This window comes from Entelurus aequoreus, linkage group LG19 (assembly GCF_033978785.1).
Source record: "Entelurus aequoreus isolate RoL-2023_Sb linkage group LG19, RoL_Eaeq_v1.1, whole genome shotgun sequence".
Classification (NCBI taxonomy): Eukaryota; Metazoa; Chordata; class Actinopteri; order Syngnathiformes; family Syngnathidae; genus Entelurus; species Entelurus aequoreus.
This window is the reverse complement of record NC_084749.1, coordinates 34,887,505-34,959,593: the sequence shown is the minus strand read 5'-3', so window position 1 is coordinate 34,959,593 and position 72,089 is coordinate 34,887,505. Positions and strand designations below refer to the sequence as shown.

At 39.4% G+C, this 72,089-nt stretch overlaps 3 protein-coding genes across 6 annotated transcripts; 1 reads left to right on the top strand and 2 right to left on the bottom strand.

Annotated features, from left to right (window-relative positions):
* Positions 1-6,005: 6,005 nt before the first annotated feature.
* plvapb (plasmalemma vesicle associated protein b) lies at positions 6,006-15,513 on the bottom strand. Its single transcript, XM_062027569.1, has 9 exons — positions 15,042-15,513; positions 14,793-14,969; positions 14,627-14,723; positions 13,154-13,355; positions 12,860-13,079; positions 9,268-9,417; positions 9,080-9,196; positions 8,765-8,872; positions 6,006-8,690 (listed from the first exon to the last, which is right to left on the bottom strand). Exons 1-9 carry the CDS (start codon positions 15,243-15,245, stop codon positions 8,682-8,684), a joined length of 1,284 nt encoding a protein of 427 aa, XP_061883553.1. The 5' UTR covers positions 15,246-15,513; the 3' UTR covers positions 6,006-8,681.
* Positions 15,514-22,560: 7,047 nt separating this feature from the next.
* babam1 (BRISC and BRCA1 A complex member 1) lies at positions 22,561-55,715 on the bottom strand. Of its 3 annotated transcripts, none has more exons than XM_062028394.1 (9): positions 55,676-55,715; positions 37,539-37,963; positions 35,842-35,900; positions 35,649-35,769; positions 35,492-35,570; positions 35,400-35,424; positions 35,194-35,323; positions 32,250-32,336; positions 22,561-24,610 (listed from the first exon to the last, which is right to left on the bottom strand). In XM_062028394.1, exons 1-9 carry the CDS (start codon positions 55,701-55,703, stop codon positions 24,410-24,412), a joined length of 1,155 nt encoding a protein of 384 aa, XP_061884378.1. In that variant the 5' UTR covers positions 55,704-55,715; the 3' UTR covers positions 22,561-24,409. The 3 variants fall into 3 exon arrangements, with proteins under 3 accessions (XP_061884378.1, XP_061884379.1, XP_061884381.1); XM_062028395.1 differs by lacking the exon at positions 55,676-55,715 and adding an exon at positions 38,998-39,116 and having other exon boundaries at positions 22,562-24,610; XM_062028397.1 differs by lacking the exon at positions 55,676-55,715 and adding an exon at positions 39,075-39,098 and having other exon boundaries at positions 22,562-24,610.
* On the top strand, positions 42,217-62,814 carry ushbp1 (Usher syndrome 1C binding protein 1). 2 transcript variants are annotated; one of them, XM_062028392.1, is made up of 14 exons: positions 42,217-42,285; positions 46,375-46,559; positions 46,684-46,820; positions 46,902-47,065; positions 47,188-47,349; positions 47,418-47,644; positions 50,008-50,148; positions 50,213-50,301; positions 50,391-50,517; positions 50,615-50,834; positions 53,127-53,285; positions 56,621-56,718; positions 57,399-57,512; positions 60,527-62,814. In XM_062028392.1, the coding sequence occupies exons 1-14, from the start codon at positions 42,280-42,282 to the stop codon at positions 60,678-60,680; spliced, it is 1,983 nt and encodes a 660-aa protein (XP_061884376.1). In that variant the 5' UTR covers positions 42,217-42,279; the 3' UTR covers positions 60,681-62,814. The 2 variants fall into 2 exon arrangements, with proteins under 2 accessions (XP_061884376.1, XP_061884377.1); XM_062028393.1 differs by lacking the exon at positions 42,217-42,285 and having other exon boundaries at positions 46,439-46,559; positions 46,734-46,820.
* Positions 62,815-72,089: the final 9,275 nt, after the last annotated feature.

The following is a 72,089-nucleotide window of genomic DNA, read 5'->3' as shown; positions in this document are numbered from 1 at the left end:
AGCTTCAAGAACTGCCGGCGTACATCCTCTTCTTTAATGGAGAGGGTCTTTACAGTCTTATTGTGTTTTTGGAGTCCTGTGATGTCATTGGAGTCCTTTAACTCCTTTAATGATGTGCTGGCATTGGTGGGGAGGGTGATGGTGGGGGGAGCATGGCTTTGATGAGCTGAAGGCCGTTCATGACGACAGTAATGTGTGTTGAGGCCCTGAGCGAGAGTCCGGTCATTCAGGGCCTGGGGGGTTTTGGGCTTATAGTTCGTAAGGGCCCTTAGACCTCTCCAAACTGCCGCAGAATCACTGTTCCTGTAGACGGTTAGAGTACACAGATTTAGCTTTCTCCACTTACCTGGTGAAGTGGTACTTCGCTTCTCTGTATGTACTTCGGTCCCCGCTTCTCCACGCAGCCTCCTTCTTCTTGCGCAGCTGTCGGAGCTTGGGTGTGAACCAGGGCTTGTCGTTGTTATAACAAACCCTGGTGCGCGTTGGAATGATGCGCGCCTCATTGAACTGTATGTATGAGGTCACAGTGTCCGTATACTCGTCCAGATTGTTCGTGGCCGCTCCAATTGCCTCCCAGTCTGTCGTTTCCCAACAAGCACGCAACTCGTCCACAGACTCGGCGGTGAAACACTTAATGTTCCTCATAACAGGTTTAGCCAGTTTCAGTCTCTGTCTGTATGAAGGGATTAAGTGCACCATCACGTGATCTGATAGTCCAAGAACAGCGCGCGGGACTGCATGAAAAGCCTTGCTCAGTGTAGTGTAGCAGTGATCCAGCGTGTTCTCCTCTCTGGTCGGGCATTTAATAAACTGTTTATACTTTGGTAATTCCTGGCTCAAATTTCCCTTGATAAAGTCACCAAGCACGATAACAAGAGAGTCAGGAAAAGACCGTTCCACATGTAAGATCTGTCCTGCGAGCGCGCGCTGAGCGTCACGCACGTCCGCGCCGGGCGGGATGTAAACAGCCACGAGAATGAATGAAACAATCTCACGCGGTGAGTAAAAGGGCTTACAGTGGATGAATAAATATTCCAGAGAAGAAGAACAGTGTTTAAAAATCGCTGTCACGTCTGTGCCCCAATGAATGTACAGTAATACTTGTTAGACATAAATGAATGTACAGTAATACTTGTTAAGCATAAATTAGTGTACAGTAATGCTTGTTAGTGTAACGCAGGTGTCAAATCCATACCTTTTGCAGTGACTGGTATGCTCTTGCTTTCTATTACTCTGTGAGCGCTTCCTCGTCACGTGACCGCCACGGTCCAATCAGCTGTGCTTATAAGCCGGTAGCAGGAAGTGGCAAGTAGACGGGACGTGAGGGGAGACAGATAGTAGGTTTTTATTCTCGTTTCCACCTGAAATATTGTGCTGACGGATTCTAAACTAAATGCCTATTTGTTAACTTTATAGAGCCGACTACCAGCGCCGGATTTTTTTGTCATTAAGCTGTGTGTGACTGTAGAAGCGGAGTTGGTGAGTCCATATTTATGAAAATAGCACCTGTAGCATTATTTTTCTTCCATTGTTTCATTGCAACAGTCTTTGTGGCATATTGTCAATGGTCCGTGTACAAGCTTTATGACTTAAACCAATGATAACTATTGTGTATTGAATGTACTTTTGAATGTGTTTTGATAATAAGCACGTTTAGTGCACTGACTGCTTTGTTTAGGTCATATTTATGCTGCTAATGGGTATTTTAGCATTTTATTGCATATTGTGATTCTGACATGTTTATTGATTTATATTGTACAAAATTGAGGAAATAACTAGAACCTATTCTGAATACTTTATACTGCAATTAGTGTTATTTAATGAAGATATTTTGTGTACACATGGATTTATAAGGATGGTCCTGGTTCTTACACAGGCCAGGCATCTCTTTTTGATGGCGAGCTAAGGAAAAGAAGCATCTAGTCCAAGGATCGTTCTTGGAAGATTCCAGCCAGGAACCCCACCACCTGTTTTGTCTGGGCTGGTAGGAGGCTCTCGAGCCAACCCTTTACAAATGTTCATCCTTAACCTGCAGCACATGGGCTGCACTGCCATCCTTTTTTCCAAGAACTCTATTATGTCTGAGCTGAGATTTATACAAGATCCAGAGACACTGATTAGTTGAATTGGAATTGTATATATCTATATAGTACTTGTGTTTTTTTCTTCAAATTGCTTTCATGTTGAATGGCCATTCAACTCATTGTTGTGTGTATATCTGCTGTCCATCACTAATTCTCTAATACACGGTGCCAACCAAACTGCAATTCAAGCTCTGCCTTCTCTCTCCGAGTCGAAACTCTAGTCTTCTGTTCCTAGCCCATAACACCCCATATATATTGCATTGATTTGTAGCACGTATAGGTTACATTAGACATAAACTAGTGTGCAGTAATACTTGTTAGACAAATATTACTGTACACTAAGTTATGTCTAACAAGTATTTCTGTACACTACATTATGTCTAAGAAATACTTAATAATAATAATAATGGATTAGATTTTATATCGCGCTTTTCTATTGTTAGATACTCAAAGCGCTCACAGAGAAGTGGGAACCCATCATTCATTCACACCTGGTGGTGGTAAGCTACATTTGTAGCCACAGCTGCCCTGGGGTAGACTGACGGAAGCGAGGCTGCCAGTTTGCGCCTACGGCCCCTCCGACCACCACCTACCATTCATTCATCATTCATTTCACCGGTGTGAGCAGCACCGGGGGCAAAGGGTGAAGTGTCCGGCCCAAGGACACAACGGCAGCGATTTTTTTTTGGAACACTAAGTTATGTTCAATAAGTCTTAATGTACACTGATTTATTTCTAACAAGTATTACTGTACACTAAGTTATGTCTAAGTATTTCTGTACACTACTTTGCAGAGGTGTGGACTCGAGTCACATGACTTGGACTCGAGTCAGACTCGAGTCATGAATTTGATGACTTTAGACTGGACTTGACAAAATGTAAAGAGACTTGCAACTCGACTTAGACTTTAACATCAATGACTTGTGACTTCACTTGGACTTGAGCCTTTTGACTTGACATGACTTGCTACTTTCCCCAAAACCTAAAGCTTAAAAAGTTATTTGGGAGCGCTCCGTATCTTTCATTTTGTACATGTGTGTCTATCAGCGTGTGTGCTGCGTGTCAGCGTGTGTGCTCTCAGTACAACAGCCAATCAAATTACATCTACATTGTTTTCATCACACAGCATTCAGCCAATCAAATTGCAGGACAAGCAATGAACAAGAGTTGTCAAACAACGCGCCAGTGAGAAAGATTTATACCAAAGTTGGTTTCGTTCGGGTATAAAAACTACGACTTGGTCAACAAAAAACGAATTGCCGTATGCAAATCACGCAGTTTGAATATTACAGACGGAGACGCAACAACTTCCAACTTCGTTCGACATTTGAAGTTGCACAAAGAAGGGTAAGTTTTGAATGTAAGATAACGTTTATTGGCTAAGTAACATGACTTTTATTTGCTGTGTAGTTAAATCAGTGAGGCTGTAAACTCACTGCTAACGTTATAACCATAGACATCTTATAAGTAGACGCAGCATCGAGGGCTACTGCCTACTGGCGCAGACGAGACGCGGGGCCGCCATCTTGGAGTGGTGATCCGCTCCACTCAGTGCAATTCATTTGGCAGGAGCAATGAACTGTCAGCGCATTTAATTCATTTTACCTCACTGAATACCACTCATTTTCACGCGCTTTTTTGTCATACGTGTAGCTATGATAACGAACACATGTTTTGGCAAGTTTTATTGTTCATAGTTTGCTTAACAGTAATATAATATTCTTATATGCTATAAGTGACCAGACGTCCGAGATCAAAACTGGGAATATAAGCCCAGAGAAGGGGGAAAAAAACGGTCAGCTATTTTTAAGTTGAAGAAACAATATGATTATGTTATATATACATGCGTATATCCTACATAAACAATGTATGAATACATTAGATATCTATATATTTTATAGACCGTATCTCTGTTGCTGCAGCAGCAGAGAGTTTATTCTGTCTTGACACTTTGTATTGATATTTTGTATTACATTCTTCCCTTAAATGATCATGTTTACAGTGATTGTTATATATGTATTTTTTATGTATGTCGCTTTGGATAAAAGCGTCTGCCAAATACTTAAACATATATAAACACCTGAAAGTCTTTATATCAGCTAAAACCACCAATCTGTTTCACTGGATTCAGAATAAAACCAAATGCTGTCTTACCCAACAATGTTAGTATTTGAATATTGTTACTTGAAGACTTATTCCTGGTTACAATTATACTGTTAAGAAAGTATTGTCTTATATTTTGCCTAAAATGAGAATGCACCATAATCAATGGCGGCTGGTGAATTTTGTTTTAGGTGGGGCAGAAAGTTTGTAAAGCAAACCCCTGTAGGGGCGTCATCCTCCCCCAGAAGATTTATTTGTGATTTTCACATACAAATATTGAAGATCTTTGCTCCTTCTCAACTTTGTGGTAATGTTATTTTCATAAAATACAACCAATAGTATGTTAATGTTTGTTTTTGCAAATGTGTTTATTCTGTAAAGGAATGAGTTAAATGTTTAAAATTGTTTAAACTATTAAAATGACTGTTAATAGTGCTATTATGAATTGCAATGTCAGCACTATTTTTTTTTCCTGCTATTTCAAATGCACTTGTTTTAATAAATAAATACAGCGTTTTAAAAGCATACACAATCTGTGTAAAAATATTAGTCTGTGGTTAAAAGGACTTGAAAGGACTCGAAACTCAAAATGCAGGACTTGGGACTCGACTTGAGACTTTCCAGTCTTGACTTTGGACTTGACTCGGGACTTGCCTGTCTTGACTCGGGACTTGACTCGAGACTTGAGGGCAAAGACTTGAGACTTACTTGTGACTTGCAAAGCAATGACTTGGTCCCACCTCTGCTACTTTGTCTAAAAAGTATTACTGTACACTAAGCTATGTTAGACATAACTTAGTGTACAGAAATACTTGTTAGACATAAATTAATGTACAGTAATACTTAAGCATAAATTAGTGTACAGAAATACTTGTTAAACATAACTTAGTGTACAGTAATACTTGTTAGAAATAAATCAGTGTACATTAAGACTTATTGAACATAACTTAGTGTCCAGTAGTACTTGTTAGACAAAGTAGTGTACAGAAATACATGTTTAACATAACTTAGTTTACATTAAGACTTATTGAACATAACTTAGTGTCCAGTAATACTTGTTAGACAAAGTAGTGTACAGAAATACTTAGACATAACTTAGTGTCCAGTAATACTTGTTAAACATAACTTAGAGTACAGAAATACTTGTTAAACAAGTATTACTGTACACTACTTTGTCTAACAAGTATTACTGGACACTAAGTTATGTTCAATAAGTCTTAATGTAAAGTAAGTTATGTTAAACATGTATTTCTGTACACTACTTTGTCTAACAAGTACTACTGGACACTAAGTTATGTTCAATAAGTCTTAATGTAAAGTAAGTTATGTTAAACATGTATTTCTGTACACTACTTTGTCTAACAAGTACTACTGGACACTAAGTTATGTTCAATAAGTCTTGATGTACACTGATTTATTTCTAACAAGTATTACTGTACCCTAAGTTATGTTTAACAAGTATTTCTGTACACTAAGTTATGTCTAACAAGTATTACTGGACACTAAGTTATGTTCAATAAGTCTTGATGTACACTGATTTATTTCTAACAAGTATTACTGTACCCTAAGTTATGTTTAACAAGTATTTCTGTACACTAAGTTATGTCTAACAAGTATTACTGGACACTAAGTTATGTTCAATAAGTCTTAATGTACACTAATTTATGTCTAAAAAGTATTACTGTACACTAAGCTATGTTAGACATAACTTAGTGTACAGTAACACGTATTTAACACTTGTGCTGCTATTGTGGTTGGTAGACTTAAGATGGGAGTTTAGAGGCAAACAAACAAGCAAAAAAAGACACTCAATGGGTTATTTTAATTTATTAAATTGAAAATCTAAGTATAAACAAAATGAGTAACACTCAAGAGAAATATTTACACCTTGTCGTGTTTTACATCAAGATGAGAGCAAAGATACAGAAACATTACAAAATAATTTTTTTCCAAGTAAGAAGTAATTATGAATGTGAAAGTGTATTATTACATTTGATGCATGTTGGTGTATACCAGGGGTGTCAAACATACGGCCCGCGGGCCGGAACCGGCCCCCAAGGAGGTTCGATCAGGCCCGCAGGATAATTTGAAAGTGGAAAAAATGCATAAAAGACATGGAATTAATATTTTAAATTCGCTGCAATTCATGGATTATCCGCTAAGGGGCGCACTCTTTCCATCAGAGTAGAAGACAAGCCGCATCACTGAGACAGACTGAAAACAGCAGACGGTATCAATGCGCCATCTGCTGCTTGTTACGACGTTGTTAATACCTTGGTCTCTACCTCTCCGCTACACCCTCATTAGCCAAAATGTCGTTATCCAAACGGAGAAAAGTAGATAAGGAGTGTAGAATTTTCAAAGAAAAATGGACCACATCCTATTTATTTACAGAGATGCACGGAAAACCTTCGTGCTTGGTGTGTTTGCAACAAGTTTCGGTATTGAAGGAATATAATATTCGACGCCACTACGAGACTCATCACAGCGAAAAATATGACGGCTTGCAAGGACAACTGAGAAGAGATAAGATTAACGAATTGCTGGCGGGTCTGAGGAAACAGCAGTCAACTTTCATCCAGAGCCGAGAAGTCAGTGAAGCAGCGGTAAAAGCCAGCTACCTAATTGCTACTGTGGTGATTTTAAAAATGTGCACTTTAATGTTAGTCAGCAGCTTCAAAACAAAAGTTGTGTGATGGAATTCTACTGTTCATACAACTCCATAAATTTTCAGTGTGTATTGTATGTGTATGTATGTTTCATGTATGAAGTTGACAGATTTACAGGACAGGCGAACACTTTCTTCATTACACATTTAAAATCACTCTCCTTAGTTTGTAAGGTGTACGCAGGGATTACATTTAGATTTTATATGTGTATGTGTAAGTGGTTTAAAAATTCCTTTCTTTAAAAGTCTCATTTAATCTTAAAGTGCATTACTATATTTTTCAGTACCAATTAAAGTTTTGTGCCTTTGTACAATCAGTGGGATCAGTTGCAATGCATGTTTGTGAATGATAAAAGTAAATTGCACATTTGTCTAAGGAAATATGAGGTGTTTCATGAAATGTTTTGTAAAAGGATAGTTCATTAAATTTCAATATTTTCCTAATGTTCTTGTGCTTCTTTACATCAAAACAAAGGAAAGACATGATATTTTGGTTATTTATAGCAGAGTATGGTATAATTTTAATGGTCCGGCCCACTTGACATCTCCCTAGGCCGTATGTGGCCCACGATGCGAAATGAGTTTGACACCCCTGGTGTATACACACACACAAAAAGTTATGAATATTCGGCTTTTGGGTGAAATTTTAGGATAAACCTAAAATGCACATGAATGATTTCAGGCATAGCGTCCACTACAGTGTATATTATATATCTTACTGTCAAAGTGAAGAGTTGACAAGTGGGGTCACTATTGGCCGACACGTGCAGCGCAGGCGAGGCACATAGTGTATGTTCATTCCTCCCTGGCATTTATAGAAATATGCTGACATCCAGCAACAACTAAGGATCTATATGATTGTTCACATTTTTGATTGCTGACTAAATGTGTTGAGGAAATTGTGAAAAATAATATCTGTAATGAATGGGACTTCCTGCATTGAAGGCTATATTATATTCGACTGGCAGAAATATTGTTACAACCTTGTTTTCTTTAAACATTTCATATAAATTACTTGATGTCTTTAGAATGCAAAATTTACTTGTATGATTGTTTAGAATATTTTTACATATTATGTTATCTGATACTCTTATGATATCAGTGTTTATTTTTGCACACTTAAAGGGGAACTGCACTTTTTTTTGGGAATTTTGCCAATCATTCACAATCCTTATGGAAGACAAAAACAGATGTCTTTCTTTTTTAATGCATTCTAATTCCTAAAATATGGCAAGTACGAGGTGGCTAACAATGCAGCTAATCAGTGTACTCTAAAATGAGCAAAATACATAAATATTACATGTTATTATGAATGTGCCTGTTACTATATTATATCATATATATAAAAAATTGTTGAATGTTTTTAGAGTCCTTTATAGGCAGAATAGAGCGACTCCCTTTAGCTCCAATGTTGGCTGGTTTTTGCTAGCCTTTATTTATGTGTTAGAATGCATACAAAAAATAAAATATGTGTGCTTATCACACAAGGATTGTGAATGATAGGCACATTTCCAAAGAAAGTGCAGTTCCCCTTTAAGTATTAGATGTTAAAATATGTAAACACACTTGTAAATGTCATTGAAAACATTTGTTATAATGTTCACAAAATTCCAAACTTCAAACATATTTGTGTCCACTCTAAAGGACAGTTGACCAACTCCTTGAAAAATGCGTTTTTAAAAATTAAAGTAGATTTTTTTGGAAAGTAATAAAACAGTGAAGTAAGCTATCATTTTAAGTTTGCCCAAAAGCCGAATATCACTAACTTTTTGGTCTTTACAGTTTTTACACCACTGTGGCCTCCGCTGATGATTTCCTGTTGCATTTCATCTCACCTGGAAGAGAAAAGGTTAATGATTAAGATGGAATATCACACAGACTGCAGTAGCCAGAGGAGGTCAAAAGTTACCGTCAGAGTTTTGCTGATGCTTGGCGCTTGAAAAGCAGGCCAGTTAGCGACAGTTTGCCTGCTGTGCTGCGGCACAGACTGCACTCCCGCTGGTTTCCACGGAGCGACCTGGACAACATGACTTCATTTACCAAGTCACACTGACAACATTTGATGAGAGTTGTTATCTGGGCCGCCCATCCTTCCTGCTTCTGCTGCCCTCAGATTCCTGCTGAATGCTGAGTACACACACCTCTGCCATGTAATCACAGGCCATCTGTGGTCCGGCACTTCCCTCAATGTTGTGTAGAAAGAAGCAAAGGTCACGACATTCACCTTACAATTAGGCGATGCCCTCAGGGTCTGCAGCTCCTTTTCTCTCCGGGCCAAAGTGTCTTCTTGCAATTGTTTCTGTTCTCTCAGCCGGTTCTGCTCGATCAGCAGTTTCTCCATCTGAGTTAGAGCAGCGTGTTAGTTTGGAAGTCTGTGATGGAGACAGACTTTGGTGTGTCGGAGGATACAACCTTCTCGTCATGAGTCCTCTGCTTGGCTTGAAGCTGCCTGCTGCTCTCGGCCAGCGTCTCGCTGCGGTTGTGTTCACACTGCTGCAGGTCAGAGGTCAGGTGTGTGTGCTGCACCTCCAGACGACTGGACATTGCTTGAATCTGAGCCACCTGTGAGAAGAGGACAAATGTGATGTTTATTTCTAACTGGATGTTGACAGCTGATGCAGCGCTTTCTACCAGCAGCGTCCAAAAATACAACAAATTCAGTATGAATGAGATATATTAGTAGATATTACACTAGTTGTCTTTGTCAGCTACAACACACAACTAAGACAGTGTTGCATATTTTGACCTACACAGGTTGATTGTATCAAAAAGTATCAAAGTAGCTTGCGCATTCTTTCATTTCTCTGTAAGCGACCTCGTTTGGAAACTTCTGTCTTTCACCGTTTCATAGGCTTTCATAATAATGAAGATTATGCAAAATATAACTTTTTACTCAAGTTCTTTCCTAAATTCAATATTTATTGCCTTCTTTTTTAAAAGGTGTCCCGTTCCAATAACAAAAAAAAGTATTGGATTATATCAGTTGCATGTAAACTCTCCAATACAAGCAGTCCTGCATCTCTGTCTGGACTGGAGCCTGCAGTGCCTCAGACTGGAAGTCTCTCCAGAGAGTGGTGAGGACGGTGGAAAAGATCATCAGGACTCCTCTTCCTCCTATACAGGAGATCGCAAAAAGCCGCTGCCTGACCAGGGCTCAGAAAATCTGCAAAGACTCCTCCCACCCCCACCAAGGACTGTTTTCACTGCTGGACTTTAGAAAGAGGTTCCGCAGCCTCCGAAGCAGAACTTCCAGGTTCTGTAACAGCTTCTTCCCTCAAGCCGTAAGACTCTTGAACGCATCATAATTAAATTATCCCCTCAACTCCCCCCAAAATGGATTAACTCGCTTGAATAAAAAAGACAATATAAGATACATCCACAAACGTGGATGCATATGAAAAAGTGCAATATATTTATCTGTACAGTAACCTATTTATTTATTTATATATGCACCTTATTGCTTTTTTATCCTGCACTACCATCAATCAATGTTTATTTATATAGCCCTAAATCACAAGTGTCTCAAAGGGCTGTACAAGCCACAACGACATCCTCGGTACAGAGCCCACATACAGGCAAGGAAAAACTCACCCCAGTGGGACGTCGGTGAATGACAATGAGAAACCTTGGAGAGGACCGCATATGTGGGTAACCCCCCCCTCTAGGGGAGACCGAAAGCAATGGATGTCGAGTGGGTCTGACATAACATTGTGAAAGTCCAGTCCACAGTGGACCCATGAGCTAATGCAACGAAATGTCGTTCTTATCTGTACTGTAAAGTTCAAATTTGAATGACAATAAAAAGGAAGTCTAAGTCCTGCAGCGTGTTGACTTGTGCAAAGCTGGACAGCCAGTTAACATCTAAATGTCCTCCAATAAGCACACAAGTTTGGATCTTTCCTTGTATTTGAGTCAAGTCATTTCCAAAAGGTAAACATGGTAGGCTATGCTGCTGGGAGCTACGCACACAAGCATGACATACTGTACATAATAAGTGTCCTCAATGTCAATTTAAACAAGGATCAAATAATTAGAGTAACAATCCAGTAACAAATGTGTCCCTTACTGCATTATTGTGGCAACGAGGTGTTGCCAAAGAAACAATTACCACTCTGCTCCAATCTAAAGACAGCCCAATACGTCCATTCTAGGCGGTTAATAATAGTGTTTTCATACCTACTATTGTTCTTTGAGTAATTTCACCTAAACTTTTCTAACATTCTTTTTTTCTTTACGCGCCTTGAGCAAGAGTACGAGAGCCAACCGTGGCAACCAGGACTCTCCACTTGGGTGGATGGTGGGCTTGCTGTTGAGCTTGTGTCAGAGTCACACTACAGGCTTTAAAGGGGAACTGCACTCTTTTTGGAATTTTGCCTATCGTTCACAATCACTATAAGAGACAAATGCATGTCTTTTTTTTTTTAGGCTTGTAAAGATGTTGCTAATGGAAGTCATCGTTGTAGCCTTAAAAAGCCCTCCATTAACTTTTTATATACTGTACACACTCTGCAAGTACAAACATATATTGTAATAACAGCTACTTTCATAACAATATGTAATATGTACAATATTTATTACCGTGTTAAATGAAATATGCAAAGTTTTGTCTGCCGTCTCAGTAGATCCTCTGCTTTGACAATAAATCCACCTCAGAGTAACTTTGTCTCCTCATATACCAAATTATATGTATTTCTATTGAGAAATATCCTCTCTGGATAATCTCTATTGCTTTTAAAAATGTTCTAACAGCAAGTTGTTAACAGCATAGCAAGTTTTTGCCACGCCTGCTGGATTATTCTGTATTTTCTCAAACTGGAGAACTTTAGGCTGACATTGAATGGTTGTTCTGTAAGTTTCAAGAACTGTGAGGTGCCTTTCAGAGATATGCAGGAGAAACTGATCTACGAATTAATCCTGATTTAAAACACAACTGGGATGTTGGTGGTTGATGAGCCTTTTGTGTACTTGTTGGTTGTTATATCTCTCTAAGGCTATTCAGGAATGTTTTATGTTGACACTTGTCTGTGGTTCCTTTTTTGTCTTTATTTTCTTATCTAATTGTATACAATACATACACATACATACATACATACATACATATATATATATATATACGTATATATATATACTGTATATCATACTTGCCAACCCTCCCGTTTTTAGCGGGAGAATCCCGGTATTCAGCGCCTCTCTCGACAACCTCCCGGCAGAGATTTTCTCCCGACAAACTCCCGGTATTCAGCCGGAGCTGGAGGCCACGCCCCCTCCAGCTCAATGCGGACCTGAGACTGAGTGGGGACAGCCTGTTCTCACGTCCGCTTTCCCACAATATAAACAGCTTGCCTGCCCAATGAACGGAGAAATTAAACAGGACAATACTGCCATCTATTGGATAGCCACCGAAACACTGAAATTCAAGTATTTTTTTTTTCTTTCTATGTCAAGTATTTCATACATATATATATATGAAATACTCGAGTTGGTGAATTCTAGCTGTAAATAACCACGCCCCCAACCACCCCCCCACCCCCGACCAAGCCCCCACCCCCTACCCCCCACCTCCCGATATTGGAGGTCTCAAGGTTGGCAAGTATGCTGTATATGTATATATATATATATGTATATATATATGTATATATATATATATATATATATATATATATATATATATATATATATATATATATATATATATATATATATATATACACACACACTGTATATATATATATATACAGTGTGTATATATATATATATACACACTGTATATATATATATATATATATATAAATAAGAGAAATTGCGGTGCGACGGTGCCTAATTGGTCAAATATGCATGAATTGGCACAATTTGAACATTACAAGATCCTGGAGTGATTGAATAACAAAGCGACACTCTGAGGGCTTCCGTGATGATGATGAAAAAGAGTTTAACGCCCTGACTGTATATCATAGAAGCCCGTTGACAGTGTTCAGCACGTTATTAAACAACATATCACACACACCTTGTTGCCCACGTTGTCCAAATACAGCTGAAACTTGTTCTCCACATCTCTGGACAGGTTTGTGCAGCTGTTCCTTATCTTCTCCATCTGCTCCTGCTGACTCTCACAGGTGAGGTGAAAGGTCATCTGGTGCGGGAACAGGTTGTTGATTTTGTTGAGAAAATCCCTGGTCACCGTCTGGATCCCGTCCAAAGAATGAGCAAAGTCCTCTTTGCATTTCCTGTTCAAACACCATGTTTAATGTATTTATGAGTGTAATAGATGCACACACCCACACCCACACACACAGAGTACCTGGTGTATGCTGTGAGCTGCTGTTCCAGCATGGTGTTTTGTCTCCGTAGAGCGATGGCGTCGTGGTGATGGATGTCTCTGTCTTTCAGGGCATTGTCTCTCTCCTGAATCAGGTAGTGCACTGTCTGAGTGAAGTTGGCCTCGATCAGATCGATCATGGCTCTCTGTTGAGCGTTGAGGCTCTGCAGTGTTTTCAGCTCACCTGAGAGATCACACAAATAATACAAGCACAGTCTTAAATGGCTCACATTTGCTCCCACATTCCACAAATCCGCATTTCAGGTTAATCGGCAGCTCTATGTTGTGAAAAGTTGCTTGTAAGTAGGGGTGTACTGATCTGATATTGATAACAGATATAAATGAATACATGGGAACAACTGACTGGTATGTTGGGGAGCAGAGTGGAGTGGAAAGCAAGGAGGAGGAACCCAACTGGAGGTGCAAGACATGATAGACAGGAACATTGATTTAACTTTTTTTTCCAGTGTCATTTTAAAAAAAAATGGAAAATTACATTTAAAATGTACATAAATTATTTTTTGTCCAAAAGCAGGATGAGAAAGTTAAACTGAATGTAGAAAAACTGTTTAGATGAAATTGAGCAGATCATTTGTTGTGCATGTATTAAATATTAATGAGGAGACTCATTTCCAAAGGATACATGAGAATAAAATGTACAAATTTAAAGGGTTCTATTATTCAAAACCAACGTTTCTTACCTATTGGTACCTGTTTTTGTGTATTTGAGATCTGCATATGTCCTGAAAATGTGAAATCAAACCATGAAGGCATGGCAGAGATATTTACAAAACAATCTTGCCTTCCTTCATACTTCCACCAAACAAGCTTTTTGAAATGTTTCCTAATGTGATATAAGCGGATATCTCCATATATGGTAGAGATTTACCCCTAAGAGCTTTGCGCGTGTCCGCCACTGTGGTCAATAAGTTCCTTCTTTTACGCAGACTAGCTCGTACAAGCACATGCATCCTCCACTGTTGCCATTTCTAATACAAAGTAGCGTATAGTTCCAACTTAAATCTGTCAGTAGATTCCGTATGGAAGCGCTAAAAACTAGAACAGGTTGACGGGGAGAAGCACATTCAAAGTGGATGCACGTAAATAAGACCACCCACAAAAAGGTGTATCCAAAGCGGTTTGAAGATGGTCTGTAAAACAATCTATGCAACATTTTGACCAACGAACCACCATTAAACGTTATGTAGACCAGAAGTGTTTTAAATGTAGAAAATAATCATATGACCCCTTTAAGTGGAACTCCATTTTTTTGCAGAAATTTGATCAAAAAAATCTAAATATTGCAATTTTTCAGTCATTTTAGCCACTCCCATTTCATATTACTGAATTCGTAAAACTAAGCATTTTTGTTGTATTTTCTTAAATCCTTTGGAATTATAGAATACTTAAGTGAAAAGAAAGAATACTTATGCAGTAGCGTATTGTAATACATACTGCCAGAATTGACCACAATAGGATGCTGTATGGGTGGAGTAGGACATCGCATCCCCATATTGCTACGTGTTGTTGCAATCTGCCTCTCACACTGGACCTAGAAAAGCAAAACGACAAAATGAGTGAATTTTACACAATATCTATAATATTTATCTTAGTCACTCACTAGTCTACTCCTTAATTCAGTAGTAGTAGTGTTCGCAACACTTCTGAGCGTCTCCAGCGCCTTCTCCATAGCAGCTTTCTCAGCAGTGCGAGCCCCGAGCAGAGCACCCAGCTGGCTTTTCTCTTTAGTCAGCTGGAAGTTGTTCTCGCTCAGGCTGTTCAAGGCCTGCTGCAGCTCCTGCACAACATCCTGGTGGTTACTGCTCCAAAGCAACTCCTTTCTAGTAGATCAAAAATAAACGTGGCTCACCTTGACTCGCTTCTCCTCGGCGGACTTCTCGGGCTGCCCGTAGATGAGGAAGAGCACCAGGCTGACGATGATGAGGGACTGGATGAGGGAGGAGAAGAAGAAAACGATCCTCATGTAGTAGCCGCAGCTCTTCCCTTTCGGTTTGTGCAGAGGCTCCCTGGCCTCCAAGCCAAATTTGGCCCGAGAGTAGCTGGAGCTGTACATGACGTTTGGGGGCCAAATGCCGGCTTTTCTTCAAATCTAAAACAGGAAGATTGGTGGAGGAGCCTTCCAGTGTGAGGTTGTGCCAAGAAGCACGTATGTAAACAAAGAGTGTGGGGAGACGTGTGGGGGTCATGTTTATAAATGCTGCTGGGGGCACACTTCCAGTCCATTCTGGCCCAGCCCTCACCTCCCTCCTCCCTCCTTATCGACCTCTGTCACATTTACAGCCTCAACCTACGCATACTTAAAGTCATTACTACAAAAATAGACACTTGGGAATGGAAAGGTCAGCAAGCGTGCTGTCAGTCAACCTTGGTTGTCGATGTCTATTGTCATTTTTAGGCAGGAAAAACGTTGGGAATAAGGAAACATTCTTGGGATTATAGAGCTGCGCCTCCCAAGACAGACAGTAGCCATATTTAACGTGTTATACCAGCAAACACTAACTTTGTTATGCAATATATCAGTGGTTCTCAAACTTTTTTCCACCAAGTATCACCTTAGAAAACACTTGGCTCTCCAAGTACCACCATAATGACCAACATTAAAAAACAGTAGCGTAGTAGGCCTAATTATTCATCAAAAACCAGGCAGAGTATATTTAATATTTTGGCCACTGTATTTTTTACATAGTTTGAACAGTAACACTGAATATAAGAAAATAAAACACTGTACTTTACGCAAGTGATTCTTTGGCGTACCACAGTTTGAGAATCATTGCAATATATCAATCATGACCTATAGGCCTGTATGTATGATCAAAGTATTGCTGGTATAAAATACATATTTATGGCATAATTAAGTTCAGTTTTTTATCACCAAAATACAAGGTTGTGAGCACACATCTTGAAGTTTTTCAATATCAAAATATAACTTGTTTAGATTTGTTTTAAGAGGATAAGAGGAGTTTTTTGCTAATTGTTATGCTTTAAGTTACAAGCATCCCACCATTAACCTGACTCTCGCCAGATCCTTGTAGTTCGCTGAGCTTCACACAAGGATCTGGGACTTCTCAATAGGAGATCTATTTCAGAAGGCGGGGCCTTGTAAAAAAAAAAAATCATTGTATGTGAGCACTAGTCCGTTATCTTGAATGATGTGCTACTTCAAGCACTCACATGAACAACTTGTGACGCTGATGAGAGCGACGCTGGGAAATCCAAAACAGAACAGCCGACATATTGGATAACGACAGAGCGAAAAGTTAGAGAACTTTTACTGAAACAACGCAGCAATGTCAGTAGACCATTGATGTCGCAAAACAGTTGCAATAGCAGAATCAATGTCAGCACACGACTCCCCACTGCGTGCCGCCATTGTTGTTTGAATCAAACAGTCGCTTTGGCGCTACGTCACATCTATGAAATCCCGCCCGGCGATCCTGATTGGTTCATTATTTTTTGCTATCTTGAAAGGAGTTTGCAATGCCCTCCAGCCCAGCTCCTTGTGTGGAGCGCAGCGAACTACAAGGATCTGGCGAGAGTCAGGTTACCCCGCCATTATTTGGCATAGCAAATGTCAACCACCTAAGATCCGCCTAAAACGGGGGTAGGGAACCTGTGGCTCTTTTGATGACTGCATGTGGCTCTCAGATAAATCTTGGCTGACATTGCTTAACACGATAAGTAATGACTAATTCCGCTGGTAATCACAGTGTTAAAAATAACGTTCAAAATATAAACCATTCTCATGCATTTTAATCCATCCATCCGTTTTCTACCCCACCTGTTCAAGAAGTCGCATAAATGGTAAGAAGTACTTTATTTATTATTGGTTAGCTTCAGAATAACAATCTTATTAAAAAGAATAAGAGACTTATTATACTCTTAAAATATTGGTCTTACTTAAAATGCACACAGTTAGTTGTACTCAGTGTTCAAAAATATTATATGGCTCTCACGGAAGTACATTTTAAAATATTTGGCTTTCATGGCTCTCTCAGCCAAAACGGTTCCTGACCCCTGGCCTAAAACATCGGGTCTTACTCATCAGCATTAGCTTTTAGCTAGAGATCCACATAACTTTGTTTTTCAAATTTTGGCAGAAAGACAGTATGAAGGACAGTGCTGAGAAGAAGTGGAAAGATATTAATTGAGTTAAAGAAATGATCAACTTGGCTAAGTAATTTGAGCGTATCACTGCTAGTCTGCACCATACCGGAGCAGAATGAGTTGAACGCCAGCCAAGGATGTAAACGTGAACATTTATTCACGAAAATATGTAAAAAGCTTCTGATGGTGTGTCTGACTGAGTTGTTTGTAGTACATTCTATTGCGTTGTTTTTCATACAATATTTATTCTCTAAAAGTTAGTTTTTCTTATTGAAAGGTAAATTTTCCGTTACACCTATTACAATTGGGCTGTTTTGGTTGGGAGGGCAAGCACCAATTAAATTGCTTTCAATTCATCCCAGTTGGAGATGCTGATTTGAGATACAAGTGTTTTGAGCTCAAAAACATCGCAAATGATTTGCCACTTGCCAAGATTTAAATTTTTCCCCCAGACATTTCCCTGGTTTTAAAAGCTCTTTCCTCATTTTTAGTCATTGACTGTACATCGTAATCTTAATTTTAGCATGAATAATTATATTCGGTCTATTCTAGTTTAAAAATGTTGTAACTGAGACAGTAACTATTTAAACAGGATATTTTGCCCCCCCCCCCCCCCCCCACATAAAAAGATACTGCAACATCCCGAGGATGCTTAATTGAAGAATTGAAAGTTCAATAATTCTTGTTTTCAGAATAAAAAATGTATTTCAAGTTTAAAAGTCTGGATTGAGAAATCTTAATTTAGAATGTCTTATCAAGTAAAATTAACTAGCTGCAAGGACATAATTTCAATAGTTAAGTATTTTTCCCCAAAAAATATAGTCCTTTTTTCTTATATTTTGTCAGCTCTTTTTTGCAGTGTGTACTACTATTGTACCAAACTCTTAAAGGGGAACTGCACTTTTATTGGGGGAATTTTTCCTATCGTTCACAATCACGAGAGACAAAAAAACAAGTCTTTTACAAAAAATGTTTTAAAGATGATAAAAAACACTAGGAAGATGCGGCTAATTTTCTATACACACTGCAAGTCTATATATAAAGTAGTAACAAACACGTTCATAAAAATATGTACCGGTAATATGTACAATATGTGCCATATTTTGGTCATTTTAATCGTTGCCGGAACTAGTTCTTTAGCACATTTATTTCCGTTTCCATAGCAGCACTCTTCCGACATCTGGCAACATGTGTCCTACTGCCGTAAACAAGGCGTGTGTCTTCTAATCATGGCAGACTTGGTAACGTACAACGAAGACGACTATTTTTGGACAAATGACGATTCACTACCTTATCTTTTTGAAGCTAAATATACTGAGGATGAACTACTGCTTATAGAAGGCAGCACGAAGGAAGAGTGAAACATAGGAGCAGACGGAAGCCGAGAGATTGAGGTGAAAGTCACTCGAAGCTGCAACATGTGAAATTTGAAGCCATGACATTGTGACATAAATGGCGTGTTTACCCAAAAACGCCGGAAAAACTGTCTATGAAATATGAGTGAGTCACACTTAAATATCGATCATGATATATGCAGCACCTCATGCAAGTTATTACAACTACATACGCTGTCTGGCTAGCTGTGTACAAACAAAACATGAAATACTTTACAGATAATGTAATATGATTGTTCATGCTTTTCAGTCAGTAAGATTGGTGTCTTATTGCATTGTGTTGTGCATTACAAACTCAAATGTGTTTCGTGCTGAATGTAGAAGCTAGCTTATATCTTGCCGTAGTTTGCTTATACGGCTAATACCGAAGCATGCCGATGTTTTACTACGCTACAAAAAGAGTTTTTCATTGTTTCCTCTTACAAAAACAATGTTGCCACAGCTTGGTTATTATACAGGTTACGGAACGTAAATTAGGTATTTTTGCCGGTTTTTGAATGCATTTTTAAAGTGATTAAGAGGTAGTATTGATTGCTCCCATTGCTAGCTACCTAGAATGAGCCAATTTTTACATGTCAGAATGCAAAAAAAATATTATATTGTGAACGATAGGCAAAATTCCAAAATAAGTGCAGTTCCCCTTCAAGTTGTCCGCAACCTCGCATACGCTGTAAATGCAGGCGCATCGTGTTAGATTGCAACATGACGACGCAACCGCACAGGTCAACTTAGGTTACAAGTGCAGACTTCAAGGTGCTTGCAAGATTTTAAATGGTGTAAATTGGTCAAGTAAAACCATCCATCCATTTTCTACCGCTTGTCCCTCTCAAAGTCACGGGTGGGGGAGCTGGAGCCTATCCCAGCTGCACTCGGGTTAGCGATAATATCCACAGTGATTTTTGTCTTCGTGTTCTCAAGTTATTTCTCTTTTTCATGTGCTTTTGTTGCAGAAGTAAACAAAAGTAAGAAGGCAATGAAACAAGACAACACCTTACTATTGGTGGAAACAAAAGCTTGTTGTCATTCCAAACATTCTGGGGGTTTTTATTCTATGAAATATGACATATTTGTTTTGTACAGTAGTTAGTAAAATTTAACTGCCTGAGGTAAATCATTATATTAATTTTAAGTATTTCACGTCTTCTAACTTTGATAAATTTGTAGGGTTTAAGTATGTTTTATATTTGCATTCGTAGTTGTAAGAAGGGTTCTTAACACCAGGCCGTGGTAAATAAATGTTTGCTAAATAGGAATTACTAACTATAGATCAGGGGTCACCAACGTGGTGCCTGCGGGCACCAGGTAGCCCGTAAGGACCAGATGAGTAGCCCGCTGGCCTGTTCTAAAAATAGCTCAAATAGCAGCACTTACCAGTGAGGTGCCTCTATTTTTTAAATTTTATTTATTTACTAGCAAGCTGGTCTCGCTTTGCCCGACATTTTAATTCTAAGAGAGACAAAACTCAAATTGAATTTGAAAATCCAAGAAAATATTTTAAAGACTTGGTCTTCACTTGTTTAAATAATTTCATTAATTTTTTTACTTTGCTTCTTATAACTTTCAGAAAGACAATTTTAGAGAAAAAATACAACCTTAAAAATGATTTTAGGATTTTTAAACACATATACCTTTTTACCTTTTAAATTCCTTCCTCTTCTTTCCTGACAATTTAAATCAATGTTCAAGTAAATTTTTTTTTTTATTGTAAAGAATAATAAATACATTTTAATTTAATCCTTCATTTTAGCTTCTGTTTTTTCGACGAAGAATATTTGTGAAATATTTCTTCAAACTTATTATGATTAAAATTCAAAAAAATTATTCTGCCAAATGTAGAAAATCTGTAGAATTAAATTGAAATCTTATTTCAAAGTCTTTTGAATTCCTTTTAAAAATTTTGTTCTGGAAAATCTAGAAGAAATAATGATTTGTGTTTGTTAGAAATATAGCTTGGTCCAATTTGTTATATATTCTTACAAAGTGCAGATTGGATTTTAACCTATTTAAAACATGTCATAAAAATTCTAAAATTAATCTTAATCAGGAAAAATTACTAATGATGTTCCATAAATTATTTTTTAAATTTTTTCAAAAACATTCGAATTAGCTAGTTTTTCTCTTCTTTTTTTCGGTTGAATTTTGAGTCGAAATTGAAGATAAACTATGTTTCAAAATTTAATTGTCATTTTTTTTCGTGTTTTCTCCTCTTTTAAACCGTTCAATTAAGTGTAAATATCATTAATTATTAATAATAACATAGAGTTAAAGGTAAATTGAGCAAATTGGCTATTTCTGGCAATTTATTTAAGTGTGTATCAAACTGGTAGCCCTTCGCATTAATCAATACCCAAGAAGTAGCTCTTGGTTCAAAAAGGTTGGTGACCCCTGCTATAGATTAATAATTTTAATAGCTAGAGAATAAAAAACCTGTTTGCAAGCTTCTAAATCCTTGTTTACATTATGATAGCTATCTAGACATGAAATACTACCCACATTGTCACCTTTACAATCCTTTAATCCAATATAGTAATGCTGGCTGAGGCCGAGCCAATCAGTGGCCACGATACTGAACAACATGCTCTGATTGGTTTGGTCTCCTCCAGTGGCCAATTTTGATATTTTCCGTTTATTTAGCCATGTTTATGCTTGAAAATGCATTATTTAGGCAAAAAATAGATAGAATAAGCTTAAGAAAAAAATCCACGACAGACTGAAGCCCAAAAGATGTGTACTGGATTGATATGTTTCAGTGCAATTTTAGGTACAATGTGTTAAGAAAATTAGCTGTACATATACAAATGTGAGGTTGTACTGGGGAAAAAACTAACCCAGGCAAGATAAATCGTTTTTAAGATGTAATTAAAAAACAAAAAAGTAAGTAGAACTGCTAATTTCTACCTCAAATCCATAAGTAAAGTGGTTCTAGTGTGTTTCATGCACATGAGTTGCTGGCCAGCCTAAATGTTAGTTGAACTGGTAATGTTGTTACATAGTTAACACTAAACATGAAATATATCAGTGAAAATAATTGAAGCTTCATCAGATGGGGAGGGAATTCCTCAGCACAGCGGCCAGACTGTAGGGAGAAAATAAGAAAAGAGCATATCCTGTTCCAAGCCAGCACGGAAAGGGGTCATAGCAGTGGAGGAGTGAAGGAATGAAAACAATAGGGAGCTGTCATTCTTGAGGAATAACAAATTCTCCCTGCAGTACAGAATCATGCTGTTATCTGCAGCAATGAGGGTGGAAAAAGGGGAAAGGTCTTTTGGGCCTCAAGCTTTCCTGCTCCCTATTGTCTCGCTAACAACATGCCCTGTCTGGGGAAAAACCTCAATTATGAAGGCCTGTGAGTGACAGAAAGTGAGGAACTATCAGGCTGCCGTTTGTTAGATCCAAAACAGGAAGTAGGACGGATAAGACAAAAAGACTACTTTAGATAAGTGACAGGAGACGCACGTCTTTAGCACTCAAGTAATATTCACACCACAAGTAGATAAGAGCGAACATTAATAAATATAACCTTTTTAATGATTATGTCCAATTATCTGAAGAAATGGACACTGATGTGTAAAAGTTGCATTAAGTTTGAAAAGTAGTTTAAAAATAGTATCTCTACAATAAGTAAAATCCACTTGAAATCTGTAATCTACTTTGTATTTTCCATCCTCATTTCTAGGAGACATGCTGCCACCTGCTGGCGACTATGTAGACAGCACAGAAACAACTATTTCAAACAAATGAGTTAAACAGTCTGCGATGAGGTGGCGACCTGTCCAGGGTGTACCCTGCCTACTGCCCGAATGCAGCTGGGATAGGCTCCAGCACCCCCCGCGACCCCGAAAGGGACAAGTGGTAGAAAATGGATGGAGTTAAACAGTAAATAACTTTTGTCTTTGTAATTTATTGTCTATAAAATAAACATTTTTATAAGTAAAAATAGATAGTATGTTTACTGCATGGACAGATATTTAATGTAACAATGAAAAAACATACATTGACGTGTACTGTTGAGCTGTACTGCATCGTAGTGACAGCTGCCACACAATAAGTTAACCAAACGATCAGAAAGATAATACGATACACTTCTACACTACAGCACAACTACAATAATAAAGATATTGTTAAATTAATACATCACTGGCAATGTCAAAACAGAGCAGTATTATTTGGTAAAGGCACATTTTTTTAAAAAGGTATTCGCTGTTTCCTTTAGGACAGCAATCTATTTGTGGTGGTGAGTTGCGGGGACTATAGCCCCATCCTCTAGCACCTAGATGGAGATTTTGGCCATGACGCATGTGCATCTACTTTGTAACAGACACTGTCAAAGACTACGTTTACACTGCAGTCCAAAGTGGCCCAAATAAAAAAAAATGTAAATCTGATTTTCTCCAGCTGACTGTTTACACTGCAAGTAAAATGTTTTTATCAGACTCCAGTGTAAACGCGTATAGCCCAAATGTGGCCTCCACCTCACTTGCATGCGCACTACGATAAAGTGAAAACAAAGAAAGTTGACCGGGAGGAAGTCACTACTATTACAAAATAGAATAAAAGTCGCAACACCTTAAAAATTTGTGTATTTATGTGAAATAAATTCAAGCGATGTACGAATGGATATATATAGTGTAATATATTTGGGAGGGTTCTAATCTTTTAATAGCTGTTAAGTAGAGGAACACAGACATCAGCGTGAATCTACAGGAGCTTTATAATTCAACTCACATGTAAGAAAATGCGGTACAGCGTCAAGTCCGGTTCTTCAACAATCGCCATTTCTTCGGAGTCAAAATATATATTTATGCATTACATATAGCTTGTTATTTGCGCACTACTGACAAGTGATGCACCAAAAATGCAATCGTCTTTAATAGACGTTGCTCACCAAAACCGGATGTTGTGATGAAATATTCACTTCCGCTGGCGACTGCGTCTTTCCTGGCGCACACAAGTTACGTAGCTCGCCCAAAGCCGACAAAATATCACATTAGGGTTGCATTGCGTTCAGACCGAAGTCACATTTGAAAAGATCAGACTCAGGACTACCTCCTGATGTGGCCTGAATCTGATACAAAAAGATCCGATTTGAAACACTTTGGGGCTTTTAGACTGGCAAAAAAATAATCAGATCTGTGTCACTTGAGGGCAAAAAAATCCAATTTGGTATGCAGAGTAAGCGCGGCCGAAGACAGGAATGTTGAACGTGAGAAAAAAAACCCAAGTATGTTCAGAAATAGAAAAATAAACTTTCTTCTGTCACTTCATTTTGTCCAGTTTGAAAAACTGTTTTTGAACCGACTATACAGAGTTTTACCGACAAGCTACATTCACAGATAGTCCCGTTATAATGTGTTTATGAGGGTAAACAGGTTGCGCCAAATCCATTTGTTGCAATCATGTGTTCGTGCGGGAGTAGAACATGACTAAAACAAACCATTTCTTTTTTAGTAAAGGTGCAGATGACCACGTAAAAATATTCCACACAGAAAGTACACAACAGTACATTATGCTCCAGTTCACATCTTTGTTGATTGATATTGCATACGTGTGTACTGAGGTGGTCTCATCTTGATGTTTTTGTCATTCTTTAAATATTAGCCAGTCTTTAGTCATGAGTAAAACCTACAAGATAAGATAAATGTACGTGTTTTTGGACAATCCCTGTGCCAGTCTATTAATATTCAGTGTGCGTTTGAACCTCACAGAACAAAGTCCTGTTCTAGACTGTGGCCTCCACGTCCTGCATCTCGTCCCCCTCCAAGAGGCTGTAGGACACGTGGCTCTGGAAAGGTCTCTGCAGAGGGTGAGCCAGAAGTTTGGCCATGCAGTTGTGCAGCTCGATGGCAGGGCCGCTCAGAGAAACCTCAAAGCGATAACCCATTCCCTTTGAGTCTAGGTTGCAGAAAGCCGTGTAGTTCTCCTGGACATAGAAAACATTAAGTTCAGTTGCTGGAGAATGGAAGCATGGGGAAAAAAAAGGAAAAAGTGGTAATGAACCCTTAGTAGTGCTGGACAATTCATCAAATGTTATTCTTGATTAAAAAGGGACAAGCGGCAGAAAATGGATGGATGAACGGATTTCAGTTTTGGTTTCTTACAATCATAATAGTATTTATCCATCCATCCATCCATCTTCTTCCGCTTATCCGAGGTCGGGTCGCGGGGGCAGCAGCCTAAGCAGGGAAGCCCAGACTTTCCTCTCCCCAGCCACTTCGTCCAGCTCCTCCCGGGGGATCCCGAGGCGTTCCCAGGCCAGCCGGGAGACATAGTCTTCCCAACGTGTCCTGGGTCTTCCCTGTGGCCTCCTACCGGTTGGACGTGCCCTAAACACCTCCCGAGGGAGGCGTTCGGGTGGCATCCTGACCAGATGCCCGAACCACCTCATCTGGCTCCTCTCGATGTGGAGGAGCAGTGGCTTTACTTTGAGCTCCCCCCGGATGGCAGAGCTTCTCACCCTATCTCTAAGGTAGAGCCCCGCCACCCGGCGGAGGAAACTCATTTCGGCCGCCTGTACCCGTGATCTTGTTCTTTCGGTCATAACCCAAAGCTCATGACCATAGGTGAGGATGGGAACGTAGATCGACCGGTAAATTGAGAGCTTTGCCTTCCGGCCCAGCTCCTTCTTCACCACAACGGACCGATACAGCGTCCGCATTACTGAAGATACCGCACCGATCCGCCTGTCGATCTCACAATCCACTTTTCCCTCACTCGTGAACAAGACTCCTAGGTACTTGAACTCCTCCACTTGGGGCAGGGTCTCCTCCCCAACCCGGAGATGGCACTCCACCCTTTTCCGGGCGAGAACCATGGACTCGGACTTGGAGGTGCTGATTCTCATCCCAGTTGCTTCACACTCGGCAGCGAACCGATCTAGTGAGAGCTGAAGATCCTGGCCAGATGAAGCCATCAGGACCACATCATCTGCAAAAAGCAGAGACCTAATGCTGCAGCCACCAAACCGGATCCCCTCAACGCCCTGACTGCGCCTAGAAATTCTGTCCATAAAAGTTATGAACAGAATCGGTGACAAAGGGCAGCCTTGGCGGAGTCCAACCCTCACTGGAAACGTGTCCAACTTACTGCCGGCAATGCGGACCAAGCTCTGACACTGATCGTACAGGAAGCGGACAGCCACAATCAGACAGTCCGATACCCCATTCTCTCTGAGCACTCCCCACAGGACCTCCCGAGGGACACGGTCGAATGCCTTCTCCAAGTCCACAAAGCACATATAGACTGGTTGGGCAAACTCCCATGCACCCTCAAGGACCCTGCCGAGAGTATAGAGCTGGTCCACAGTTCCACGACCAGGACGAAAACCACACTGTTCCTCCTGAATCCGAGGTTCGACTATCCGGCGTAGCCTCCTCTCCAGTACACCCGAATAGACCTTACCGGGAAGGCTGAGGAGTGTGATCCCACGATAGTTGGAACACACCCTCCGGTTCCCCTTCTTAAAAAGAAGAACCACCACCCCGGTCTGCCAATCCAGAGGTACCGCCCCCGATGTCCACGCGATGCTGCAGAGTCTTGTCAACCAAGACAGCCCCACAGCATCCAGAGCCTTAAGGAACTCCGGGCGGGACTCATCCACCCCCGTGGCCTTGCCACCGAGGAGATTTTTAACTACCTCAGCAACCTCAGCCCCAGAAATAGGAGAGCCCACCACAGATTCCCCAGGCACTGCTTCCTCATAGGAAGACGTGTCGGTGGGATTGAGGATGTCTTCGAAGTATTCCCTCCACCGATCCACAACATCCGCAGTCGAGGTCAGAAGAACACCATCCGCACCATACACGGTGTTCACAGTGCACTGCTTCCCCTTCCTGAGGCGGCGGATGGTGGTCCAGAATCGCTTCGAAGCCGTCCGGAAGTCGTTTTCCATGGCCTCGCCGAACTCCTCCCATGTCCGAGTTTTTGCCTCCGCGACCGCTGAAGCCGCACACCGCTTAGCCTGTCGGTACCTGTCCGCTGCCTCCGGAGTCCTATGAGCCAAAATAACCCGATAGGACTCCTCCTTCAGTTTGACGGCATCCCTCACCGCCGGTGTCCACCAACGGGTTCTAGGATTACTGCCACGACAGGCACCAACTACCTTACGGCCACAGCTCCAATCAGCCGCCTCGACAATAGAGGTGCGGAACATGGTCCACTCGGACTCAATGTCCAGCACCTCCCTCGTGACATGTTCAAAGTTCTTCCGGAGGTGGGAATTGAAACTCTCTCTGACAGGAGACTCTGCCAGACGTTCCCAGCAGACCCTCACAATGCGTTTGGGCCTGCCAGGTCTGTCCGGCATCCTCCCCCACCGTCGCAGCCAACTCACCACCAGGTGGTGATCGGTAGAAAGCTCCGCCCCTCTCTTCACCCGAGTGTTCAAAACATGAGGCCGCAAATCCGATGACACAACTACAAAGTCGATCATGGAACTGCGACCTAGGGTGTCCTGGTGCCAAGTGCACATATGGACACCCTTATGCTTGAACATGGTGTTTGTTATGGACAATCTGTGACGAGCACAAAAGTCCAATAACAAAACACCACTCGGGTTCAGATCCGGGCGGCCATTCTTCCCAATCACGCCTCTCCAGGTTTCACTGTCGTTGCCAACATGAGCGTTGAAGTCCCCCAGTAGGACAAGGGAATCACCCGGGGGAGCACTTTCCAGTACTCCCTCGAGTGTATCCAGAAAGGGTGGGTACTCTGAACTGCTGTTTGGTGCGTAAGCACAAACAACAGTCAGGACCCGTCCCCCCACCCGAAGGCGGAGGGAGGCTACCCTCTCGTCCACCGGGTTGAACTCCAACGTGCAGGCTTTGAGCCGGGGGGCAACAAGAATTGCTACCCCAGCTCGTCGCCTCTCACTGCTTTCAACGCCAGTGTGGAAGAGTGGCCAGCCCCTCTCGAGAGAACTGGTTCCAGAGCCCTTGCTGTGCATCGAGGTGAGTCCGACTATATCCAGCCGGAACTTCTCTACCTCGTGCACAAGCTCAGGCTCCTTCCCCCCCCAGCGAGGTGACGTTCCACGTCCCAAGAGCTAGCTTATGTAGCCGAGGATCGAACCGCCAAGTGCCCTGCCTTCGGCTTCCGCCCAGCTCACAATGCACCCGACCTCTATGGCCCCTCCCATGAGTGGTGAGCCCATTGGAGGGGGGACCCACGTTGCCTCTTCGGGCTGTGCCCGGCCGGGCCCCATGGGGACAGGCCCGGCCACCAGGCGCTCGCCATCGTGCCCCAACTCCGGGCCTGGCTCCAGAAGGGGGCCCCGGTGACCCGCGTCCAGGCGAAGGAAATCTGAATCCTTGTTGTTTCATTCCCATAGAAGTCTTCGAGCTGCTCTGTCTGATCCCTCACCTAGGACCTGTTTGTCTTGGGAGACCCTACCAAGGGGCATGAAAGCCCCCGGACAACATAGCTCCTAGGATCATTGGGACACGCAAACTCCTCTACCACGGCAAGGTGGCAGCTCAGAGAGAGGTAAAAGTATTTAAATTGCAAAAAAAAGGAGTATGCAAATGATGTGCATGCAAATTCCTGAGCTTGTAACAGTGAAATGGATGAGTGAGCGTCAAGTCGTCAGCTTGAAGATCAGAACAGCACACTTCTCCCTTCACAATAATAGCGTGGTGCGCAACATCCGGTCTGACTGTCTTAACAAAATGAAGGTTTCAAAAAACACCTTACACAAGCATTATATACCTAAACCACTTACTGATGCATATACAACAGGTCAAAATTGTCTTAAGATGTATTGTATTAAATCTGAGGATGTTTGCATTTAATAAACGGACATTTGTAGGTTTAGAACAGGCGACGTCATCGTGAGTTTCTAAAGACCTTTGAGACAATTGTGATTAAAGGCCTACTGAAATGAATTTTTTTTATTTAAACGGGGATAGCAGATCTATTCTATGTGTCATACTTGATCATTTCGCGATATTGCCATATTTTTGCTGAAAGGATTTAGTATAGAACGACGACGATAAAGATCGCAACTTTTGGTATCTGATAAAAAAAGGCTTGCCCCTACCGGAAGTAGCGTGACGTAGTCAATTGAACATATACGCAAAGTTCCCTATTGTTTACAATGATGGCCGCATGAAGTGAGAGAGATTCGGACCGAGAAAGCGACAATTTCCCCATTAATTTGAGCGAGGATGAAAGATTTGTGGATGAGTAAAGTGCAAGTGAAGGACTAGTGGGGAGTTGAAGCTATTCAGATAGGGAAGATGCTGTGAGAGCCGGGGGTGACCTGATATTCAGCTGGGAATGACTACAACAGCAAATAAACACAAGACATATATATACTCTATTAGCCACAACACAACCAGGCTTATATTTAATATGCCACAAATTAATCCTGCATAAAAACATCTACGTGTTTGTTATGCTAGCTCCTAGCTCCTCTGCTAGCTCCATAGAACGCGCCAATACAATTCAAACACCTGATCAACACACACTATCACTCAGCCCAAAAGACCGTTCACCTAACCCAAGGTTCATAAAGCTTATATATTTTTAAAAAGTTACATACGTGACGCGCACATACGGTCAAGCTATCAAATGTTTAGCAGCCAAGGCTGCATACTCACGGTACCTGATATTCAGCTGGGAATGACTACAACAGTATATAAACACAAGACATATATATACTCTATTAGCCACAACACAACCAGGCTTATATTTAATATGCCACAAATTAATCCTGCATAAAAACACCTACGTGTTTGTTATGCTAGCTCCTAGCTCCTCTGCTAGCTCCTAGCTCCATAGAACACGCCAATACAATTCAAACACCTGATCAACACACACAATCACTCAGCCCAAAAGACAGTTCACCTAACCCAATGTTCATAAAGCTTATATATTTTTTAAAAGTTACGTACGTGACGCGCACATACGGTCAAGCTATCAAATGTTTAGAAGCCAAAGCTGCATACTCACGGTAGCACGTCTGCGTCTTTGTCATCCAAATCAAAGTAATCCTGGTAAGAGTCTGTGTTGTCCCAGTTCTCTACAGGCGTCTGTGTATCGAAGTCAAAAGTCCTCCTGGTTAGAGTCTCTGTTATCCGAGTTCTTCCATCTTGACTGCATCTTTCGGGAATGTAAACAAAGACGCGCCGGCTGTGTACTGTTGTTGCTGACTTCGTTCGAAAAATACGTCCGTTTCGCACCGACAACTTTCTTCTTTACTTGCTCAGCTTCTTTCTCCATAATGCAATGAACATAATTGCAACAGATTCACGAACACAGATGTCCAGAATACTGTGGAATTATGAAATGAAAACAGAGCTTTTTCGTATTGGATTCAATGTGGAAGGCATACGTCACGCGCATACGTCACCCTCAGAGGCGTTTCGAACCGGAAGTTTAGCGGCAAATTTAAAATGTCACTTTATAAGTTAACCCGGCCGTATTGGCATGTGTTATAATGTTAAGATTTCATCATTGATATATAAACTATCAGACTGCGTGGTCGGTAGTAGTGGGTTTCAGTAGGCCTTTAAGGGCTGCATAAATACATTTTCACTAAATGATTGATTTTTATAAAATTGTATCTATGACACAAAAAGCACACTCTGTGGTAGTAAAATAAGCATAAAAGGTAAAAAAAACAGGATTCCAAAAAATTTAAATGGAAAAACTGATTGTTTCTAAATTTGTTTTTTCATATTGCAATTATTTTTATTTATTGTTGTTCCTATAATTATGATTTACCTTTTTGTTTATTTGTTACTAATTTATATCCAGTTGTTATTTTAGATTATATTTAAAGTTGAGATTTGGAGGTACAATAAATACTAATGTTTTCAAATTAATGAATAATTGTGTTATTAATCGTGATTTCAATACCAATCAAAATTATTATTATTTTTGCCATAATCGTTCAGCCCTAACCCTTAGATAACCACAATGTATCGCACTTCTAATCCCAACAATACATTTAATTATGACCATATTAGTTTTTTATTGTCTTTAAATTATGTACTGTTCGTATTATGCAACCTGAGTAAGGATGGGTACCTCTCACAATTGAATCACTAGAGTACCAATTCCCGGTACTTAAGAATAGGTTCCTAGGTACCAGGAATTGGTACTCTTTGGTACTAATTTTCACAAATTTTGTGTGTGTTCAAATATGTTAATAAATGTTAATTGTTTAAAAAAATCTCACTTTTTATGGAACATTTAACACTGAGATGTACTATGTCCAGTTATCTTGTGTTCTGACACTTTTGTAACTGTTGTACTGTAATGTATAGTAGAGTATACATGTGCATGCAGTTGCAATTCCAACACGTTAGATGGCAGTAATGTATAGACTAAGACAGAGTATGGACAACTCGGTTTCAGATGATCTCCTGATTGGTCAAAAGCCCCTCACGTGACTACAGGGCAACATGTTCCACACCAGTTTGGAGCCATTGCTAAGCGATACCGCACACTTACTCAGACATTTCTTTTAATTGAATAATGTTTGACATGTAAACATGCACTGTTGTGCAGCATGGGGGCGCTCCACTCGCCAAAAATGCGGGAAGTATTTGCATCACATCGAAGAAAATTATGCAAAATAAAGTTTAGTTGGGAGGGCTGGATGCCATGAATGAATGAACAGTATCTTTGTGCAAGGTGAGCATGTATACATACACATGGGAAACATAGTATATCTGACTCTCAGTAACAGTAAATTAATACACTTTGCCTTACAAAACATTGATTTAAAATTGAACCTTTTTTTGCACGTGTTGCCAAGAATCCAAAGTAAACTAATACATATTGCAGTAAAAAGCAGAATTATTAGTTCAGTATTCAAGTATGGTGATAATAAAATCAGAAAGCCATGCAGACAGCAAAACCTATGAAAAATATTTTAAAAAACGAGTAAAAGCACAGACATAGCGCAGTGATTACAAACAACACATTGGAGGCAGCCACCACAGTTGACATGCTTCACTCAAAAGTCATAATGGGGGTAATCCTTTTTTTTTTGTTAGTTCTGTGTATTTTTTTACCTTTATTGCGCCGGCGGGAGCGTGTTAGACAACTAGCTGGTCACTAAACACTGCATGAATATATACTGCGCAGTGCATCAAACACGGCTGCAAAATTCCCCTGAAATTACACTTTGATTAAATGAAGGTATGTTTTATTGTAAGTTTATGAGATGGAGTAGGTTTAGAACTATAATTACACTTATTATTTTGGTTTATTTCTTTTGGAAAACCAACAGAATTGCATGCATCCTAACAGACATCAGTTGGTACCTATAAAAGTACTGAATTCGGTGAGGACTACAGTTTGGTGTCATTACTGACAAAATGATATTGCAACTAATTGTTGTACAGTCTGCTTACAATCCCAACTACTGTCGAGATGCCCTTGAACAAGGCACCACCCTCATCTTAAGGGAGCAGCATTCTCTTAAGATGATAATATGATGCATGCATCACAATATACCCGAGAGCATTGATGTCTCGCTCTCAGATCTGAATTAGTATGATGAATAAAAAAATGTATATAAAAATAAAAAAGCACTTAAAAGATCTACTCACCCGCCAGCTGGTTTCCTCCCCCTGATCTTCTGCCCCATTGTGTAGGTAGACCACGTCGAAGAAAAAATAGGGAGACTGGAGCATCTTCTGAAAGCCAAGAAATAAAAGATGCATGTTGAATTGCGTCAGATGTTAGACTACAGCATGCCAGCAGCACTAACCGTAGGCTATTTGAACAACTACACAAGGACACAACAAAAAAAGGTACTCTTGCCTAAAGTGTTGTTCCTAGTAAGTTAGCTTAAAGCGGGGGTGTCTTTATCCACCGAGGGCTGCATACTGAGAAATAAAAAAGGATGTAGGGGCCTACTTTTATTAAAAAACTATATATATTTTGTGAAAAGGATTTGGAAAGAAAAAAACCTTCACTCTTGATCAAAATTTTAAGACTTGTTGAAAAATGACAAGAATTTATATTTTGCGCTGTTGGATTTAGAAAGGTTTTAAGTAAAGCTTCAAAATGCAAAAATAAGAAATGGGTGTAGGACTATATATCATTTAACTGATAAACTATATGAATCAGTAACTATTAATTTGATTATAAAATAGCTTTGACTTATATTTTGTTGCTTCGATTAATTGTTTAGTGAGTGTAACTCGGGGATGTCAAACTTGTTTTCATTAAGGGCCACGTCATAGATATGGCAGCCGTCAGAGGGCTGCTTGTAAAAGTGAATAATATATAAATATATACCGGTATGTATAAGGTTTCACCTCATGATATTGATACACAATTGCCTATGCCAGTGATTTTCAAACTGTGGTACTAGTGGTACTAGTGGTAAGTAGGCTCCATCTAGTGGTATGCCAAAGAATAACTTGATTAAAGTACAATGTTTGATTTTCCTATATTTAAACAGTCTTGCTGTTCAAACCGTGTATAGTGTTACAGTGGCCAATAATATTAAATACACTTGTTAAATAAAATATCTGCCTTGTTTTTAATGAGTACTTAGGCCTACTACGCTTCTGTATTTTAATGTCGGTCATTATTGGAGAGTCAAGTGTTTTCTGAGGTGGTACTTGGTGAAAAAGGTTTTAGAACCTCTACTTTATGCAATAGCTACATCTGTTGATTTGGCAAAATAAAATTGGCAGCTGAGATTCCAAAATGTTCCCATGAAATATAAATGGAAGAACGGTGTTGCTGTTTTTACTTTAAAATTTGGGTGACTGAGCTGCCAGTTTTTTACCATAAAATTCACAGTTTTTTTCACAGTGCATTAATGTAAATAGAAATAACTATCACAGGTTCTGTAACATAAAAACAGTGTATAATTTGATGGATAATTTGCTACGAAATCATAAATCAAGCAGATATTTAAATATGTATTTTTATTTTAGCAAAAATATTTTTGTGAATATATATTTGTTGCATTTTTGGATAATACAGTTTCAAATATATGCAACTGCATGCAGTACATGTATTGTTTTTGTCGAAATGGAGATAGCTAGAGAAAGATGAAGTACTTTATGGATGCATATTATTTCCAGGCTTTCATGGGCCATGTAAAATGCTGTGGCTGGGCAGATCTGGACACCTGTGCTGTAACTAATAAAACTGAACATCTGGATTGAATGGAGTGCATGGAACTTTATATACGTGGACTTAGTTTCCTGAAATAGAGCACACGAGAGCGGTGGTATACGTGGGCCATGATTTGTGTGACGGCAAATAGCAGAAAGTTGTTGTTTTTTTATTACATTTTTATTAGTGCACACATGTTAAAAGTGCACTTTCAATGTTGATGATGTAGATTTATTAGAAAAAAACCATTTACATTTATGGCAAGCAGAAAATATTTTTTGGTGTTTAACCCTAAAAAACGCGTTGATGCTATTAAGTGTTTTATGCGATAACTCGATTTATGGAAGTAATTGATAAATTACTCCATTATTAAAGTACCGGTAATCGATAGCTGTAGCCCTTGTGTCTTAATGAACAGCCAATCGGATCCTCCGGCTTACTTCAGGTGGACTTATTTGGGGTGCACCGCTTGACTTTTTTGTTCCATAACTCTCAGGATTTTTTAAGAAATATAAAATGACTTTCTTACTGCGTCAGACCTCAGCTGCAATGGTACACTACAAGAAGTCTTGTTTATGCAACTTAACAACCTTGTTCAAAGAGAGGAATTGTTTTACCTATGCCATCAAGAGAGTATAATAGTGTGAATATATGACATTGAAAATGACATTGAATTCACATTTTGGCTTTTAAAAGGCGGTGGTTTTAAACTTTTGGTCAGCTGATGAACAGCCTGTTTGCAATAAGATAGGATAGGTAAGGATAGGCAGTCCCTCGTTTACTGCGGTTAATTGGTACAAGACATGACCGCGGTATGGGATTTCCACCAAGTGGGATAATTATTAATAAATCAAATATTTTCATATTTAGAGCATACACAAACTTTTAAACTTCTCAATACATTTTTAAAAATATTTAGAGCCCTTTGGACATGAAATAACACACAAAGTCACCTTTACACTCATTTCACCCAATACAGTAGCCTTGAGTATGTCCTACTCTAGATTACAGTACTCACCGGTAGCCTGGAGGTTCCTCCAAGAATCATTGCTTAGACCGTCACCCGGCCACGACGAGGAAATACTTCATCACATTAATTTCTCTAAATTAGAACTGGGCTTCCTTAAGTGAAGCGTGATATAATGAGTAATCTCATTAAATTGCTAACTTAAAATGTTTGTCTCACTCCCATTTCTTCTTTTTGTATTTTGAAACTCTACCTACAAGCGTCTTAAGATCAAACAGTGTAAAATGTAAATTCTTGCAATTCAACTGGTCTTAAAACTGAGACCTACGGTGTGTGCAATAATGTAACTTTTTGCTGAATTTTTTCCAGTTTTTTCATATGCTATTTCTACAAAAAAAAAAGCGCACTGACAGCCATCTAAAACCAAAGAGCAGGTCAGTAGAACTTACACTGACGCCCTCAGAGGGGTTGAGTTGTAGCTGCCCAGCATGGCGGCTGTAGATGAGCACAGTCCGCACCACGTAAGGAGGCGGCACGGTCTGGATGTTCTCCATCGATGGCAGCTCAATCTTCTGACGACTGTAAAACAGACATCTTACTTAATCACCTTCATATAGAACACCTTAGGCAAAGCAGTGGTGGTCAGAGTACATACATAACATTGAGAAGATCTTCCAGACCTGCAAGACAGTTAAGGCTAAAAAACAACATTTTACAAGTAAGAATGGACTTTGAATGAAAGGATACTGAAAGTCTCGCACACGTTGGTCTCCAGGTCGTATAGACAGCTGCACAGCTCGCGGGGGTCAGAAGTGAAGCCTGACAGCTTAAACAAATGTAGAGTAGAACATTCCGTGAAGACAAATTACATAAATACTGTTGCTCCAAGGTGTCCGTCACTTACCCACAGAGCGTCGTCATTGACCACCACCAGAGCAAACTCGTGTCTCTTGTCAATCTTGTGCTTAGTTCTCACAAACATCTCAATCATCTTCTGGGAAATGTTCAGAGCATTTGTTTTAGTCCTGGAGAGGAAGACGCATATTGTAATAACACTTTCACTAGAATTAGGAAGATGAGCTATATAAGGAGCTTACCCATTGAAAGACTCCAGCTTTGATAAACACATCTCCTCTGAAAGGTCCAAGCAGATGATCTATTACAGGGAACAGACATGTTGTGGATGTCAGGTTTGAAATGTCCGAAACTTTAGGATATTAAGCATCTGCGAACGCTTCAATTAACACATCTATGTTTAACTCTCTGGAAACATTCAATTTGGAATATTCTTCAAAGTCAAACGGGACATAAAAGACCTTGAGTTTTGAAAGGCATAAAAACATTTGGTTTTTTTTGCTCAAATTTTTTCAATAAACTTCAGTCCGAAACAAAAATATCAAACATGTCATCTTTTTTTATTTTATTTTGACCAGATGTCTCGGGTTAAAATGAGTAAAATAACTCCTGTTACGCAAATTTATACTACAGTCATTCCTTGTCCCATCGCGCTTTAAATATTGCGACTTCCCCACATTGCAGATTTTTTGGGGGTATTTATTTATTTTTAAAGCATATTGTAAAAAATCTAAGTCTTATCAAACCTTAAAAGTGGCCAAATTACCTAAAAATATCAATACTACAGTAATATTGACCACTAGAGGAGAACAAACCAATCAGAGCGAGCTGTTCAGTACTGTGGCCACTGATTGGCTCAGCCTCAGCAGCATTACTATATTTGGATTAAAAAAGTAAATGTGAATAAAGGGTCAAATCTTTGGGCACCGAACAATTCAATCGGACTCTGATTCCGGTTGTGACGATTCGACTCTCGATTCAACACGATTTTGATTTAAACCAATTCTTGCAATGTATTATTTGGTATATTAATTACAGTATAATGAAACCTTTTCAAAACAGGTTACAGGTTGAAAAAGCTCATTATAGTTGCATTAAAATGTAATCGATGTTAATCAATTTAGAATGGAAATGAATAAGAATCGCGATTAGGATGTGAATCGATTGTTTGTGTACCCATTGTAAAGGGTGTTATTTCATGTCTAGATGGCTCTCATAATGTTAAAAAAAAAACTTATTTGGAAGGTCACGAACAGGTTTTTCATGCCCTAGCAATAAAAATATTAAATTTATAATGAATGATTATTAACTTATTTCATTTGTCATGGTTGTGTCCAGAACCAATCAACAGCTGTAATTGAATAATATGATATCATTTGATCAAAAGGCCTTCAAAGGATTAAATTTAAAAAAAAAAAAAAAAAACATGACATGACATGATTGGTATTTTTGTTTAGGGCTGAGGTTGATTTGAGCAATTTGAGCAAAAAAAAGTAATTAAAAAAAATAATCCTACATTTTTTAAGCTCTCTGAAAAATGAATGTCCTGTTCGGCTTTGAAGAACTGTGGAATAACTGACAGTATATCTATCATACACCTGAATTGGACATTGAAAAGTTAAAATTGAACATGAAGAAAAAACACCTGTGTAATGGAGTAACACAACATTTATGGCCAAAATACAGCAAAGACTTACTGAAAGGACAAAAAAAGATGGTATCCACAAGTAGCTGCATAGTATCATGAGGTCAGCATCCAGAAGCACTCAGCATGTGCTTTTTAATCTTGGTTTTACTGCTCCGATGCGGTTATACTTCCCATACTGCTATTAATGCAGACATTATTACAACACTGATTCTGTTGCTGCTGTGTTGTGGAATACATTAACTACTAACCATCATAAAATGAAGTTGGTATGTGAAATAACACTGAGCCTACCACTTTCTCTGGACAGTTGACCCGAGGAACTCGTATCTGGTACTCTGCTGGTGGAGGTAGAGGGGTTGACAGTGGAGGCAGCTGTTGTGTGGGCTTGGGACGCTCCTTGGCGGCAGCAGCAGCAGCAAGCTGCATTGGTGTAACAGCAGCAGTAGCAGCCACAGGGGTCACAGTCTGAGCCACAGCTGTGGAGATGCTGGTCGTGGTGGAAGTCGAAGGACTGTCGCTGGTCGAGGCCTCGCCTTCGCCCTCGACGCGGCTGCCGACAGCTGGCTGTGATAGGTTGGGGTTGCCTCCACCTCCAAGACTACCGGTGCTGCTACGACGGTCCTCGGCACCTTCAGGGTTGGAGCGGGTTCGTGGTCGCAGCTCCACCGAGCGCTCCTCTCCATCGGCTGGGCCAGGCTCAGGGGTCTCCATGGCAGCTGAGAGAATGAATGGGAAATAACTTTAGATGGGCGAATACTTCCATCATACAGGGGGAATTTCTGATCCCTTTTTGCTTTGACACTTGACGACAAAGCCACATCACTCCAGTTCTGCACTGGCTTTCAGTCTGTTTTAGAGTTGATTTTACATTTTTATTGATTGTTTTAAAAAGGCCGTTTTACTCCGTAGCTGGTCCCAAACTTTGGAGTACTTTACCAGTCAAAATATGGACCATCACAAATGTAACATTTCTTTCGGACTACATTTAAGACCCATGTATTCCAAGCTGCATTTGGTACTTAAGACACGTTAATGAACTTCTACTTAATTTTCTATTGTTTTATTATATGTTATGTGCTATTGTCTTTTTTGTCCAGCCGAAATATGGATCATAACAGATGTACTTTTCATTAAGACACAATTTAAGACCCGTTTATTGTGCTTACGGTGACACTTTTATGAACTTGTACTTGATAATATATTCTATGTTTCATTATATTTATTCTGCTATTGTTTTATGCCCTGTATTTATGCGCTTTGGTCCAGCTATAGCTGACGTAAAATATTTTGCAAATAAAGTTTGATGGAATGACTGACTGATACAACTCAGAGGACATAAACTAATGAAATCAAGCAGAGATTTGTATTTCATTTAATCTACGTTTACAAAGATACAACGCTCGATTATGAATGACAGTGTCAGAGAGGTGTTCATTATGTTAAGCATGCATGTCAATGTGATTAGCATTGCTGTTGGAGTTGCGTGAAACTACACAGCTGTTTCTAATGTTTGCTTAATTATTTTAACCAAAATACATATATAAGCAGATCTTTGTTCCGAATAATACCGTTCATTATACAAATACTTTTAGGCCGCTCTGGTACATGAACCGTTTAAAAACAGAAAAAGCACACAAGGAAACTGTCGCCTTAAATAGATTAGCAAACTTAGCAGTTAGCATTAGCCAAACTGGCTTTACATTTTAAAAACACAAATAATTATTTCGAATAAAATAATGCTTAAACGTACCTGATTTTTATGGATGAGCGGGTTTTAGGATTTATAAATGGTAAAACTCATTGAAAGCCGCCAAATAAATTACCTACTAGCAAGTCTTTGTTATGACTTCCGTACCGGAAATGAAGCCACTGCACAAAGCATTGTGGGTAATGTAGTTTTATGCGTTTCTTTTCTCTCTCTATTGGCGGTCAAAATGTACTGTTTCTTCCCTCAGCAGTACAGTGTTTGAAAATGAAATGTAATAGTCATTTCAATGTCAACAGCTAATGTTTGCTTTGATTTCCATGCCAGAAATAATTGTTTTTCAGCGAACAGACGAAGGTTACACTGCTTTCTTTGTGTTTATTCGCTGTCAACATTCACCGTTTCTTCCCGCTACAGTACATAGTTTGAGAATGAAATAATAGTCATTTCAGTGTCATAGTAATATGACATTGACATTATAGTCATTACAGTATATGGTTATGTTTGAGAATGAAATAATAGTCATTTCAATGTCATAGCAATATACAAGAAAGTTTGATCATATTACTCCTATACTGGCTCACCTGCACTGGCTTCCTGTGGACTTAAGATGTGACTTTAAGGTTTAACTACTTACGTATAAAATACTACACGGTCTAGCTCCATCCTACCTTGCTGATTGTATTGTACCATATGTCCTGGCAAGAAATCTGCGTTCAAAGAACTCCGGCTTATTAGTGATTCCCAGAGCCCAAAAAAAGTCTGCGGGCTATAGAGCGTTTTCTATTCGGGCTCCAGTACTCTGGAATGCCCTCCCGGTAACAGTTAAGAGATGCTACCTCAGTAGAAGCTTTTAAGTCCCATCTTAAAACTCATTTGTATACTCTAGCCTTTAAATAGACCCCCCTTTTAGACCAGTTGATCTGCCGTTTCTTTTTTGCTCTGCACCACTCATCTGTGCATCAGTTGGGGACGTCTCTGCGCTGCTGACCTGTCTCCGCTCAAGATGATCTCCTGCTGGCCCCACTACGGACTGGACTCTCACTATTATGTTAGATCCACTATGGACTGGACTCTCACAACATTATGCTAGATCCACTCGACGTCCATTGCACCGGTCGCCCATGGGGAGGGTCCCCACATCTGCGGTCCCCTCAAAGGTTTCTCATTGTTATCCCATTGGGTTGAGTTTTTTCTTGCCCTGATGTGGGATCTGAGCCGAGGATGTCATTGTGGCTTGTGCAGCCCTTTGAGACACTCGTGATTTAGGGCTATATAAGTAAATATTGATTGATTGATTGACATTGATATTATAGTAATTACAGTCTATGGTTAAGCACATTTCAATTAAATTCAGCATGACTGTTCTTGTTGTAGTTTTTACCAACATACTGCACCACTGAGAGGGTCTTTCTAATATCGCTTCCGCCATCCTAGTCACTACCGTTGTGTCCTTGGGCAAGACACTTTACCCACCTGCTCCCAGTGCCACCCACACTGGTTTAAATGTTACTTAGATATTGGGTTTCTCTATGTAAAGCGCTTTGAGTCACTAGAGAAAAGCGCTATATAAATATAATACACTTCACTTCACTTCTAATATTGTGGTTATTTTAGCTACAAGGATAGCAGTAAATATTTGCACTGTACTACTAAATATTAAAATCACTACAAACACCAAAACCTTGATAACACTGTATGTTTTGGAGTATTTCATAGGTTGATTGACAACACTAAATTGGTCTTAGAGTGTGAATGTTGTCTGTCTGTGTTGGCCCTGCGATGAGGTGGCGACTTGTCCAGGGTGTACCCTGCCTTCCGCCTGAATGCAGCTGGGATTGGCTCCATGCCCCCGCGGCCCCGAGAGGGACAAGCGGTAGAAAACGAAATGTGTATACCGGTACACACATATGTAGGCCTAGAGCAGGGGTGTCCAAAGTGCGGCCCGGGGGCCATTTGCGGCCCGCGGCTAATTGTTTACCGGCCCGCCACACATTCTGGAAATACTATTGTAAAAATAAAAAAGAACATTAAAAAAAGTGGAATGAGGTGAAATCTAATGAGAAAAAGTTGCAATGTTGACACAAAAGCTGCCATGCAGGCTGTTTTTTTTCTTTTGTCTTTCTTTATTTTTCTTTTTTTGCCATTGCTCAAAAAACAAAAAAAAAGACAAAAAATCCATGTTATAATTAATTATTTTCAGGGCTCCAATTACTTCAAATATCTCACTTTAAAATGTTTTATGTGGTAAATATTGCATATATTGTGTAGTAGCCATATAAAAACATCAAAGTTTTCTTTGACAAAAGCGCATAAAAGAAACAAAATAATAGTTCCAGCATAAAATCGACAGCTATATCTGAAGTTGATCTCGTAACTTAAGTGTTGAAAGTAAAAGAAAAACCTAATGAAAATGTATCACTTTATGAGTGGGCACCGTTTGGATTCCAAATATATTTAGTGATTTTTTATTTATCTTTTCACTGTGATTACTAAAAAATATGAAATAATTAAAATCAATGGTGTCCTGCATTATTGATCTTTTAGGGCTCTAATTACTAAATACTGCATATTTCAGTTTTACTATATATAAAAAAACCAAGTTGTTTTTGACAGAAAAGCCATAAAACATTTTTTTCAATTTGTATTACTTTATATCAACTTGAAGTTGATATAGAGATTTACTGTAAGTGTTAAATAATTAAAAAATAATAATAATCTGACTTATTTTTAACATTTTAATGACTGAGACCCTTTATGGTCCCCAGGACCCCTAAAGGTAAAAAAAAAAAAAAAAAAATCCATATATTTTGTTATGGTTTGAAAATGAAAAATATCAAAATGGCCCCCACATGCTTTAATTTTTCCGTGTGCGGCCCTCAGTGGAAAAAGTTTGGACACCTCTGGCCTAGAGTATACAGTTTACTGGATATCATTAGTATGTAAAGGTGTACCTAATGGTAACGTGAATGCATATTACACTAAGGCTAAGGGCTTTGACATGGTCAACAAATTGGTATAACAGATGACACATTAATAAATGTAAATACTACAAAAATACTGTATACAATAATACCGGCCACTTTCTCAATTCAACTCATAACTGTAATAAGTCTGCAATAAGACTTTACATAGACTTTTTACTGGAAAGTTAAAAGTGTCCAAAACAGGAAAGGACACAAAGTGACGAGGAATGGGTGGGGATTACTTTCCACTTACTTCATTCATCACGCTAAACACAGTTTGGCAGACGTGCAGACTGTGGCCTGTTGCTGCAGAGACTTTCTATTGAGCGTAAAACTAAACGAGAAAGCCTGCCGGTCAAGTATGGAGGTAAGTCAAGATTCAATGTCTCACTATTTGTTTTTCAAAAGTGTCATGCTTATGTTGACACCTAATATTTATGAAACTGACGTTATGAATGAACACTTGAGGCACACGGCATACTTCTTATGCAATATTGTAAACTGAATGACTAAATGTGTGTGCAATGAGTCGAATGAATGTCTCTGAGTTAGATTACACCAGCATTGCATCAGGATTTTTGCTGGAGAAATGAGTTCACTTGGGTTGATGAATACATTGCACATATGTTATGTGTGTTTGTGGTGGTAAAAAAAAATTGTATAACTTAGAATTTCCTCCGGTGAATGCTAGGAATAGTCATGCAAAACAGGAATAGGTGACTATTGTTTTCTGTCTGGGTGGAATGAGAAATATGTCACCCAGATTCATCAAATAGGAACAATTTGGCATGAATAGTGCCACTGATTTTTAAGCATTTGGTTGCACTTTTATCGTGCAGAACACGGGGTCATTTAATGCACAAATATTTGCAAAGCAGGAAGTTGGACACAGGATGTTTTGATTTCCCCTCTTTCCGCCACTCAAAACAATAGGCGCCAATTAGTACAACGTATCTGATATAATACATATACACATACATTTCTGATATGGATTCATCTTTACTCTAACTTGCTTCATATAAATGGAATGGAACTAGAACAAGAAGTAAAATACAAAACCCAAAACCAGTGAAGTTGGCACGTTGTGTAATTCGTAAATAAAAACAGAATACAATGATTTGCAAATCCTTTTCAACCTATATTCAATTGAATAGACTGCAAAGACAAGATACTTAACGTTCAAACTGGTAAACTTTATTATTTGCAAATATTAGCTCATTTGGAATTTGATGCCTGCAACATGTTTCAAAAAAGCTGGCACAAGTGGCAAAAAAGACTGAGAAAGTTGAGGAATGCTCATCAAATACTTATTTGGAACATCCCACAGGTGAACAGGCTAATTGGGAAGAGGTAGGTGCCATGATTGGGTATAAAAGCAGCTTCCATTAAATGCTCAGTCATTCACAAACAAGGATGGGGCAAGGATCACCACTTCGTGAGCAAATTGTCTAACAGTTTAAGAACAACATTTCTCAATGAGCTATTTCAAGGAATTTAGGGATCTCGCCATCTACGGTCCGTAATATCATCAAAAGGTTCAGAGAATCTGGAGAAATCACTGCACGTAAGCGGCAAAGCTGAAAACATACATTAAGGCATTCGATCCCTCAGGCGGTACTGCATCAAAAAGTGACATCAGTGTGTGAAGGATATCACCACATGGGCTCAGGAACACTTCAGAAAATCACTGTCAGTAACTACAGATTGTCGCTACATCCGTAAGTGCAAGTCAAAACATTACTATGTAAAGCAAAAGTCATTTATCAACAACACCCAGAAATTCCGCCGGCTTCGCTGGGCCCGAGCTCATCTAAGATGGACTGATGCAAAGTGGGAAAGTGTTCTGTGGTCTGACGAGTCCACATTTCAAATTGTTTTTGGAAACTGGACGTCGTGTCTTCCGGACCAAAGAGGAAAATAACCATCCGGACTGTTATAGGCGCAAAGTTCAAAAGCCAGCATCTGTGATGGTATGGGAGTGTATTAGTGCCCAAGGCATGGTAACTTACACATCTGTGAAGACACCATTAATGCTGAAAGGTACATACAGGTTTTGAAGCAACATACAATATGTTGCCATCCAAGCAACGTCTTTTTCATGTACGCCCCTGATTATTTCAGCAAAACAATGCCAAGCCACATTCTGCACGTGTTACAACAGTGTGGCTTCATAGTAAGAGAGTGCGGGTACTAGACTGGCCTGCCTGTAGTCCAGACCCATTGAAAATGTGTGGCGCATAATTAAGCGTAAAACACAACAACGGAGACCCTGGACTGTTGAACAACTTAAGCTGTAGATCAAGCAAGACTGGGAAAGAATTCCATCTGAAAAGCTTCAAAAATAAATCTCCTCAGTTCCCAAACGTTTAATGAGTGTTGTTAAAAGAAAAGGTGATTGAACACAGTGGTTAAAATGCCCCTGTGCCAACTTTTTTGCTATGTGTTCCTGCCATTAAATTCTAAGTTAATGATTATTTGCCAAAAATAAATAAATTACGTTTCTCAGTTCGAACATTAAATATCTTGTCTTTGCCGTGTATTCAATTGAATATAAGTTTGAAAGGATTTGAAAATCATTGTATTTTGTTTTTATTAACGATTTACACAACGTGCCAACTTCACTGGTTTTGGATTTTACTTCTTGTTCTAGTTCCATTCCATTTATATGAAGCCAGTCAGAGTAAAAATGCATTTATTATTATTATCTATATTATTAGAATAAAATTACAACTAAATGATGTAACATTTTAAAATAAAAATTGTTGTTTTAACAGCATACTGCCACCTAAAGTAGAAGAGTGTGCAAAACAGGCCACGGAACCCCTTAACCTCTCTCATTTTTGCCTATCATTCACAATTCTCATATGAGGTAAACACACATACTGAATGATTTTTTTTAATTTTTTTTATGCATTCTAACTAGTAAATAAATGCTAGCAAAAGTCAGCTAATAATGGAGCTAATGCAAGTCGCTCTTTTTTGCCTATGAAGCGTTCAAAAAAAAAGCAAAAACCTCTATCAACGTCTCATATATATAATGTAGTAACAGGCATATTCATATTAACATCAACATAATATTTACGTATTTTGTTCATTGTACGCAAACGGCGTCGCCATAATTCCACAGACGCATCACAACGTTCAGTATTTCCTTCAACAGCAACAACAATTACTAATTATGGCAGACTTCATGAGAATCAGATCAGAATCAGATTTATTGGCCAAGTATGTTTAACACTCAAGGAATTTGACTTGGTAGACTGTGTGCTCTTTGTTCAATGCATTAAACAAAGAAAAATGCAACAACTACGAGAGAGCGCAGTACCATGAGAGCCAACAACGATTACTCTGGGACAAATGATGATCCAGAACCTTATATTTTTGAGTCTGAATATACGGAGGTTGACCTACAAGTTTTAGATCAGCACCAGCAAGTAGCAGTATTGCTAAGTGGTAAACAAGAAATACAAACTGACTCGGCACATAATAAAACAATCACTTACTGTACATTGTCTGCTCTCACTGGGATGCCGACTGATGGGATGTTCATATCTTCCCATTTAGAGGATGAAATAATCATGATCCTCATGCAGGTTAAAAAAAAAAAAAGGTGGGGCGCAAACAAGCGTTCTTTCTTGTCTTTCTTTCTCGCCATCTCTGGGTCTCAACTTTTTGGTTTATGGCCACAACCTTCTACCATCCAGGTGAGAGACATGATTTATAATCTCAAATTAACTCAGAGGCTAACTCCCATTAGTTGCATTGTTAGCCACCTCTTGCCATACATTACAAATGAGAATACATGTTCTTGTCTTACATAGGGATTGTGAATGATAGGAAACATGCCAAAAAGTGCAGTTCCCTTTTAACAGACAATGAATTTACAGTCACTTGATGAGGTGGCGACTTGTCCAGGGTGTACCCCGCCTTCCGCCAGAATGCAGCTGAGATAGGCTCCAGCACCCCCCGCAACCCCAAAAGAGACAAGCGGTAGAAAATGGATGGATAGATGTTGTGCTATTACTGAAGACTATTACTGAGGACTTTGATTCCAATATTTTACTGTGAAATAACAGTTAACTGCTGTGAAATATAAGTGCATTGTAATGTTTACAGTCATTAGTGGTAATACTTCAGTACATTTTGAATACAGTATTTTACTGTGAAAAACACTGTTGAATGCTGTGAAATCCGAGTATTTGTTTCACATTGTACTTAGGTGTGACTTGATGTCTCCATATTTATACCTGAAAGACCAGTTGTTTTTCTAAGCATGTTATTTTTGCACTTACCACATCTGACCATTGGATGGCACTGTATAGCAAGACACAATTGCATCCATTGCTTTGGCACCAAGACTCAAGCATATAGGAAAAAATAGCTTTTGAACAGTTGTCCATTGTGAACGAGACCAGTATACAGTATAATACTGAAAAAATGGTAAATGGGTTTGCAGAACTTCAGCTTGGTCAGATGTAATAGTCTGGATGCAGGATCAGGAAGTGACAAAGAGTTGATGAGTCTTTACCCTGAAGTGGAGCCTACACCAGCAGAGTTGGCTCAGTGTGAAGCTGAAGTAGGTACGCTGCTCAGCATCATCGCTGAAGTGAACAAGAAGATGGGGTCCCTGAAGGCACCAAGGTAGTGTAAGTGGTGATGTCACACATGCACTCTCTATATCATGGCGCACCTGCACAAATTAAACAAAATAAGCAGCTTACGTGCAAATTTCACATTAACGCTTAATTATGATCACACTTTGCAGTGAACCAGGTAATTTGAGACCACCAAGACCACCCAGTCCTCTTTTTCCAGACCTACTTTCACACAGGTTGATGAGACACGTCCCAGAGAGGAACACGTCTGGTTATGTCACATCGAATCCTCCACTTCCAAGTCGAGGTTGGTGACACGATTTGGACCAAATCTCTGATGGATGTGAGCTTTAACACAAAGCCAGGAATCACAAATGTCCTCCTGTAGGGGGCAGGGGTGTCATATGGACAGAACTCAAGGGGGCTCTGACTGCAGTGGAGGACTCCATCAACTATAGAAGGTCATGGGCAGCCCCCATTGCAGCCTCAGATCGAGACAGACCCAAAGAGCATCTGAGAGCGGCTCAGGACAGCTGGGCCAAGGCTGACAAGGTACACAATAACTATGAAAAGGTATCCCAAGCTGATCATGTGCTGACGTGTGACTAAGAGGTCGACATCTCTTCACCTTGTCTTTGTCAGCCTTTTTTGCTCATTTGGTCCCTTCATTGCAGATTTTGGAGGAGATGGAAAAAGAATTTGGGATTTCTTGTCCTTCAGCTGTGACAAAAGAAACATTTCAGGAGGAACTGGTGGATCATCCGGACTCCGCTCCCCAGCAGGGAGAGTTGCAGAGATCATACAGCGTCAGCAACGTGGAAGATGAGAAGAACAAGGTGGATGTTTTTTTGCATTTTATATAAAAATTTTTCTGACTTTGGTTTCTTCTGGTTTTCTCCGACAGGTTGGTCACCAGACGACCTGGAGGTCGGCCATTTGCTCCCCTTCTTACAGATCGTCGAGCACTGCTGGGGCCTCCTCTTCCTTTCCATGTTCTCCTTTGCTACTCAGAAGAGCAGCCAGAGCGGGAGGAGCTTTTTCTCCAGGAAGTGACGGCTCTCCACTGAGCTTAGGCAGTCCTTGTCCAAGCCCCATCGGTCTGCCGGAGACTGAGATAGAACGACTGAACAGGTTGTCACGCCATAACAGTCTACTGCATTTAGTAGTTTATATTTACATAAGACACAGGTCTTAAACTCACAGCCTGTGAGCCATTTGCAGCCCGCAGACCTATATTTTGTGGCCCGCTACTTAACTCCAGTTTAGTGGCTCGCGCATCCTAGGAGGCTTATAGTTAAATATATTATGGCAAACTTGAATCCGAATAGACACTAACTACAATAACGGTGCTAACACAAAAATTATACAACAAACGCACATTTGGCAACACGAAGAGCAACTTCTTTCAAGCAAGCTGAAGCATCACTGATTATCTCAACACTGTCAAAATATAAAAACAATTGCATTCAGTTTTACATTTGTAATGACTCGGGACCTTTTCAAGGCTCAGAGTCACTATAGCTCAGTTCATCGCAAATAGTGGGACGGGGGGCGGGGCGATGCCAGGGGGCGCTGCATGATGATATTCGAAAAGCTGTGCACTACAAAACGTGCTCATTGTAGCCATTAATCTTGACTTTATTCATATTTTTTTTGTAAATCAGCACTAATTGTTTTCTTAATTTTTGATTGTAGGTTAATTTGTTTATTATATTGTGCTCCTGAGATAATATTGCTGATCAATTTGAATTTATTATTATTCATCAAGTTTGTTTAGTTGTAATTTTTGTATATAAAATAGTTCATTTCGGTCAAAAAAAATTAATATTTTGCGTTAGGATTTAAAAAAAAAAATTCAGGCAAGTTGATGTTAATTTTAAAAAGTTATTTTTGATTTTGTAAGTTGATCTATATTTATTTCTTTTTCATTGACATTAATGTTAAAGATACAATGATATGCAGAGGTGTACTTATAACAACTTTATAGACAAATTATACTTTTTATAGTCGCGGAAGAGAGTGGAAGGTTGGGGGGGCGAAATGTTCTCTTCTTCCTAGGAGGTGCGTAACGGGGAAAAAATAGAGAAACACGGCTGTAACTTCTGTCAGAAGTAATTAATAAATTTAGTCACGTGGTTAAAATGATTCTGAAGTGAATATAGTAGTACCTCAAGCTTCGTTGGTTCTGTGACGGAGTGCTTAACTTCAAACACTTGTATCTCAAATCAACGTCTCCCATTTATATTAATTTAAATCAATTTAATCTGTGTTTGGCTCCTACAAAACAGCACAGTTTTAACATTTAACAAGGGAAAAACACTTTTAGATAATATTGTACTGTATGAAAAACAATACAAAATAATGTACTACAAAGAGCTACAGTAGTTTTTTGAAGTAATGTAATAATAATGTACAGCAGTGGTCCCCAACCACCAATCCGGGGACTGGTATCGATCCGTGATGCGTTTGCTACCGGGCCGCAGAGAAATATTAAATAATTTATAAACGACTGCATTTTCGCCGACTTAACTATCGCCTGTCCCACTAGACACACCAATAAGCTTGTTTATAGATGTACAATAAAACTCCTCATAGGAAGTTGCCATTTGTTATAACTTTGTGACATGATAAAATGCACATTAATGAACATATAAAACATAAATGTGACGGATTGTAGCCAAAGGCTGATTTCCATGTGCAATCCCCAGATCTCATTGCAAAAAAACAAGCCCAGGGCTCCCACTAATTCCTGTTGTATTTTTCATGCACTTATTTTTGCTGTATTTATCTGGCACAAGTGGAAAGCCAAAGCTGGTCCCTGAAAAGAATGTCTACATTAAACCAGTCCGTGGTGCAAAAAAAGGTTGGGGACCACTGATCTACTGTATTTACCGGTACCTTGGAGAGTGGAATTCTACATCTCCTTCCAGCTGCACACTATCTGCAGCGTTTTTTTATATTTTCAATGATTAATGTCCGCCGTTTAGACATTACTTTACCAATCTTGGCCAGCGTTACCCATTCTGCTTCAGCGGGTGCAGACTAGCAGTTGTTTCACGAAGTTTCTATGTTTTTGATGACTTCTTTCTTTGATTCAATGACAATCATCCACTTCTTCTCAGCACTGTCCTTCACGCCCGCTTTCTTCAATCCCATAGTTGGAAAAACAAAGTTATGTCGATCTCTAGCTATAAGCTAATGCTAGCGAGTAAGACCAGATGTTTTGGTGGATCTTTTGGGGTTAACTGTGACATTTACTACGCCAACTAATGGCGGAGATGTTTGTAACTCCAATTTTTGCTTGAGACTTGAAGCATAACAATTAGCCGAGAGGCAACTCTTATCTCAAAACACTCATTTGGGGTACATTTTAATTTGGGACCCCTGACCTAAGTCAATAAAAAAATACTTGAGGCGTATTCATAATTTTGCCATTAGAATGTTCACGCACATAGGGAGTATCTATAGAAGAATAATCCTCTGGTGTCTTACAGATACATTGAGAAGCTGAGAGCCAGGAATGAACGTCTCACTGTTGCTTTGGAGCGAAAGAGGGCAGAGTTTGAGCAGATCAGCGTTACATTCAAGAGGCTCGAGGCCGACTGTTCGGCCATGCACCTGGCTCTCAGATACTGGTAGACACAACAGCCTTGTTGTCGGCATTATAGCACCGTGTGACATTGTGCTGTGTTGTCCCAGTGAAGAGTGTGAAGAGGCATACGGCGAGCTGCTGGCACTTTACGAGGCTCAGAGGCAACAGAGAGTTCCTGTGCAGGCCGACGCAGCAGGTGTTTGAATACCACTTATTAATGTACACGCATTGCGCGAGTGGTTGTCGTTGGCCGACTCCCAACTGTTGTTTTTATCTCGTCGTCAGAGGCCGTCGATGACACTCAGCAGCCCGGCAGCCCGTCAGCTCAACGCCGGGAAATGGTAAGTGAGGAATTGTCCACCTCCTTTACAACAGAGGCCACCAAGGAGATGGAAACACATTCAACACAAAGGTGATGTTGTGAAGGGCACCCTGCCACATACATAATACATGTCTTCATATTATGTTCAATTATTTTTCATCCTGTTGTTGACCTTTTGTAACCCCAGGACTACTGAAATCAGTGAACGAAAGGTTGCGCTCCATGAGCTAATCGAGCGCCTGAAAAGGGACCGGGCGGCCATTTGCCTCTCAAAGCCGCGTGCAGGAGTGGAGGTTAAATTGAACCCGGACGCTGGCTCCCCCGCTGGGCTGCAAGGGGGACACTTGACTAAAGATAACATCAAGCGAGATAAGACGTCTGTGATCCATGAGATCACCACAGCCAGGGTAGGAGTTGATTTTAAAGTAGTACCAAAACAGTAGTCCCAACACACTCGTATCTCAAGTCAACGTTTCCAATTAAAAATAGGTGAAATACATTTAATCAGTGCTTGACTCCCCAAAGCAGCAATTTGATCATGTAACATGCATTTTAAAAAGAAAAAAATATGTATGAAAAACAATACAATAGAATGTACTACAAACTACAGTAGTTTCATGAAGTAATGTAATATAATGTACAGCATTTACCTTGACTTCTACATCATCTCCTTCAGTCAAACACACCATCAGCAGCGTATCCATATTTTCATGGATAAATGTCCGCCGTTTAGATATTATTTTAACATTCTTGGCTGGCGTTACTCATTCTGCTCCAGTATGGTGCAGACTAGCAGTGTTAAGCTAGACTTACTTTACCAAGTTGACAACACGCTCAATCATGTTTTTGATTATTTATGTTTTGGTAATGAGTAAGACCAGGATGTTGGGCAGGCCTTACGGGGTTTACTGTAACATTCGCTACACAAACTAATGGTAGGGATGCTTGTAGCACACATTTTTGCTTACAACTTAAAGCATAAAAAATAGCCCAGAAACAGCTCTTATCTCTTAAGTTGATGAACTCTTAAGGGGGACCTATTATGCAAAAACAACTTTTCTAACCTATTGTTACCATTCTTTTTGTATTTGGGATCGGCATTAGTCCCAAAAATTACAAATCAAACCACGGAGGCATAAATCATATATCAATCTTGCCTTCCTTCATACTTCCTCCAACGAACCATTTGGAATTTTCCCCAATTATGACGTTTTTCCCAAATGTTACGTCAGCAGATACTGTATATTCATGTATGGTAGAAATTTACCCAACCTGCTTTGCGCGATTCCGCCATTGTAGTCCAATGCTGTAGTCAATATGTTCCTGCTTTTTTTCTATCCTCTTGTTGTGGGGCAGACTGGTTCGTACAAGCACATGCATCCTGCACTGTTGCCATTTCTAATATAAAGTAGCGTACAGTTCTAACTTAAATCTGTCAGTAGACTCCATATGGAAGCGTTAAAAATTACAACATGGCTGACGGAGAGAAAACGCAGTCCAAGTGGAGGCACGTAAATAAGAAGGAATGGTCATAAATCAGCTTGAAGATGGTCTGTAAAACCAAATCTATGCAAAATGTTGACCAAATAACCACCATTACATGCTATGTAGACCACAAGGAAGTATTTTAAAGGTAGAAAATAATCATAGTATGACCCCTTTAAGTTGAGGTACCACTGTAGATCAATAATGACATGAGTATAAACATGTTGTTTCATCAGATAAAAAGTCACATAAACTGCCCATTCATGTCCCTATTTTATGTATACATATTTTCCGCGCTGACTTCGGTCACATGACAAACTTTATGTAAATTATTTTAGGGCTGTGAAACTGAAAAAAAATATGTCCCCGAGAAGGGCATAACAAAAAATTATTGAGAAGCACTGCTGTATGACATTCTGACAATAACATTGCATTTGTGTCTATATATTGGAGTCTTTTTGTAGGTTAATTTCAATTATGGAAGCTAGTAATAACCTGTGAATAATACTCAGCATCAAGGGTTGGAATTGGGGGTTAAATCACTAAAAATGATTCCCGGGCTCGGCCACCGCTGCTGCTCACTGCTGTCCTCACCTCCCAGGGGGTGATCAAGGGTGATGGGTCAAATGCAGAGAACAACTTCGCCACACCTAGTGTGTGTGTGACAATCATTGGTACTTTAACTTTAACTTTTATTAATCCAAATTCAAGTGTAATCAATCAGATTTAAAAATTAAAAGAACTATTTTTGATCCAGAACACCAGACAACTGAACCAAACACATAGGTAAGAAATATGAAGTTAGTCTCCCGTTATTAACCGTATCCACTCGGCATCCATTGCACCGGTCACCCAAAGGGGAGGGGGGTTTGCCCTGATGTGGGATCTGAGCCGAGGATGATGTTGTGGCTTGTGCAGCCCTTTGAGACACTTGTGAATAAGGGCTATATAAGTAAACGTTGATTGATTGATTTATAAATATATTATTGAATATGATTAAAATCAAGAGTAAGGTTACTAATTCAGTGTTAACATTTGAGTGGGTCCCGGACCTTAAGGTCAGAAAAGGTTATTTTTGTTATTCTGTTCCAAAAACCCATCTTCTATTTAAGGTTGTCTTTCATCCAGTCAATACGGCATATGGAATTATGTTTTTAAACATAACGGGCACTTGAAAAAAGTCTACTTAAGCCTACTCTGCTTTTTTTTTTTAGGAGGAGATGTCAGACCTGCGTGCCCTCATCCGTCTGAAGGAGAAAGAGTTGAGGTGTCTGGAATGGAGTCTAGTGGCCCAAAAGACCCAAGAAGCATCTGGAGCGTGTATTCCAGAAAGCCTGCGAGATGAGCTGGAGGACTGTAAGACGGAACAACAGGTAGCACACGTTGACTTTTCATTTTCTTGTGATACAAAGTCAAGGTGAAGTGTACAAGAGGGAACAGGACGTTGGTCTTTTGTGACAAACCCGATTCAAATCTGGCTGTCCCACATGGGAAATCATACATCCATCTACCAAAGCAGAATCCCTCCAGGCCAAGAGGGATATTTTGGTCAAAGAAGGTCCTCTGCTGGGCTGAGGAGGCTGCAGCACAGATTTCACACACCTTTAACGCTTTCAAAGGACATTGTTTCTAATCTCAGTCAGTCCTTCATTGGAAGTCTTCATTTTAGCAAGACCGTTTGGACAATTATGTTTCAGTTTAGGAAATACCCTTTTCTGTTCCACCAAACAAGGTCTATAAAGACATGTTCAGATTAATTCGGTGTGGAAGAACTTATAGAACTGGGGCGTTACTCTTTTATTTCCATTTCACTTCCGGTCGGTCCGATTATTCCACCGAGGGCTTTCTACTAAAAAAAAAAAAAAAGATGTGGGACACCACTCTGAGATAGTTGAGATAAAAACAGTATATATTCGGACTACAGTTATCGATTATTTCAGTAATCGAGTAATCTATCTATTAGTTTGTTTGATTAATCAATGCCTATTTTAAGGAAAATAGCAATTGTATTACTTGCCATAACTTTCATTCTTTTTTTGTCACATATGCACATTGAAATTGCACTTTTAACATGTGTGTATTATTAAAAATAAAAACTTTCTGCTATTCACCGCCACACAGATAACTGCACTCACACACCAACGGTCTCATGTGCGCTTTATTGCAACGGCAGTGGGGAAACTATGTCCGCATATTTGAAGTTACGGGCAGAAAAATTCATCGTTGTAATAATTATATAGACTCAGCTATAGGAATGTAACGATATGAAAATGTCATACCACGTTTATCGTGACCAAAATTATCACGGTTATCATTATTATCACGGTATTGCTCAGAAAAGCACTTATACACACACTGAAATCTCCTGACAAAGGTATTTTTTTAAATTACAAAAATAAATCGACAAACCACTATTTTGCATGTTTTGTGCTTCTTCTGCTTCACTGATAATGTTTTAGTAATTGATTTTTTTTAATGGCTAAGCTTGTATTGTTTTAAAAAAATGGTTTGTACTGAAGCACTTAAAGGTTTATTTAAATGAAAAATGCATAACAAATAAAATGTATTATTATTATTTATTATTTCTGGCGGGCGTTGTAGTGTCCTACGTAAAAACACCTTTGTCTCAAATTCCTCTGAGTATAGAACGATCACTCTGTTTCAAAAGAGTACAACTTGTAGGTTTAATGTGCACAATTGAATAGCTTAGTTGCTCAGACAGTAATGTGTTTATATACATTTATATTGGGTTAGTGTATGTTGTTTCTTAATAGGGAAAGAAGTTAATGTCTCTTGTTTTCATGTTAGCATTTAGGTCCGTGCGTTTATCAAAGTGCAGTTTTCTGTCACGGTTTTCAATCATTTTAATTTTTACCGTGGTTACCATTATTACCGTTTATCGTTACATTTATACTCAGGTATACAATAACACTCCTCATATCTCTTCATTGATGCCATTTAAATCGTGAGTAGCTGCAGGGCGTTTGGGTGGCATCGTAGGGCGTAAATACAACTTTCGGATCATAAAAATCCACACCAAAAACAACCACACAAGGGAATTAGAAACGCCCAGCGTCTAATGGTCCTTTCCCATGGATGTGGCGCCACCAGCAGGAAGTGTAAAGTAAAAACAAAAGCGCTCAGCCATTGAAACCTCACACAACATGTGTACAATGTATGTGGTTAAGTATTATGCTGGCATTTTATTCTTTTTTATCACATATTCATTAAAAACATTACCGATTTAGGGCGAATGAGATATATAAATAAAAATATTTTTTTTAAAAACGAGAACATTTTTTAAATTGGAGGGTGTTTTCACAAATAAACAAAAGTGATCAAAAATGTGTTAATTAGGAGGGTCGCAAACGCTGAGACATGAATTTGTAGGGATACATATTTAAAGTGGAACTGCCCTTTTTTGGAATTTTTCCGAACATTCACAATCACTATGGGAGACAAGAAGACGTGTAATTTTTTTAATGACATCTGTCTAACTCGTAAATAAACGAAAACAAAAGTTAGCTTACAATGGAGTCAATGTCTAAATAACCATCCCAAAAGTGCCAAAAATACTCCATTTACACATCGTAACTAAATATTAGTGATATTGTTAATATAAGCGCTAAACTATTTTTAGTGGCGCATTGTCACAGAAAGCTAACTAGCTTGTTGCTGCTCTATTGATGCATGAGCTGGTGAGCTGCTTTCTCGCCTCAGAGCTGGTGAAAGTTTATTGTGGATCATAAATAAGGCCTCTCACCTTGATAGTAGAAGGATGAGGACATCATCCGACAAGTTGGTCAACTTAGGCATCCAATTTAGAGCCTGAAATGAAAGATGCTTGGTTATATGCCTTTTTTTTCTTCGCGAGGATAAGGAGTCATTCTTCATCTAAACGGGACTATATCAACATCCCATCAGTCGGCATCCCAGTGAGAGCAGGCTTTGTACAGTAAGTGATGTTTTATTATGTTTGTGGCTCTCATGAAGTCTGCAGTGAGTAATAATTGTTGATGTTGTCGAAGGAAAAAGCAAATGTTGTGATGCGTTTGTGAAATTAATGCTTAAATGCTTGAAATTAGCAAAATATATGAATATTACATGTTAATGTGTATGTTACTACAGTACATACTGTACATACTTACAGCATGTATATAAAAACATAATGGAAGTGTTTGGATCTTTTTTTATGTGATTTACAGGCAGAATAGAGCCACTCCCATTGGCTCCATTTTAAGCACACTTTTGATGGCATGTATTAACTAGTTGGAATGTATTAAAAAATAAAAACAGATGTGTTCTTGTATTACATACTGATAGTGAATGATAAGCAGAATTTAAAAAAAAAAGTGCAGTTCCCCTTTAAAAACAAAACTTTGTGATAGGATTACTTATTCATATCAAACTTTTCAGCTTTTTCTCTTTACAGTGTGCCTATTTCATTTTGTTTCTACAGGTATGCACTTTTGCCACCGCTGCTGGAGTTTATACAGTATATCATATACCGTATATCTCCTATCCTTATCCACACTCAGATCATTCATGTCTTGTGTTACCTTGTTTTACCTTGATTTCATGATTATGAAATTAATCCATTGTCAGTGTGCAATTCACAAATATATTTTTGGTAATCTTGCTAACATACCACAGTGATAACTGAATGTCAAACATAAACAATATTTGTGTTTGCATGTGAATGTTCCAGAGGCTGTGTGACAATGCTGCTAAACTATGTAGCGATGGTGACGTGACTGGCCTCAAGACCAGGCCCATTTTAAAAGAGATGCAGGCAGTCCTTCAGAGGTGAGATGATTGTTAATCATAAATTCTCACACACATCCACAATCCATCACACCTGGCAGTCTTTTGAAATTGTTCCTCAGGCCTTGTTTTGTTTGTTTGTTTTGGTTGAAGATGCATTTGGGTCTGACCTCAAGGCATCAAACTCTTCCTTTTGAAAGGACTTAAATGGGTTGTTTGCAACATTTACACAGATGCCTAGAGGGCACCAACCAAATGTATTTTACACAGTATATCCCACCCTCTTACGTCTTCTCGTACGAAACACATGCACGTGCATTAGCTTTAGGTGTTAGCCAATAATAGCAACTTAAATGTATATTCTATCATAACAACAACATGACTGGTTCGTTGCTTCTCTTGGACTGCTTTTGTATGTGTGCACACGCTTTATACACGTACGAGTTGGCGAGACCGGGTGAGTGACCCCCGTAAACACCAATTATTTTATTCGGGCCAGTAAAAATTGTATTACATAAGCTTTGTAATTGTAAAAAAAATATAGACACTTTTCAAACAAATGTGTTCTGTTAAACCACTAATGGTAACATACCATAACCTAGCCATTGTTGTTCTTGTTATATGTTTTGCTTTGAAGTATGTTACAATGAGGAAATTGCAAACAGCATCTTTAAGAGTTCCAAATTCTTCATTCATCTGGTTCTCGTACGATTTTGTTTTAGGGAGCAAGCCCTGAAGAAGAGACTGGCTTTAGTTTATGACCCGACCCTCACAGACAGTGCCTCCAACAGGAGAGACAATGATGAGCATGTTGCAAGGCTCACACAAGCTCACAGGTAAAAAACAAACCAACAATCAATGTTTCAAATCTAGTCTTTATGCTTTTGGTAAGCCTTTTCGTGTGGCTATAGCTTTAATGCTAATAAACTGTGTTTTTCCACGCCCAGTGTGGTCCCTTGAAGCACTATTGTGCACTTTATTTCCCCTCGCTATTATTACAGCTATATAATAACAGCAACAACACAAATATAGCTCTATAATGTCTCACATGCTTATCAAACACATTTTAAGTTGTAAAATGTCTAAGTAATCACCACTAATGAATGTTAACAAAAGATGACCGATAGGAAAACATGGCATCAGTAACGCTACAGTTTAGCCTGATTGTCAGGTTGCCGCGATAACCGCCACCTCCGACATGATTCATGTGTTTCTCCAATATATAATCCACACTGCGTTCCTGATGTAATACCAGTAATGACATGACCACACGCTCTCGCTGCACACTTTGAGGCCAGATGGCAATAAAGTTGAAAGTCAATAGCGAGCGTTACCACAGCCACACAGGGCGCCGCAATTTAATACCTATGCAATCGTCATTGCGCAATGTACTTTATAGCGTATTCATCAGGTCTGTCAAAAAAAAACGTGTTAATGCATGCGACTAACCACAAAAAAATATTGCATTAATCAAGTATACGCGCAGATTAATCACGCAATTTATTTTGAGCGGACATGCTTCTTTACCTTAACCACAAATGGTATCCTGAAAGGCGGTCAGTGATCAGGTCAATGCATGCGTCAGTGCAAAGATGAGTGAGGAGACTCCCACTGGTGTGTATGCTGGACTTTAGATAAAACTGTTACCAAGTTTTGAGCAAATAAATGACATACATTCAAGTAAAGTATTTAAAAAAATGTAATTTAAACATTCAATAAAATTGTATTTGTGTTCAAATATTGCTGTTTTTTAAAAATGTAATAATCTGTGACTAAATATGATTGATCTAAATTAAAAATCTTGATTAATTAGATTAAGATTATTAATCTTTGCCAGGACTAATCATTTTCCATCCAGACCACCTGAGTACTGAACCATATGTATTGCTAAGAAATATGAATAATTAAAATAAAATATGATGACTGAAATATGGTCTAACTGACATTAAAACCATGATTTAAAAAATAGATTTATTTTGTTATACTATTCCAAAAACCTGTCTTTTATTGAAGGTGTTAAAAAATATATATACAGTATATATATGTATATATACTTATACGATATTGACCGTATACATTATTACCGACTTAGCGCAAATGAGATGGGTTTTCTGAAGAAAAAAAAGGCTTATTTGAGAGAAAAAAGCACGAATGGGCAGGTTTTCCCACAAAAAAAGTAAAAGTTCAATAAGAAATCCGAATATAGGCGATCATCCACTGTTTACAGTAATGTTGCACATGTCCAACGATTTATCTCATACAGTACAACAACGAAACATAAAAGAGTACACTAGCATAGCTAGGAGAGCTAAAACGCTAACATTGTGGTATACATTGTCCAAGTGTAGGACTCCCTTGAAAAAGAGATTCCGGATCTCAATGGGACCTTTCCTGGGTAAATAAAGGTACAAAAAAAACCACAAAAAAAACCAACAACACCCAGTGGACCTCAGGTGGGGGTGTGGTTTATAAAATGTTCCGGCGCCAATTAGCACTTCCTGATTGGAGCATTTTATGTTAGCAGTCGAACAAAAAAATGTGCTTGAAAAAGTAATGTGTTTTTCTCAAACCACCACATTGGCAACTGCTACAATCTTCCATATTTTAACAGCAACATCATGCTAGGTTAGCCTATTCACTGAAAAAAAAAAAAATCAAACTTGCCACTCCCACAATTGTATCAGACTGACGGATAGATAGATATTTTTTTAAGAAGGTAAAAAAGCCTTTTTTCCCCCCCCTGTCCTTTGTGAAGTGATGTATACACAAACTTGATAGCACACGCAAAGCTGATCTACTAAACTTGTGCGCAGAGGATTGCGTCTCTTCCGTGAGCAAAATAAGGCACGCAATCCATTTAGCATGTCTGTCTTCACGGATATGCAGAATATATGCTGATCATCAGAACGGCCACGATACTGGGTGGCAAATATAATTATATAGCACATTCAGTGTGATCTATCAAGAATGAAATTGTTCTGCGTCTATGTTTAGTACATCTGGAAAGGACATGCAAACTGGCAGTTGAACAGAAATGGCTGAGAAAGGAGGCGATCGCGCTGCACCTCTGTCCTACGTATGCTTGTCAACATATATTGTATGCACTGTCAAAAAACTAAATGGGACATATTGTCTATTCAGCAATATACTTTTATAGTTGCTCAATGACATAAAGGGCTGATGAAAACTAATTAAATTGATGCGGGGTCTGCTGACGTTTATTTATTTAATGATGTTTGTTTTTCCTGTAAAAAAAAAACTTCTTGAAATACGCATTTTCTTGAGTATGAAACATTCCGGCACACACTCGCAGTTATTGCCGGCTTCATGAATGTGCAGTAAATGAGTGTCTCCATGTTGACAGCCGCATTATACACGCAAAAAGCTCAGTTAAAAAGGAGAAGCACAAGCGCTAGAAAATGGATGGATGGATGGGTTTGCACCTGTAATCAATTGTACACACAGTGTTAGGAAATCACACGCAACATGCCCATTAGTAGTACACGCAATTTCATAGTTTGCCCAAGCTGTTTCGTGGGTGGTATTTGGATCTTAGTAGAACAGGCCCATACTGTATTTTTGCTCCACTAGCTAGCAGCGGAACAAATTAAATTAAAAAGACAGTTGGGGAAAAACATTTTTCGTCATGAAAATCCGAAACATCAAAAGCGCCTGTTTGAGCCCCTTTTTCGCAGAAGTGGAGCAAAAGAGTGAGAGAGATTCAATATTTATTTTATAAATAGGGTGTAGGAATATGTGTTAATACTCGAACAAAAAATAAGCCAAATACACATATGATTTTCATAAATGATGTGTAAAACTGAATCTGATTGGATGTTCTGCATTTCAGTAAGGCCCTGAGCTCTTACAGACACATTCGCAGGAAGTACCGGGAGCAAATGTGGAAGCTGGAGCAGAAGATGGCAGCCATGATGGAGAGTCAGCACATCCAGAGAGGATCTGGAGAAGATTCAGAATGGAAGAGGGAAGAGACCGTACTGTGATGCCTCAGGAACAACTGCATGGCTGTGTCTCCACGCATGCACTTCACTTCCATATTTACACTTTACATTTTGAGGTCTTAAGTGTCACACTGAGAATGTTGAACTCAACATGCCCCGAATTGTGAGTGTGCAGCAAAGGACCAATGACACAAATAGTGCCACACAGAACTCTGCTCTGTTCGTGTTAAAGGATCAGGTCAATTAAATTACAAAAAAAATGCAGGTTTTTTTTGGTCCGATATCTTCAGTGATCTTCAGCTCTCACTGGATCGGTTCGCAGCTGAGTGTGAAGCGACTGGGATGAGAATCAGCACCTCCAAATCCGAGTCCATGGTTCTCACCCGGAAAAGGGTGGAAGGCCATCTCGGGTTGGGGAGGAGACCCTGCCCCGAGTGGAGGAGTTCAAGCACCTCAGAGTCTTGTTCACCAGTGAGGGCAGAGTGGATCGTGAGATCGACAGGCGGATCGGTGCGGCGTCTTCAGTAATGCAGACGCTGTATCGATCCGTTGTGGTGAAGAAGGAGCTGAGCCGGAAGGCAAAGCTCTCAATTTACCGGTCGATTTACGTTCCAATCCTCACCTATGGTTATGAGCTTTGGGTTATGACCCAAAGGACAAGATCACAGGTACAAGCGGCCGAAATGAGTCACTGCTGCTCCACATCGAGAGGAGCCAGGTGAGGTGGTTCGGGCATCTGGTTGGGATGCCACCCGAACGCCTCCCGAGGGAGGTGTTTAGGGCACGTCCGACCGGTAAGAGGCCACGGGGAAGACCCAGGACACGTTGGAAAGACTATGTCTCCCGGCTGGCCTGGGAACGCCTCGGGATCCCCCAGGAAGAGCTGGACGAAGTGACTGGGGAGAGGAAAGTCTGGGCTTCCCTGCTTAGGCTGCCGACCCCGCGACCTGACCTCGGATAAGCGGAGGAAGATGGATGGATCTTTTCCTGCCTCAGCCTCAATGTACTAGTTGTCTTTATTTCGACGGACATGATTTCTTGCTTGCAGCCTATACATGTCTGCATTGTCGGAGTTTGGTGCAGGTTAGCCGTTATGCAATCCTAGTGCAGATGTGCTGGTGTATGTCCCTGACATCTTAAGTGCACAACAAGACGACGAGCTTGTTGGCTACTGCAGTCAGCTTAGCATTCACACTGGTGTTTTTGTCATGGGTACAAAGGCTGTGCAGTAACTAACATACTGTGTGTGTACCAAATGCCAGCTAGTGTCCTTGAACCGCACTTCCTGACGCCAAAAGAGCCGCTCTGGACAATGAGCTTACAGGTCAGGGCTTTTAGCTCATTGTCTAACAATGCTTAAGTCTCTTATGGCCATGGAGTTCATGGTCGTAGTTCAAGCCTCAAGCTGGACTTAGAAGCTAGAATCAAAAGTGTTACACCAGTGCCGTGCCCCGTTTGCCAGGTTGTGACGCTGTGCGATAGTATGCAGTGAGAACAGCTCAGAGCATTTTAGCTCACCACCTAGTGCTGCTGCACTTAACTCCCATTTGCTGGGGAGCCCGGTTCGAGCCCTGAGCTGAACTGAGCTGGCACTCACAACTGTGCATAATGTAAAGACATGGTTGGGGAAATTGCATGACAAAAATTAACTATTCCAGGATGTCAAAAAAATGCAGGTTATTTTTATATTCTGCTTTGTTTTCCAGCCTAGATTTCCCAAAAAGCTTGTAAAAAATTGTATTTCATTCTTATACATAGGCATCGAGTATCGATGGGAACCGGGCCTTACGTTTTGATTCTCCCAGAATTGTCCACATTTGTAAACTTAATTTCTATTGTTGATGCCAAGTCAGTCTATCTCCATCTTCAATCTTCCATTTGGGCAAATAAACCACATTTCTTAAGTTTTATTATCACTAGAAGATGAGAACGACATGCTAAACATGTTGAAATGTTTTTTATGTTCATGTTTGTCCTTCATACCGACCATCAGACTGTATAATGCATATGTTCCTTTTGACTGTACATGTACTGTAAATGTATAATGTATTTATATTATTCACATGTGAATAATGCTGTATAATAGACTGTATTTATGTTATTCACATGTGAATAATGCTGTATAATAGACTATATTATTCACATGTTAAAAATACCTAAGTGTTTATTGTCTATTGTGAGCGAACTGTGGTGCTGAATCTCCCCCAGGGATCAATAAAGTACTTTCTATTCTATTCTATTCTAACACAGAAGAAGCAAGCAGGAGCAGGCAAGCTAATAGCTAAGCCAACCGCTAAACTAGCTTGAAATAACAGAAAAAATAAGTGTTTAGTAAACTTTAGGAAGTAAAGATGGACAGGCAGTTACAGCAGAAAGTAAGCAGCTAGTGAACCGAACTTCAGCCAAGTTCACTTGCAAGCAGAACGACACCCATATTTCAGGTGGTCTCGAATTGCTTGGCTTGTGCACACCAGGGTTCGAATTCACACTTGACCAAAGGAATCGTATTATCAGAGCACATGCACTAAAGTTTGTTTTAGTATAGACTACCCCCGCGACCCCGAACGGGAAAAGCGGCAGAAAATGGATGGATGGATACTCATAATTTTCAGGGCGAACCTAAATTAACCTTTACAGGTGAACTAGTCACAATGTTGTGGCGTTGCAGGTCAATTCCCAGTCACCTCGGATCCCACCCCGCCTCCGTCCCCCTAGCTGACCCGGTGACATGACCCACCCGATTAGGTCAGCCACAGCTGTGAGCGGCAGTCAGGAGGTTAAGGCAAAGGTTGAGCGTCACACCCACAGGGTCACAGTTGATGTCTGGCTGTTGTGTTGTGCTGTGAATGGAGGTTTCACAGCGGCAGACAAGGCGGCGAGTTCATGGCGCCCTGACTCTTGGCCGGACTGCCGTTTCCCGAGCCCCCTCCCCATACCTCTAGGTCACTATTGTCATAGCTCAGCTGCTTTTAGAGCAGATGATACGATCATTATTCTTCTTTGTGTGGATGCTCTAGAAGAGCTGTGTCCAACGTTTTGAGTTCATCAAAGGTTTTCTGGGATTACACCGTGGTCGTAACCTCCGCTTGACTCTTCTTCTACCAAAGTCGTGTGGAACATGCTGCCATTGCATCTCATTGAATCAGAATATGTTGCAAAAGTTATTTGATTTCACAAGTTCACGTCAGACGGAAGAGTTTTTGAAGATCATTTGCTGATTAGCGCGTGACCCAGTAGTTTCATATTGAAATTTCTGACAGTTTTTCACATTTTGTAAGTGTGCTGAATTTGGTTTTTTTTATTAGCAATATGACAGAATCATCAATATTACCAAGAAATGAGGAAAAACACATTCTTGGAATATTTCACTTTTGTGTATAGTTTATCTATAAAATGCAGTGTTCTCTTGGTTATTTGGGGGGTTACATTCTAGACCAGGGGTCACCAAGGTCACCAACCTTTTTGAAACCAAGAGCTACTTCTTGGGTACTGATTAATGCGAAGGGCTACCAGTTTGATACACACTTAAATAAATTGCCAGAAATAGCCAATTTGCTCAATTTACCTTTAACTCTATGTTATTATTAATAATTAATGATATTTATCTTTGTGGAAACACTGATCATCTTAATGATTTCTCACAATAAATATATATAGAAACAGATAAATATCAATATGCAACACTTTATTTTTATATTTTCTCTAAGTGCGCATTTTTCAAATTGAACATTTTCAAATGATCACTTCTAAGACAGTCTTGTGAAATCACAATATCCCATTTTAACTAGCTAGCCACTAACATTTTTTAACAAATCATGAATTACTTTGCACCATGTTTGTACAAATAATAACTCATGTAAAATACAAAAGTCAACTCTCAAATTTTTAAATAAATCCTGTCACACTTTGAACTGGACACTAAATCTGTTATCTGTTTCTTTGTCAGTTAGTGAAGACCAAGTCTTTAAAATATTTTCTTGGATTTTCAAATTCTATTTGAGTTTTGTCTCTCTTAGAATTAAAAATGTCGAGCAAAGCGAGACCAGCTTGCTAGTAAATAAATACAATTTAAAAAATAGAGGCAGCTCACTGGTAAGTGCTGCTATTTGAGCTATTTTTAGAACAGGCCAGCGGGCTACTCATCTGGTCCTTACGGACTGCGTTGGTGACCCCTGTTCTAGACCCTACCCCTCACCTGTGGTAGGTGAATTTACGCAAAGTCGGGACACAATTTGATTATTTATTATATGCATTTAAAGTCTTTATGAGCCTTCCACACAGCTTTCACACACACTTATATACACTTTCTATTGGTTTAAAGGGGAACTGCACTTTTTTTTAAATATTTCCTATCATTCCTAATCCTACGTGAAACACATATGTCACACATACAGTATAAATGGTAAACATTGCTGGTAAGAGGCAACTAATAATGCAGGTAATTCGGTATATGATATATTCTGCCTATAAAGGACTCTAAAAAAATCAAACAAAAATAACCCACTGTTTAATATACATCCTGTAAGTATATGTCATGTAGAAACCTGTGTTAGGAAAATTACTTGAAAAAAGTAATTCATTACAGTTACTCGTTACTTTCCCCAAAAATTAATTGAATTGCTAATGGAATTATTCTTTAACAGATGTATCTAATTACTAGGGAAAGTAATTAATCCGTTACTTTTTAAAATACTTTTATATAGCTGGTGTATGCAGCTGAGAGATGTTTCATGAGAGAAGAGTGTGTGCGTGTGTCCTTTTAAAAGGCATTGCTTGTTGCCAGGTAAAGCGTGACGTCAGCAAAGACGCCCTCATTCGCTGTTTTAGCTCAGCAATGGTAGTCTGCGGACTGAAAGGAGATTGTTGACTGCAGAGCCTACGCAATGTTTTTTTTTTTAAACTGATACTTAATAAAACATGAACGGGCGTCAATGGCTGTGTCTCACTTTGTCCATAAACAGGGCATTGTTAGATTATTATTGTTAATAATTGTTACTTTACTGAATGTTCGTTATTTCCCCGTAGTAGTGTGTGTGTGTGTGTGTGTGTGTGTGTGTGTGTGTGTGTGTGTGTGTGTGTGTGTGTGTGTGTGTGTGTGTGTGTGTGTGTGTGTGTGTGTGCGTGTGTGTGTGCGTGCGGTAGCTACCACTGGCTCTAGTAAAGAGCTGCTTCCTGAAGTGAACTTTCTGGGATTCTAAAGGTGTGTTTTCCGCATCAAAAGTAGCGTGCCATGTTACATCAAACGTTTGGGTAACAGCGTTGTAACGTACATAAAATTCAAAACTAATGGCGTTAGTAAAACCGTTATGTTATGTAATTTTTCCAAACACTGGTAGTAACAGGCAAATCCATGATAACATATAATATTTACAGTATTTTAGTCCTAATGTAACTTTTTTTTCTTGGAACATTTTTTTTTTTTCTCTTTTCTTTTCTTTTTTGTCCTGTCCAGCTTCTCAGGCAAATCATATAGTTGATGTAGATGCCCATATCGGTTGTTCAGATTTACTTTACAAAAGAGAAGTGTGGGATACTTCTCTTGTTGCCTTATTTGTATTTGACTTTACTAAATGTATTTATATTATAATTTGGTGCAGCCGGGCCGGAGCAGGAGGGGATAGAAAGAGAAAAAAAGGAGGACAGAGGGGAAAATTGTGGGGACAAGAGGGGGATAAGACAGAGAGACAAAAACAACAACAGCAAACACAACAATAACAACAACAACAATAATAGAGCAACATCAGCAAATACGATATGTACAAATATGATTGTAAAAGTGATATGATGGTAAAAGCTAAATAAATAATTATACAGAAATGACATTGAGCATTACTACACTACAGCAATAAAAATACCAATATAAATAGCACTATTGATAATGAACAATACCAATAATTTACCTCTATTATCAACAATACAGTTGTTCAAATGGAACAATACATATACGTAATGATAACTAGAGATACAAAAGAAAGCAGAAAAATGGAGGGGAAGAAAGAGAAGCAACCTATATGAACCTTGTAGGTTGTTATAGTAACAATAAGTTAAGCTTTGTCAGTGTGCCATGTGTTATCCAGTTTACCCTAGGGCACAGGTCGGCAACCTTTACCACTCAAAGAGCCATTTTGACCCGTTACACAAATTAAAGAAAACAATGGGAGCCACAAAACTCTTTTGAAATTTAAAATGAAATAACACTGCATACAAAGTTTTTTTTTGCTTTGTGCTATGTATAAACCAGGGGTCTCAGACACGCGGCCCGCACCTTATTATGAAAATTTAATGTTAGTGCGGCCCGCGAGTTTTATATGAATGGCGCTTGACAACGTCATGCTTGCCAACCTTCCCGATTTTCCCGGGAGACTCCCGAATTTCAGGGTAACTATTTTCTCGAATGTCTGCTGATTTTCACCCAAACAACAACAATAAGGGCTTGCCGTGATGGCACTGCCTTTAGCGCCCTCTACAACCTGTACAAACAGTGTGCCAGCCCAGTTACATGTCATATGAGGCTTCTGCAGACACACATGAGTGACTGCAAGGCATACTTGGTCAACAGCCATACAGGTCACACTGAGGGTAGCCGTATAAACAACTTTAACACTCTTACTAATATGCGCCACACTGTGAACCCACACCAAACAAGAATGACAAACACATTTTGGGAGAACATCCGCACTGTAACACAACATAAACACAACAGAACAAATACCCAGAATCCCATGCATCCCTCACTCTTCCGGGCTACATTATACACCCCCGCTACCACCAAACCCCGCCCCCTCCGTGCGTCGGTTGAGGTGGGCGGGGTTGGGGGGGGGCGGGGTTTGGTGGTAGCGGGGGTGTATAATGTAGCCCGGAAGAGTTAGGGATGCATGGGATTCTGGGTATTTGTTCTGTTGGGTTTATGTTGTGTTACGGTGCGGATGTTCTCCCAAAATATGTTTGTCATTCTTGTTTGGTGTGGGTTCACAGTGTGGCGCTTATTAGTAAGAGTGTTGAAGTTGTTTATACGACCACCCTCAGTGTGACCTGTATGGCTGTTGACCAAGTATGCCTTGCAATCACTTACGCGTGTAAGCAGAGGCCGCATACAACCTGTGACTGGGCCGGCACGCAGATAGCATGGTGAAAAAGCGGACGCGACGACAGGTTGTAGAGGACGATGCTAAAGGCAGTGCCATCACGGCACGCCCTCAATATTGTTGTCCGTGTGAAAATCGGAGAATGTTTGCCCCGGGAGATTTCCGGGAGAGGCACTGAAATCCGGAAGTCTCCCTGAAAAATCGGGAGGGTCTGCAAGTATGCAGGTAAGCCGCATCAGAGTGATCAAAGAGCCGCATTCGGCTCCGGAGCCGCGGGTTGCCGACCCCTGCCATAGGGTAACACCGTAAATTTATGTTTGATGAAACGTGATTATGTGCATGAGTGTATGTATGTATATGTACTTGTATATGTACAGTATGTTTATATGTATGTTTGTACAGTGAATGTACAGTACCTGTACAGTATGTATATATGTATGTTTGTACAGTGAATGTATATGTACAATATGTGTATATGTATGTTTGTACAGTGAATGTATATGTACAGTATGTGTATATGTATGTTTGTACAGCGAATGTATATGTAAAGTATGTGTATATATATATGTTTGTACAGTGAATGTATATGTACAGTATGTGTATATGTATGTTTGTACAGTGAATGTGCGTGTGGATGTACGAATTTTGAGTATGTAGGTATGTACTGTATTTGTGTATGTATGTGGGAGCGTAGGTACCTATTTATGTATGAATGAATAACGGTGTGTATGTGAGTATATGTGTATTTGTATGTACAATATATTTGACTCCCAGTGTGTGTGGGAGCCAGAGTACGGCCACAGGCACCCTTGGAACATCATCATGTAGCACTGCTGCTAAACGTTTCAAATAACAACATAAAACTTTGAGTTACAATGCCCACTCTCACAAAGATGTCGACTGATGGGATGGTTGTATCTTTCTGCACTTGTGCTCTCTTTGAACTGCTAAATTCAAAATAATCCTCACTCCTCAGATAAAAAATGCTTCCTAGCCATGGTTCTATGCTGCGTTTCATATGTGGAGAGCCAAGTTGAGAGCCATATAGTATCAAGTTGGTAACATGCAGATTTTGAAGGCTGATGATGATGATGCAAGGCAATGCAACAGCAACATAAGCAGTTCAAGCTTAATCTTTTATTCTTAATTAAAATTCTTAATTTTATGGCGTGTCACAACCAATGTTATTAGCAGCTCAAGCTAGCTAGCAGCTGGTCAGTGGAGCAGTGTGAGCAAGGTGATGTGATACTACAGCAGAAAAGTAGTTCCTCTGTGTTAGCTCTTACAATATATTGTCACTATAGCTTAGTTAATATTCCGGTCACAGCATGTGAATGAAGCGTTGTTGGCGCTTACTTGGATGGCAGACACGCTAGCCAATGCTAGCCACCAACCGATGCTAGCCGCCAACCGCATCTGTGATCGGGTGAAGTCCTTTGTCGCGCCGTCGATCGCTGGAACGCAGGTGAACACGGGTGTTGATGAGCAGATGAGGGCTGGCTGGCGTAGGTGGAGCGCTAATGTTTTTATCATAGCTCTGTGAGGTCCGGTTGCTAAGTTAGCTTCAGCGTCGTTAGCAACAGCATTGTTAAGCTTTGCCAGGCTGAGAATTATTAACCGTGTAGTTACATGTACATGGTTTAATAGTATTGTTGATCTTCTGTCTATCCTTCCAGTCAGGGATTTATTTATTTTGTTTCTATCTGCATTTGAGCCAGATGCTATCACGTTAGCTCAGTAGCTTATCGTGGAGATAAAAGTCACTGTGAATGTCCATTTCGCGTTTTCGACTCTCATTTTCAAGAGGATATAGTATCCGAGGTGGTTTAAAATACAAATCCGTGATCCACAATAGAAAAAGGAGAAAGTGTGGAATCCAATGAGCCAGCTTGTACCTAAGTTACGGTCAGAGCGAAAAAAGATATGTCTTTCACTGCATTCTAGTCCGTCACTCTAACGTTCCTCATCCACGAATCTTTCATCCTCGCTCAAATTAATGGGGTAATCGTCGCTTTCTCGGTCCGAATCGCTCTAGCTGCGTTGAAAACAATAGGAAAATATGAGGAGGTGAACAACTGACTACGTCACGCTACTTCCGGGAGGGGCAAGGCTTTTTTTTATCAGAGACCAAAAGTTGCGAACTTTATCGTCGTTGTTCTATACTAAATCCTTTCAGCAAAAATATGGCAATATCGCGAAATGATCAAGTATGACACATAGAATGGATCTGCTATCCCCGTTTAAATAAAAAAAATTCATTTCAGTAGGCCTTTAAAATAAAGTATATTTTTTTATAACATGTTCTGGTTGACTGTCCTCAATTACAGAATGTTTTCCAGGCTGAATATTACACTTTATTAATAAATAGAGAAGGTTAAGACATTGTCATGCAGCAATACGAATACCATTAATTTGTACAACAATATCAGAAGCATTTATTCAGGTAAAAATATCACAGATTACATTACCAAACATATTTGACAATCAAAGCATGATCGTAACAATCCATATTTTGTTTATTGATGCGTGAAACTGGTATCTAAACCAGGAATACAAATGATGTATTTCTACAAAATACAAAATCTGGCAAGACACCAAAGCACTGCAGGTATTTTTTAAAATTGTCGTTAAAAGTGTGTTTATGTCCGTTTGGATTTGAAATAATTTTAAATAAAGCAAACTAACTGTCCAGTCGCGGTACTAAAACTTGAAAATGATCTGTTTAGGATAGGCTTGTTAATGAGGAAAATTTATATTTATCTGCGATTATCGCGATTAATTTTGAATTAACTATGAACAACATGTGATTAATCGTGATTGAATATTTTAATAATTTGACAACCCTGATAAAATTTTTTAAATCATACTATTATGTCGATGTATGTTCTATTTAGTACAATATCTTTAGTACGAATTAAAGGTAAATGTTGTTTAGTTTTGGTATTTTAAAATCATTAACAGTGATACAAGTTGCAAATACGTCAAGCAATGTCTCCCAATGAGTATGACAACAATATGGAAATGACTTCAACACAAACTTTAAGTATATTATTTGTGCACAACTGTGTTGTGTCGTATTATTGTTGGTCTGCTGCCATGCCTTCACGTGCACAAGTATCAGGTGACAGTGACATTTGATGACAACATTGTCTTTGCTCTGTGTTTTCAAGTGTGTCACCATTCAAGCACCACTCTGTCGTTGTTAAACTGCTACAACTCCTGTCACCATATGAGGGAGTGTGCCTTCACACTTGTGTTACATGTGCATCACATATATTGTATTTTTCATGTCGTTGAAACTATTACTCCTCCAAAGTTCATTCTTGGTTTATTTCCCTATTGTGCTCATATACACACTAGGGCAGCAACAATTAATTGATCAAACCTATGAACTTGATTCGAAAAAAGCTTGAACTTGTATTCTGTTGCTTTGATGACTCCTTTAATAAATCCAACTGTTAAAAATAGATTAAATAAATACCGCATGGATATACAGGGACATAGTTTCCACACGACCGCACGTTTGTCGCGGCAAACAGCAGAGTTTTTTTAGTTTTGTTTTTTTAGTTAATGCACAAATGTTAAAAGTATAATTTCAATGTTGATGAAGTGCATTTATTAAAAATTGTATTGCAGTGGTGTCAAAAGTGCAGCCTTGGGGCCAATTGCAGCTTGGGGTTCGATGATTTAATGTTGAAATAAAATTAAACAAAAAATACATTAGAAATGGGAACAATTTAACAAAAAAGAATAATGTAAAGAGAAAAAGCTGAAATGTTGATACCAATTATATTTAATTAACTGTATATGTTTTTTTCCACATAAATATCTATACAAATAATTTTAAGTATGTATAAAATATCATATGAAATTATTCAAGATACATAAAGTTAAAGGCCTACTGAAACCCACACAGTCTGATAGTTTATATATCAATGATGAAATCTTAACATTGCAACACATGCCGATACGGCTGGGTTAACTTATAAAGTGCAATTTTAAATTTCCCGCTAAACTTCCGGTTGAAAACGTCTATGTATGATGACGTATGCGTGTGAAGTCAATCGTTGAACCGGAAGTATTGGTACACCATTGAATCCAATATAAAAAGCTCTGTTTTTATCTCAAAATTCCACAGTATTCTGGACATCTGTGTTGGTGAATCTTTTGCAATTTGTTTAATGAACAATGAAGACTGCAAAGAAGAAAGTTGTAGGTGGGATCGGTGTATTAGCGGCGGACTACAGCAACACAACCAGGAGGACTTTGAGATGGATAGCAGACGCGCTAGCCGTCGACCTCACCTTGACTTCCTCCGTCTCTGGGCCGCCAACCGCATCTATGATCGTCGCTCCGTCGATCGCTG

Coding starts and splice junctions, on each gene's coding strand:
- plvapb (XM_062027569.1), bottom strand. CDS start 15,245: ATGTACAGCTCCAGCTACTCTCGGGCCAAATTTGGCTTGGAGGCCAGG. Junction 13,356..14,626: donor TATTGTGGTCAATTCTGGCA/GTATGTATTACA, acceptor GTGATCTCTCAG/GTGAGCTGAAAACACTGCAG. Junction 9,197..9,267: donor AGAGGACTCATGACGAGAAG/GTTGTATCCTCC, acceptor GCTCTAACTCAG/ATGGAGAAACTGCTGATCGA.
- babam1 (XM_062028394.1), bottom strand. CDS start 55,703: ATGATGTCCTCATCCTTCTACTATCAAG. Junction 35,324..35,399: donor GAAGATCTTCTCAATGTTAT/GTATGTACTCTG, acceptor TCTGTTTTACAG/TCGTCAGAAGATTGAGCTGC. Junction 24,611..32,249: donor GGGAGGAAACCAGCTGGCGG/GTGAGTAGATCT, acceptor TTCTATGTCCAG/GAGAACTACACGGCTTTCTG.
- ushbp1 (XM_062028392.1), top strand. Junction 46,821..46,901: donor TCCTCCACTTCCAAGTCGAG/GTTGGTGACACG, acceptor GTCCTCCTGTAG/GGGGCAGGGGTGTCATATGG. Junction 56,719..57,398: donor ATGCAGGCAGTCCTTCAGAG/GTGAGATGATTG, acceptor ATTTTGTTTTAG/GGAGCAAGCCCTGAAGAAGA.